General features: G+C 31.4%; 1 protein-coding gene, 1 long non-coding RNA gene and 1 pseudogene across 4 annotated transcripts; 2 read left to right on the top strand and 1 right to left on the bottom strand.

Annotated features, from left to right (window-relative positions):
* The first annotated feature begins 16387 nt into the window (after positions 1-16387).
* On the top strand, positions 16388-43505 carry LOC129317355 (uncharacterized; annotated as a pseudogene).
* Positions 26278-32687, top strand: LOC129319078 (receptor-like protein EIX1). Of its 2 annotated transcripts, none has more exons than XM_054964120.1 (2): positions 26278-26616; positions 32534-32687. In XM_054964120.1, the coding sequence occupies exons 1-2, from the start codon at positions 26298-26300 to the stop codon at positions 32536-32538; spliced, it is 324 nt and encodes a 107-aa protein (XP_054820095.1). In that variant the 5' UTR covers positions 26278-26297; the 3' UTR covers positions 32539-32687. The 2 variants fall into 2 exon arrangements, with proteins under 2 accessions (XP_054820095.1, XP_054820094.1); XM_054964119.1 differs by lacking the exon at positions 32534-32687 and adding an exon at positions 29430-29626.
* An 11550-nt stretch (positions 43506-55055) lies between the features above and the next one.
* On the bottom strand, positions 55056-61246 carry LOC129317233 (uncharacterized). 2 transcript variants are annotated; one of them, XR_008594971.1, is made up of 5 exons: positions 60978-61246; positions 59585-59848; positions 57611-57766; positions 57397-57514; positions 55056-55269 (listed from the first exon to the last, which is right to left on the bottom strand). It is a non-coding gene; the product is annotated as an uncharacterized LOC129317233 (long non-coding RNA). The 2 variants fall into 2 exon arrangements; XR_008594970.1 differs by having other exon boundaries at positions 57397-57766.
* Positions 61247-72089: the final 10843 nt, after the last annotated feature.

Here is a 72089-nt window from a genome sequence, read left to right as displayed (position 1 = left end):
TAAGAGTAGAATTTTAGAATATCTCATTTTTTTTCTTTTTATCTTTTTCTTTCCTATTATTAGCCATCAAATTGAGAACATCCAAACCGATATCAAGCTTTAAAGTTACTGGCACTAAATATAGAATTTAAATTGAAAAATTAGATTAGATGAAATATCATTCTATGAATGAATAAATTTAACTCTCACATGTCTAATTATTATAAACAAGTAGTATTATTGTTTAAAACATCAATTTAATCATAAAATATTTGAAAATAGAGACTCATTACTACATTATATACATTCCAAATAAAAATATCAAACATTAGATTTTTGCATGAATTTATCACTTCACATAAGGGTATGTATTAGTCAATTCAGTTAGATTTGATGTTAATTGACTAAAACCAATCAACCAAACTAGCCTAAATAGTAGGACTGAATCAAACCAAACATTACTTGATAATAAAAATTGATATAACATAATACAGTTTGGCTTAATTCTTTACTCTGGCTCATTAGCATTAAATAATACCTTAACATTATTTTAAAATAATTTTATCATTTTAAAGTTATAATTTAACTATAAAATATATTAAATAAAAACTCATTATGTTATTTTATATATTTATTATAAAATTATAATAATACAATAAAATTAACGTCTTAAAAAAGTTAAATATTAGATTAAACAAAAAAATAAAATATTATGATGATAATACAAAATCAAACTTTTAGTGGCGACTTTGAATGTCATCGTTGAAAGTCTCACTTTTTGTGGCGACTCTAAAAAGTAATCGCTAATTTTTAATTTTCAGTGGCAACTTATATGTCGTCACTGAAACTTATAACATATTTATTATAACATAAGTTTTTAAAAAATTATAATATATTTTAAAATATATTAACAATTAGTGACAACTCTAAAAAGTTATTGTTGATTGTCAACTTTCAGTGGTGACATGCACTTGTCACTGCTGGAAGTTTGACAATTAGCGGCGATGATATATTGTCATTGTAAAAAGTCACCCTTTCAGCTTTAAAAATATATTTTTAAAAGGCATCGATCTTTCAAGAAATCAAGTATCTAGAGGAATTCCAACTGAAGTAGGAATTTTTGTTCAAATGGTATCATTAAACATATCAAGAAATCAATTCGGTCAAGAAATTCCCTTAGAGATTGGACAAGTAAAATCATTAGACTCTCTTGATATATCAAGAAATCATTTCTCTAGTCATATTCCTTCAAGCTTTGCTCAAATTGATTGTCTCTCAGTATTAAATTTGTCATATAACAACCTTTTTGGAAAAATTTCAATTAGCACACAATTGCAGAGTTTTGATAGCTCAAGTTATGAAGGAAATCTGGACCTTTGTGGTAAGCCGCTTGAGAAAAGATGTCCTACAGAGGAGAAACATCAAGAGCCAACTGAATTTAAAGGAGAATACAACTTAGAAAACCAGAATGATGATTCTACCTGCTTAATTCCTATGCCTAAAGGCCTCTTAGAGAACAATCCACCAATTGTTATGTTTTTATAATCTTGACAGTAGTTAGTTAGATATAGTCGTTAGTAGGTGTCTGTTAGTAGCTATTGGGGCACTTCTTATTTCTATAAATACCTTACCATTCAATTGTGTTGAGATGAATGATAGATTAATGAAATCTTAGTATTATTCAGTGTCTTTTATCTCTCTTCTCTCTAATCTCTCTCTACCTCCTTCTTCCTTAACCTTCCTGTTCTTTTCTCAATCAAACTTCTTCCTATAATCCTCTACTTTCTAAAATTACAAACATATAACACCAACCCTCTCCCTTACTCTCCCCTGTTTAAAATGCATGAGTTGGTTGTTCACTCTTTATGCACCTGCCACCTCATGGTCTGTCTTAGTCCCTTCTTTCTTATTCTTGATTTCTTTCTAATGCAGATCTGTCCACATGGCTTAGCATTATTGGGTCCATCATCAACCTAGCGAGCTGCACCTTTTCCCCCTAGTGAAAGGGGGGAATTTATTGGTTTATAATTTCATAATCTTCCTAGGTGCTTAGATTTCAGCTGCTTGATGGTCTTCCTATTTAGTGAGCACTTGGTATGGTCTACTTGTGAGCTTCCTAGTCTATACTTTTATAGGAGCAATTCTGGTTTTATCTGTAGCTCTAATTCCTTTATAAGGGATGTATGTAATGCACTGGAGTGTGAGGATACTTGCATCCTGAATTACATTTAATTGTGGTGTCAGCCAATTTTAAACAACTCACCTATAAAATTGGTTAAATTGTTCTCTGGCTAAAACTATTGATATTGGGTTACGATGTAGCCTTTAACAAACAGGGCAGCCACTTCTGTGATGATAGCTGGTATTGCCATATCCATTGGACTTGAGTAAGAGTTGGGAAGTCCAGTTATAGGCCCATTGCCTGGTGCTTTTTTCCCTAACTAGTTGCAAATTGAACCACGTAGGCTTGCGCTTATCCTCTTACTGCTTGGTTTGAACCATGATAATATGGTTTTGCATTGATCAGAAGGAATTTTTATTTCTTTATTTAAAATTTCGTTCAATTTTAAAGTAGGATTAGATATATCTACAAAAGCTGATTAACCATTTGGAGTGGTCAATCAATGTTCTGACTCTTGGTCACTACTTGTCTCCTTGGTTTTATATTAAATAGGTTAACTGTAGGAACTTCATGCAAGGGCTGATGAAGGAGAATATCCAGCTTAACACTAAGGTTTTGTCAGAGACTTCCATGCACGAGCCATATAGCTTAGTTAGTAACAGAATGGTTGAGCATCTTTATGGATTTTTCCTCTTGTACTCAATTAATTAATTACTATTTGTGATATCATTTTGTTGGGAGCTGCCCCAGTATTGGTAAGATTTGGCCTTGATGGGATTCTTACTTTTCTCATAACATATACAAGTTGCCATCTAATGAGAAAACCACCTAATAGACCTAAATTGATGACTGCTTGGTTGGCTGGTGAACTAATCACCTAGCTGATCTAGTTGATTGATCAAACTGGTTAATCTATAACCTAGTTTTAACTCGATGAACCCAGCTTCAACTTAGAAAAATTTGGTTAACCTAGCAAGTTTAATGGGTTAACCTGGGATAGATTTTATTATTTTTTTTTTTCTTTTCTCTTCTAAATATTGAATGCTAAATCAAATTTAAATGCCTTAATTGATATTTTTAATGATGTTGCAGTTTATTATTGTTAGAAACTTATAATTAATATTTGCATTAGACATGTATAAGATTTTATGGATGAATTAAGGAAAAATATGATCATTAATCTCTATAGTTCTATTGTGTTTACTTTTAATCCTTATAATTTGTTTTTAGTCCTTATCATCCTTATAATTTAACATTATTAGGTACCTGAGGAATAAACGTTACCCAATTTTGTTGAAACTATAGGGCTTGCAGACATTAAAAAAAATTACAAGAACCAAGGATTATACTTTCCCATGAACTTTTCATTTACTTGAAAATTATAGGCTTTTTATTTAAATATTGCTTTTTTCATAGTCAAATATGAATACTTTATATATTTAAATTATATTATATTATTTTAAACATGATTAATTTGGTTCAAGGTTAGCTCTTGGTTGGATCACTAATCTTTACGTAATTTCAATTGATTCAATAATAGATCCAGTTATAGTATCTTGTTTTTTTGGTATAGTTTTTAGTATCTTCTTGATGAGTATCACATGCTCATCCTTCATTATCTTCTTAAGAAATTAGAATGAACATAATAATTGGCCGTGAAACTTGGGGCAAAAGTGAAACACTGTACATTCTTTGCCTTATTTTGAGGGACATGACCTTGTCTAGTAAGTTTACATTAGAGCAAGCATAAAACGTGTTGAAATATACAGTCATATTTTTTTTAAATTTTTTTTTACATCACAAGATAATTTGATAAAATCATAAAATAATATAAACAATTTTTTTAAATGTTAATTAATTTGAGATAATAATTCGATTCCAGGAGAAATTTACCATAAGTTTAATTGAAGTAGTTTTACATATATATGAAATTTTATTATAAAATAATTATATTATAGTGATATTAACATCATAAGAAAGTACTAAGGGATTGTGTTTAGCTAAAAGGGACTAGTTTTTTATAATGTGATGAACTAATACTTAAATTCTCACCAGGGAATAAGGTGCTCAAATTTAAGTTTTGATCCTACCTCAAATAGATTTACTTTCATAATAGGATATTCCTATGCAATAAAATTATTTTATGTTGCTATGTTAAAAAAGATTAGAACATGTTAAATTTATTGAATCTTTCTCTCTTGGATATTTTATATCTCTATTCTTCTCTCCAAAGAGAGGAAATTGAAATGAATTGCCTGCATACTGCAATAATAAAAAATATTACATGAGAAAACTTGAGTACTTGATTTATTGACATAGTACTCTCCAATGATTTGTGTCAAACTTGTTTAATCAAAATTAAACATACACAAATATATCACAATTAAGTTGGTTGATGTATTGTAAGAAAGAATAATTTTCTCGATAAGCAACCTATAATTATACAAAGATAAATTGAAGAAACTAATTCTCACTTTTGATAGTGCTTCTAATTAGAAATTGCTAGGAATCATGATGTGTCATTGATGCAAAGGATATTATTATTGTCAATGGGAGGGAATTCATTGCTGCAACCAAACTGGCCATGCATGTCTTGATGCTTCACCTTACTGGTGATTTTGGCTAGCTTCCTTTGCAAGGTAAGATAAGTGCATCATTGATGGAGTTGCAATACTTGATGTATTTCAACCATAGTTTCAATGAATTTGAAGATAGCTGTAGCTATATTGTCACACCCTAATATTAAGGATATGAGTGGTACGAAATATGAAATAACCTCACATTGCATAAGTTTTAATTAACTAGAAATTAACTAAATTATTGATATATAATTTTTATATATATTTATAAAATTTTAAATATTTTGTAGAAATTTCAGTAGAGTCTCCCCTGTAATTTAAACCTCCCAAAATTCCTATAATAGCAAAACCAATCAATTAATCTAGCAACGGAGACTATCTTCACACTAGCAGATTACATACTAGCAAATAAAACTAGGACATAACTATGATATATGTAGAACACTAACTACCATTGCATAATATGATGAATATTTACATTAAAATAAATGATTAAAGTGTGCTTCCCTCGTTCAAAAAGCAATAAAGCCCCCAATGATCAGTAGGAGTACAAAGTTAATTACATTATCTGAGATCAAAATTTTTTTCATTGAGTAGCGTCTCAATCAAAATTATATATAAAACATGTAAAAGTATTGATTAATAAAATTTAGTTTAAAATATAACAATGGAACATTAAAACATATATTTTAACTAATAATAAATGACAAAGTTTCTCAACAATATAATCGTGAAATAAACTAATAATTTTGAAATTTTATAAGTTATCAAGAGTCGTACAACTAATAAAAATGTGCAAAAAGAATTCCAATGATAATATAATCAAGAAGGAAAAAATGTCTATAAATAACTCATATAAAAGAAGAAATTTTTAAATTCAATCTAGGAGCAAATTTATCATATAAATCATATACAATCAAATAATAATTTGTTTAATAAAATAAATTTAAAAATAATAAGTTTAAAAAATTTCACGTTTTAGCAGGAATTAATCAGAACAATTAACAAGTATGGACACACAATCTATGAAAGTAAGTTACCGACGAGCACGGCTTAAAGCTACGAAATAATTAGGTGTAAGTACGATGCTCACGAATATTCATCCCTCCGTTCTACATGCGTTGGCCTGCACATGGGGCTAACATCTCATACAAGCACCTTACTAGCTAGAAATATCATGACATGCCAAGAGCTAACGAAACTGCTGTCAGTAACCAACATTTTGAACTCTATCTCCTTAATCAAAATCAAGCGTGCACAGACCTAAACATTCATTTTAAAATCATTCTTTTCAAAATATAAGGTTTAACTGTCAACTTTCCTTTCCAATATTTGTTTCCCATGCATGAATCACCATATTAATAGATTTCAAATCAAATATAAATGTTAAATAGTAGGATTATTTTGAATAAATAATTGATTCATTACACATTGAATCCAATAACATAACTTTCTAAAAAAATAGAATAATTTCAGTCATAAAACAATTGAATAAAAATAAAATAAGTATAGAGAACTATGTAAATCGTAAAGAAAATAATAGCAAAGATTTTAAACAAAGTATTGGATAAAGATATTTTAAGAAAAAAATTTTAAAAAATTTAATTGGGATGTGCTCATGTACCTAAAGGACTCTAAAGAATTATAAAAACTTGCTTCTCTTAACTTCTCACTTTAATTCTAATTATATCCTTAATTTCTTGACAAATAAATCACAATCCTAAAGTCATTTATCAAATAATTTTCTAACACTTGGTAGACATTCAAATTTGATTTAACAACATCACAATCTAAAATAAAAAATCAATAAATTCATTTTCAATTAACTAACTTATTAACAACCTAACTAAAACAAGAGAAAATATTTTCACCTCTTTTTATACCTTCTTAAAACTTAATGAAATGTCACAACCATCATTTTCTTTAACATAATCTACCTTAAGTACTTTAGGATTTCAATTTAATGACTCAAATCACTACTTATACATGTCCCTTCAAGACTAATAGTATGGAAATTGAACAATTTACATTTCGCCAAATTCTTCTTTATATATCTCAAGCTTAGCACCGCATTACCTATAGACGCAAACAATCACACATATGCTTCACTAAACTTCTATGTAGAAATTAACCATTTTAATTCAACCAACTTTCTCTTTTAGGCATCTTAACAATCCAAATATACTTGAGTCAAATAAACTATTTGATATATCTTAATTCATTCTTCTACCTTATTATAACCCATCTTCAATCATAAATTATAATAAATCATATCATCTAATCTTATGCTTCCTTTAAACTTAATAAAGTATTATACAAACATTCTATATAATCTTTTATCCTAATTTGGTATTTTCAAATTCCAATCGATAGCTTAAGCCACTACCCACATACATTTTATCAAGTTATATTATGTCAATTTAATAACATTTTTCTTCAAGCATTTTTACAAAGACCTTAAGTGCATCAAAATTCAGTTCACAATAATAATCCAACAATCTAATCAATATTCAGTTCATTACCAAATTAAAACAATGCACAACATTAACCAAAATATAGTTTAATTTCCTCAAAATTATGATAACAACTATGGGGAGCATGAGGATTCTTCGGCCAGGGAGAAGAGAGTGATTTGTGTTGCTACAACCAGCAACTCACCTTAAATCAAAATATAATAGCTTCAGCCACACCTCAGCTTGAAGATGACACTAAAGGAGAGTAGAAAATCTTCGTCTCTGCTGTTCAAACGAGAAGGAGGAGGAGCAGCAGAAAATCAGTGACGAAAAAAAATAGAGAGAGACTTGAGCTCACCATACACACACGCATGATGTCCACTTGAGCATGAATCAATTCTCTCCAAAAAGTTCTATTAGAACATGTCATTGAGATTTATCACAAGATTTTGGGGAACTTTTGGCTTGATTCTTTTTAATCGCTCTTGGAGACATATCTACTTCAGATTTCTAAACAATTTAACAAACACTATAGTTGTTTTGACCATGGTAAATATGACTAAAAACAATCGGTGTCTCAAAGGTTACTAGGTCATGAATCATATATGCATCTTTTCTCTTATTTTTCTATTTAAAGTTTATCTATATGTTTCTAAAAAAATACAACTATTATTTTCCCCATTTCATTTTGCAGGAGAGACAAGGTTGAAGACCTCCAAGCTTAGGATGGGATGGGATGCATATTATGCTAGATATATGACATGAACTGAATATTAAAGCATGCATGTTGCTGTGCTCTTAAATACTATATGTTCTTTTTTGTTCTATTAATATTGCAACCATTGTTTATGTGTTTTGTTATGCTGTTTTGAGTACGTTTTCTTCGGAAGCAACTTTGTTCCTTCTCACAAAACGTTGCATTGGAATAAATGCCATCTACTTTGAAGTCCATTAGATGTGCTCTCTCTCTCTCTCTATAGTATATATATGTGTGCGTGTGTGAATGATGCACTTAACTTTTTTAAAAAAGACAGACAAACTTCTAGGACATCCCCAATACATAGCAGATACATTTAAGATATTGCATAACGGTAAAAAATTTAGAAATTAGATAATGATGCGTAAAGGCCGCAATCTTGACGAATGATTTGATTCCTGATTATCCATATTATATTAATATATACTCCCTTCGTTTAAAAATATGAGACATTTTTAAAAAGGTTAGATGTTTCAAAAAGTAAGGTATTCTTAATCTTTCAAATATAATAATTATTATTTTTTTAAAAAATGCCTCTATTGAATACTCCATTCGTCCTTGTAATATAAGAGGCCTTGTAAAACTTTTTTTGTCCCTAAATATAAAAGGTTGCTAGAATAATTTTTTTAATGAATGGACCATTATATCCTTATTAAATTAAAAAGAAAAAAGATAAGTACTCTTATTAATTTACTTTAAAAAAAGAGATTCATTTTTTTATTTACAATAATTAAGGACAAAATTGAAATGTTGCTATGCTTTTATTAGATAACAAACTTTTATTAATTTGCGTGATTCGATTAAAAACATCTTATATATAAGGACAAAGGGAGTATGTTACTTTATATTTTTTTAAAGTGAAATATTCTATTAAATATGGATAAATATAGAAAGACAGTATTAATTTAAAGATAAGTAATTACTTTATTAAAAGATGAAATTCGGTTAAAAATATTTTATATTTTTAAATGGAGGGAGTATTTGACAGAACAATGATAGATTTGCTCATGAATATTAATGGATCATTTCTTTGTTCCAAACGGATGAAAGTATCCAATAACCATCCTTTAATGCCTTCCTCTGGAAATATGTCATAAAACAAGAACAGTGTTGTAGACATTTCATTTCTCACTTTTTGTATAAAGATTCACTTGGTTCAATTCATTCTAAGAGTTATAATTAAGAAACAAAGATTTCAGCCAATGTTTTTTTTGGTTGGCCAAAAAATTATTCATCCTCTGTTTTTGATGAGCCTAGTTACGCAACTTAAATCATCTCCCAACCAACATGATTTTTGTGACAATGATTAAAGTTTAAAGTGAATTCTAATTACTCGACTAGAATCTAAAATCTACTATGAAACTCCCAATTAATTAAAATCTAATGATAGTGCACTTAAAAAATGCAACCTAGGATGAAACCTCAATGAATGCAATTACTTATGACATGGACTCTTTATGACGCATTTTTTTTAGGTTAGATATTCAAAAATATACTTTTTCTATTAAAAAATGTAAGACATTTTTAATTGAATCTTACCCCCAAATAAAGTAGTTACCTACTTTCAAACTAATCCTATCTTTTCATATTTACTCCTATTAAACACCCTATAATAAATATAAAGTCATTATCGATAGGGGTACTTTAAAAAAAAGGCAATAATTATACCTCAAAACATTAAAAATGCCTTACATTTTTAATCTCAAATTCCTCAAAAAATACCTTACATTTTTGAACAAAGAGTATAATAATTCCTTGTATTTTCAATTTTTCTTTTGTTAAAAAAATTTTTGCAATACAATTTTAAAAAATTTTTTTTAAAAGAAAACAAAAATATATTTTTGATTGTATTAATTCAAAAATGGTATTAAAAAAATTGGCCAATGGTATAGTTACCGACGATTAATGGAAGTGGTATATAATAATGTTTGATAATTGAAAATATGTCCAGAGCAGGAGAAACCTCAAGAGCCAACTGAATTCAAAGAAGACGAGCATGAACCAAACATTATTATATACCACTTCCATTGATGAATCAATTCTTTCCAAAGAGTTCTATTGGAGCATGACATTGGGACTTATCACAGGATTTGTGGGATTTTCGGGTCAATACTTTTCAATCGCTCTTGGAGACATGACTACTTTAGATCTCTATACAATTTGACAGATGCTGTGGTTGTTCTAACCATGGTAAATATGATTAAATGCAATCAGTGGCTTAAAGGTTACCTGGTAATCAATTATATATGCATATTTTCTCTTAATTTTCTATTTAAAGTTTATATATATTTTTTAAAAATACAACTATTATTTTTCCCCCTTTCATTTTGTAAGGGAGACTAGGGTGAAGACCTTCAGCTTAAAGTGGGATGGCATGCTATGATGGATATATGACATGAATCGAATAATAAAGCATGCATGTTACTGAGCTTTTAAATACTACATGGTTTGTTATGTTATGTGCTATTTGCTATGTTATTGTAATATTGCAATCATTACTTATATTTATGTATTTGTTTTTGCCATTTTTGAGTATGTTTTCTAGGAAGCAACTTTTTCCTTCTCACAAAATGTTGCATTGGATGAATGCCGCCACTTTGAAGTCCACTAGATGCTCAGGTAAAGGTGCATTTTTAATCCCTGAAGTATTTTTTAAGGAGCACCAATCACCCATTTTTATTGAAATAATTTTTCCCTTAACGTTATCAAAAAGAGCACTTTTGCCCTTTTTGTCAAAATTTCAACAAAACACTAAAATGTTATAATTACATCAATATATTAACAAAATCTATTACACAGAATCAACTATATATCTATAAATCATAGACAATGGAGCTCATTTATTTCGTTGCATAATCTGGGGGGGAAAAATCTGAAGTGTTATAAACATTTCATTTCTCACTTTTTTGTATAAGATTCGCTTGATTTAATTCATTCTTTGAGAGTGATAATTAAGAAACAGAGATTTCGTCCTCTATTTGTTATTGATGAGCCTGGTTACGCAACTTTAAATCATCTCCCAACAAAAAGGAAGGTTTTATTTGTACGTGAATCATATCTGTACTCACTGGCTATTCCCGTGTGTTGTAAAGGAAAAAAAAAAAAAACTACAGGAGGGCATAATTATTTTTGGAATGAATTTGGACTTATGGCTTATTTTAGATTTATTTCAGTAAAATCCTGAAGTTTTTCTCTACAATTGATGCAATTTTTTTTTTTGCAAGTTATGTTTGTAAGTTTCCTTTGGAACGAGAAAATATTCTTAACATGGATCCTGCCAATGAAAAATTAGGTGACCAATAAAATCATAAATAAACTTGTGAGCACATTATTAGACTTTTGTGGATTTCATGTTTCACGCGCTTCTGTTCTCTATGTTCGATCATAGTTGGTTTGATCGAATAGGTCTTTTTGAAGACTTCATTCACCCAATGAACATCTCGTTCATTCCATGCTGGTAGTGACTGTTGTTTTGCAAATATCAAAAAACAAAGTACTGCCATAGTCAATTTTTTGCCGGTGTCATTAGATCTCATCTGTCCATTCATTCACATATATTGATGAGTGCTGAGGCTGACAAGTTGAATGTTAAGTGTCACTTGACTCTTGTTTCTTTCTTTCATTCAGGGCAGTTCCGAGGCGGTCCTCGAAAATATAAAGGCGGCAGGAAGCAGCATTCAGTGCCAAATGCTCATGTGCGTTCAGAGATCAAAGATGTTGATCAAATTCGAAAGGAAAGGCAGAAGAAAGCCAACAGACTTTCATATCTAAAGAGCCAATCTGCTAAGAAGGGTAAAAAATTTGGTAAAAAGGGGAAAAAAGGAAAGGGTGGTGGTGGTGGACATGGAAAGAAAGGGAAGGGAAGGTAAGATTCTTTTCAGCAACATTCTGGTGGGAAATGTGTATTTGCTTTTTGAATATTTATAGGAGCAGGAAAAGTGAGGATCAAAGAACACAATTGAGAAAGGAACTGTAGAAATGGCTTTCAAGTTAAGCGAGGAGAAAAAGTAAAACTGTGTAATGCTTTCCCTGGGGAAATGTTAGTTGAATTTAAATGCTAAGGTTTCTTTATAATATTCTTGTGTAGTTCTCAATTTTGCCTTATTCTCCATTGCTTTTTCTCAATGCTATATCTCTGATTTTTTTTTTGGTGACATCTCAGTTCATTTTTCCTTTTGCTGTGAAATCGTTGTTTTCTTGGAAAAGGCAAAAAAATCCAATCTGATTTTTTATATTTATAAAAATAAATTTTTATATTGTATTTATGAAGCTCTGGCTAAAAAAGAAAAGAAGGGAATTTACTCTGGCTAAAAAATTATAAATAGTATATTTATAAAGAGATAAAACGAAAATAAAAATGTGGAATACATAAATTGATTTTTTTTTAAATTTGCAATTTTTTCATTGGGGCGTCAATAATGTCCAACAAAGAACAAACTGTTTTCAAGCGGAGACCAAATTGGAACTTGAATCCAAGGAATTATCATGTTGATATGTCAATTTTTCATGGTTCTGAATTATGAAAAAATTGGGCTTGGCTTTTGTATGAAAAAAAGAAAAAGAAAAAGATATTTTCCTATATAATGTGAAGGAGATAAATGATGAGATAGAGGCTACGATAATTTTGTTCAATGAGTTTGGAGGGCGAGAGTTTTGATGAGGAAACATCACATTATGTAATTTAAATATGCTTAATCAACTAAAATTGATGTGAGTGTTATGAATTCTTGATATCTAAGTGATATTAATGAAATTTAGATCATTCTTTTTGGTGATGCCGCAAGTTAGATGATTAGTTTGGCATAGAGGTTATCATATAGTTTGTTTGTTTTGTCAAATTTTTTGTCTTGGCAGATTTAGCAAATATTGGCCGTAGTTCTTTTCATGTGGTTTCAAGGGCTTGTCACTTAAGTAATTGATTTACGATCTTAAAAATATAGTCTTTTTTATAATAATTGCTTTTATCATGTTTTTTTAATATTTAATTTAATTTTATGTAAATTAATATAAATTTAAATTCAATATAAATTTGATTCAATATAATTTGATTAATATCAATGTAAAAAACAAAATTTTCACTCCCTCCACTCAAAAAACATAAGACATTTTTTGAGAGATTAGATACTAAAAAATAAAAGGTATTTTTAATTTTTAAGGTATGATCATTGCATTTTTTTAAAAAATACCTATATTTAATAAATCGCTTTATATTTTTTAAGATAAAACATCCTATTAAATATGAGTAAATATAAAAAGATATGGTTAGTTTAATGATAAATAACTATTTTATTGGGTGGTAAAATTTAGTTAAAAGCGACTTATATTTTTGAACGGAGGGGGTATTAAGTATTAACTTCTCTGTTTTTCTATAATTATTATGTTTGTATATTTATAAAAATTAAATGTTTAATATATTTATACATGATATAAAAATATACAAAGATAATATATATTTACAATCCACACAGAATTTGAATTAATATCTTCACAATTCATATATATTTTGCATTAGCATACAATTGTGTAGTAGAATATGTTTCCACATAATTACATCTTTTTTTTAAGTAAACTTTATTTTTTTTCAATATGATAAAAGGTTAAGAACCATTTTAATTATTTGAAATATTTTTTTGAAGGAATGCGAATTGGAAAAGAATAAATGAAAATTGTTTTTAGTACTATTTTAGATTTTACATAGATGAGCTAATTATTTTTGTTATTTGAGTAATAAACTTTCGATCTATGCTAAAACCCCCAATCTTGTGAGTAGAGCTATGCAAACAGGTTGTGGGCCAGCCTCCACGGGTTAGCGTATTAGTGGGTTGGGTTAGGCTAGCTTGCCAAGATACACGGGCTACAAAAGCTCATTCAACTCGTACATTGACAGGCTAATGAGCCCTCGGGCCAACCCGCAAAATGCAATTTTATTTTTTAAAATTATTTAAAAATTATAATCAACATATCATATATAGATAATAATTTTTCTCATATTCTTTTTAAAATAAAATTTGAATATATATCTAAATTATTTTATCAATGAATTTATATTTATAATTTCAATCAATAGATTTTATGAGATTAATAAATAATATATATTCAAAATATTTCTATAAAAACTAATAAATAATTAATTTACAAACTATAATAAAAATTTCATTTGCAAATTGTAAGAAAAATTTGCATTATCTTTCAAATGTAAAGAACATGATTGGAATTCATAAATTATAAATTTAAAAATATAGTTATTATTATAGATTTATAAAAAGATATATTATGATTGAAAAAATAAATTATTTTTTTTTAAAATAGGCTAACCTGCAGGTCAACCCGTTTGGCCCGAACTAGCCTGTTTTAACTCGTCATTTTTGCAGGTTGGGCTAGCCGAACTCGTTTTAAAAAATGTGCTAATTCTTCCAATCTAACTCATCAAAATTTGCAGGTTGAATAGGCTAGCCTGTGGGCTCAAACCCCTTTTTCCGGGTCTACTCATGAGTAGCCGATCTACTTCACTTCGCCGAGGAACGAGCATTCCACACTCTATCAAACGCCATCCATCGTTGTCAACCCTGTGTAATGACCCTACATTTAAAAAAATAATAAATAAATATTGCCTCAATGGATATTTTATTTAAATAAATTTATAGTAAGTACAAATTGGTAGTTTAGAGGAACTCGTACTAGAAATTTTTTGAGGATCCAAAGTTTAAATTTTTTTAAGCAAAAGGTTAGTTTTAAAATTGTAGGAAAATCTCATGTCCTTCTTTGTAATATTATTGTGCCTTATCTTGTAAATTTTTATGCTCATTCTTTGTAATTTTTCCAAAAACTCCTTTCGGTCAGTTTTCTTTTCTCAAGCGAAAAAAAACTCAAAAACAGAGCATCTTGCTTTCAATTCTCCACCGCCATCATACACTCCTCTAGACGCTTCTAGTCGGTTCATTTCCTTCACTCTTATAAACCTTCTTAGTTCGCTGTGGTGGGAGATCGTTTTGTTGCTGTTACTTTGTCCTTTTCATTCATGTTTCCAGCCACATTGAAGTTCAGTTGCTGACTTCCTTTCCCTGTCTTCGTGAAGATCTGTGTCAACATGAGCCCATGAAGTGTGTGCTAGCTATTATTTGTATTCTTGTCACTGACAGGGAGAGCATGGAGTTGCTGAATTTCTTAGTTTGTCGTTCCGTAATACTGTCTCTGTTCTAAGTTGACAGCCATGCGTGTGTTTGTTTTTAATATCGCCGGCGATCTTCTAGGTGTCGGAATAGCAACGCCTTTCTCTCTCAGATCATGTTCTTCTATTGCGGTCGCTGGAGGTGTGGGTGATTGGAAGCTATTGCGGTCGCTGGAGTTGTGGGTGATTGGAAGCTTCAGTCTTGCTTCCTCCCCTCATGCATCACTGTAGGTGCAGTTGTTGGAATAAACCTTGTTGGGGAATGCTAAATGGTAAATTTCAGTGTTTGGATTGCCTCATGTTAGTGGATAGCGTCTCAATTGATTATTTCATTAAAATCTCTTTTATTTAAAATATTACATTTTTATGTAAATTATTTTTAACAATAACAATATGATTAGAGATATTTTGTTGATTAAATTACTTATTTTGTGAAATTATTTTACTAGAATTGATCATTTTGGTTGATCAGTAAATACAATTTGAATTCTAATTGTGGGATTTTATTTTGGAAATTATGGAATTACTACGGAACAATGATTCCTGCGAGTTCGACATTGAAAAAGAAAAATTTTATTGAATAATTGATAAATTTCTCGCATGTTTGAAATTAAATTTGAAAGGGACTTTATATAGAACACTGGTTGCTAATGGTAGTTCCGTTCGCCCTTGACGCGCCATGGTATACCTAGCTAGCAGGGTGTTTATAGGAGGTGCTAGCCCCGTGCGATGGCCAATGCACGTGAAACGGAGGGATGGTTATTCGTGAGCATTGTACTCACGTTTGTTTCGTGGTTTCAAGCCGCGTTTGGTTACATACCCTCGTGGACTGTGTGTCCACTTTGTTTTGTGGCTTTGGTTGCGTTTGGTTACATACCCTAGTGGATTGTTGTGTTTACGTTTGTTTTGTGGCTTTGGCTGCGTTTGGTTACTCACCCTCGTGGACTATGTGTCCACGTTTTGTTAATTGTTTTGATAAGTCCCAACAATTATGATCCAATCATTTGATGATTTTATATACTATTGATTTTTATTTAAATTTTTTTATAAATATTTATTTCATTTATGTGCTTTCTTGAAATCAAGTGATATTATTATTTGCTATGATAGTTTAATGATTTGAGATTTTATTTGAAATTTATAGAGCCATTTTATTATGAATTTTATTAAATTTTTATGAAAATTTTGTCTATTTAACTTACATAACTATTTCAAACTTTTCATTTTATTTATGTTCTATTGTCTATTGTTGGGACGTTATTCACTGAAAAATTATTTTTTCAGGTGGAGGGTTGATTGAAATTTTTTCAGGTGGAGGGTTGATTAACACAAGAAAATGAACAAGGATAAAATCTTCAAGCTAGCAAAGGGCTTCCGTGGAAGGGCCAAGAATTGCATAAGGATAGCTAGGGAAAGGGTAGAGAAGGCCTTGCAATATTCCTACAGAGATCGCCGTAACAAAAAGAGGACATGCGCTCCCTTTGGATCCAACGGATTAATGCTGGCACCCGCATTCATGGTGTATGTATCACTCCCTCCTTTCCCACTTACTAATTATTAGTTTGCAGAGGATTAGGCCTCCTAGTTATTACTCATATTAGAGATTAGTCTCTGCCCTATATGCACGCACCAGATCTCTATAATATTTTATCCAAATGGGTTGTTATTATGAAAATATGAAGCTTTCTGTAAGTCCTCAATCTAGTTGTCTTCTTTATTCATTTTATTTTCATATCTTATGACTTGCAAAAGTGTGTATACAGATATCGAATAATCTCATGAATCTATGTTTAGGATTGATATTTTAAGTATCATAATTGCCTTTTGGACTTCCCTCTGTTATTGTATCACATGGTACTTGACTAATGTCTTATTTTAAATGCACAGCTCCTTTAAATAGGCTGCATGGGTACCTTAAGGTCATATAGGAGTGCTAATTTAATTGATTTTTCCAGCTTTCTTATCTTGTTATTTTAAGACATTTTCCCCTTTCTTTGTTCCCCCCTTTTGGGTTTCACACCATTTTTTTTTTCATATTACTGGACTGACCTCCCTTTTCTTTTATTTATGCCAATTTTCTCCTTTTCACATCTTAGATCATTGTCCACAGACTACTCTAGTCATCAAATTTTCTTTGGATTTTCGTGATAGGAAATGCCCTTGCTTTCGCAAGTTCCAACCATTTCAAAATATCATTTACTTTTAAGTGATCTCTATTTTTCCTTGCTTCATCAGGAACCTTAGTGTCTTCGGAAAATGTATTTACCAGCATTAGTTGTTGGTGAATTAGAAAAGGATTCTCTACTCTGTAATATAGAGCAGATCCCCTGCGGTATTTGCAGGGTCCAGTCATCACATATTAGCCACTAGATTTACCCCAATGATTTATATCAAGACTTGTAGCTGCTAAGTTTCTGTTTTCAACTTGTTTTGTAAAATCAATGCATTCCACCTTGTTTGTTGCATTCCTCTCTTTAGTCAGTTTTTTTTTTAAATCATTTTATTTCAAATTTAAGCCAAAAGTGCTCCTTTGATCCTCTAACTTTATACTAGGTTTCCAATTGATCCTATAGTTTTATAAATCGTCTTTTTAGTCCCCTAAACTTATCATCGTTAATCTAATTAGCAGAAAATGCTGACATGACAATTTTGACTGCTAACAAAGTATTCTCGATTGTTGATTTTTTAATCAAATCATTTGAAGTTTCTAAATTAAAATAAGCCACAAAAGACACTTCGTAGTTTTTAAAATCGATGTCAGTATTTCTGACTGACTTTCAACAACATTTTTTGTTAAGTAGATTAACGTGTTAGGCTTAGGGGATTAAAAAAGGGACTTTATAAAATTAAAAGGTTAAATTGAAACCTTTTGTGAAGTTAGAGGAAAAAAAGTGCACTTTTGCCTAATTTTAATTTTTTACTGGTGTGTGTCAAGCTTCTAACCATTAGGTAGACATGTGATACATGCACCTCTATCAAAAATATGATTTCAGGGGGATCTTCTTCATCTGTAGTATGCTATTTATTATCAATAATACGATCATCTATTGGTTAAGAATAAAGAATTTTCTTTTTAGAGGATTTTTCCTTTAGTAGATTTAAAAATGTCAAGGATGTGAAGAGGAGGATATGACAGAACAAGGAGGTCCAAGCAAAAATGAATTTGTGGATCTTGGAACTAATATGGTTGGCTCAGAAGGAATTTGAATTGTTCGTGGCTTTTAGTAGTTGAAATGGTCTGGCTTGCGTGCAGTCAGTGCGTGAATCGAACATTGTTCTGAATTGTTTGATTTTATTGATATCTTCCTTTTGGCATCCATTTTTTCTTTTCTTCATTAACTGGAGAGGTGTGTGGGGTAAAGCTATCAAAGTACTACTTGATTGAGAATCTTGAACTTTTTTTTCTCTTTTCTATTTCTTCTAGAGCCTCTTTTAATTGAATATCTGTGTTCATGTGTGGTCCTATCTTGGTGTCACTATGTATGTTCTTGTCAGTCATAAAATTATGGAAAACTGTATTGACTGAAGATATTTGTCTTGTCTATTTTTACTATCATTGTTTCTATTTCACAATTTGTTGCTATCTATTTTTTAGTGAAAGCCTACCCTGTCCTCCTTTATCTAATTTCCATAACACTAACATTAAATTAAAGAATTTAATTAAAATAAGAATGTTGCGTTCCTATATAAACAATTTTGATATCACGATATCATTTGAGTTCCATATTTGAAGTCAGATGAGTTCTGGTATTGTATAGAGATTTTGCATTTCTATAGATCTCGAATCTGAGGAAAATGTCATGCATAATGTTTTTAGTGACTTATCATGTAAAACATTTTTTGAGATGCCCATGAAGCAATTGTAAAAGGCATTGAACTGAAACTCTGCAAAATAACCCCTCGTTTGATTATATTGGTTTCCCTTGCACGAAGTAATCCTAATAAATCTCAAATCTGATTACAAACTTCGGTTTGTCCATTGGCTGGTATACTTAATTTTATTCATGTGCGGAGCCAGCCAATTTAAACAACTCACCTGCAAAATAAGTTGATTTTTTTCTCTTGCTAAAACTATTGATTTTGGGTTACCATATAGTCGTACCTCCTCGTTAACAAACAGGGCAGCCACTTCTGTGCCTGTAAATGGTAGTGCCATATATCTACTGGACTTGGACAAACCAGTATGAAATCTGTACTGCATGAGTAGGAGTTGGGAAGTCCAGTTAGGCTCATGGTTTGGTACTTTTTTCCTTCACTAGTTGCACGTTGAACATAGACTTGTTCTTATCTCATGGCTTGGTTTATAAATCATGATGACATGGTTTTGCATTGATAAGGACGAATTTTGACTTCTTTATTTAAAATTTCATTCAATTTTAAAGTAGGACTAGATATATCTACAAATGTTTAGTAACCATCTAGAGTGGTCAATCAATGTTCTGACCCTTGGTCACTTATCTCCTTGGTTTTACTGAATAGGTTAACTATGGGAACTTCATGCACGGGCTGATGAAGGAGAATATCAGCTTAACAGGAAGGTTTTGTCAGAGATTTCCATGCATGAGCCTTATAGCTTCAAGGCTTTAGTAGACATTTCTCGAACTGCTTTTCCTGCACTACTACAAAAAAGCATTTCTACTCCTCTAATTTATGTCCCATTTTAAAAGTTAGACTTAAAAAGAACACAATCCACGTCACCAAGTAAAAAGAGGATGTAGATTGAAAAAAAATTATTTTAACAAAACAATTTTAATAAGCCACGTCTCCTTAATTCTTGAGGGGACGTGGCTTTATAAGGGTACTTCATAATCCACGTCCCTCCTTTAGGATAGAGACGTGGCTTGTGAAGAAGCCACGTCCCCCTTAAAGAGGGGGACGTGGCTTCTAACAGAGCCAGCTGGTTGCTGTAGAAGCCACGTCCCCTTCTCCAGGGGACGTGGCTTGTGAAGAAGCCACGTCCCAAGGGGGACGTGGATTCTAACAGAGCCAGCTGGCTGCTGCAGAAGCCATGTCCCCTTCTCTAGGGGATGTGGCTTGTGAAGAAGCCACATCCCCCTTAAAGAAGGGGGCGTGGATTCTAACAGAGCCAGCTGGCTGCTGCAGAAGCCACGTCCCCTTCTCCAGGGGGACGTGGCTTGTGAAGAAGGGGAGGTGGCTTCTGCAGAAGCCACCTCCCCTTCTCCAGGGGAAGTAGTTTCTGCAGAAGCCACGTCCTCCTTGAAAGGGGGACGTAGCTTCATGTAGAAGCCACGTCCCTCTCCTCTCTGGGGGACGTGTATTCTCCTTCCCACTCAATTTTTGAGCCCCACGCCAGTTAAGTTTTTCAAAAGAACACTCAAAATCTGCTGTGCCTGCCCTCATCTCCAATCAGAGTATCATCTTTCTGCTTCTCGGTCTCAGCCAAGCTTCTTCATTTGGTCTTTCTACTACTCAGCCAAGCTTCTCGGTCTCATTTTTTTGCTGGCTCTGTGATCATCTCTCTCAGCTTCTCATTTGCTCTCGGTCTCATCTTACTGATCGCCTCTCGATGCTTCTTAGCTTCTCGGCTAGCAAGAATAGTTGCTCTGCTTCTCGGTGCTTCTCATTTCTCACCAAAATTTTGGTTAGTGCTTCTCATGAATTTTCCAGCTAACCTATCATTCTGTCTTGTTAAAAAAGGAAGTCTGTAGGACAATCAGATTTTTTAGATTTCCTTTGTTTGCTTTTAAATCATGAGTATCAATAGAATTTCATCCCTGTACAGATATTATTATTCAAGCTTAACTTGGACATCTTTATGCCTGCATTCATGTGTGTGTGTGTGTATTCTGGTTTCATTTTCTACCATAAGCTAGAAAATGGTCTCCCTTCGTTGTTGGGGTTTGTCTACAAGTGAAACCAAATATATGCATGATTGTGTGCTTTAATGGTTTACTTTAATAGACCTGTCACATGTTTGAATATCAAATTAACTTCAGATTGTCTTAACATAAAAAACAAAAACATGGAAAGATTAGGAAATGCTTTTAATGATTGTGTGCTTTCTAGTTACATTTTCACTAGCCAAATTCATGAGTCTGTTCAATTTGCTAGCTTTTTTTCTGCTCTACTCAAATTCACAGTCATTTCTTATGGAGTTATAGAATGAATTCAACTCCCAAGGTTTATATTTCTCAAGCATGGCTGAAACAATATTGGTCTAGACTTGAGATCCTGCTAAACTGAATATGGAAATAGAAAATGCTATCATATGCTAGCAAAAAAAGAAAAAGGGAGTATAAAAGAATGAATGATATTTTTGCTCATTATATATAAAACGTTATAATATATATATATATATATATAAGATAGTATTATATATAATATTTGTATATAATTTATATATTTATAATATTTTTTGTAAAATATTTTACTAGATTTTTTATTATTTAGGAAGGGAAACTTTTAATTTTCTTGTATTTCCTTGCTACCTTTATTAAATGTTGGTATATAAAAAACAAACCACGTCACATTATTAAAAGGAGGGACGTAGCCTAGATGTGTGCTCAGAACAAACCACTTTCTCCTCATGAATGAGGGACGTGGTTTCTCCAATAAACCACGTCCCTCTTACTTGGGGGGGGACGTGGTTTCTCTGACAACATGAGTAGCACATCCCCCTTATTTGGGGGGACGTGGTTTATATGGAAATCACGTCCCTTTCTAGTAAAATAGGGATGTGAATTATATAGAAACGACCTCTCTTTTAATATTAAAAGGGACGTGGTTTATTCTTTTCCATGTCTCCATTGTTTGTGACGTGGAAGAGCCATTATTTTAAGTCTCCCAGTATGATGTCCCCTACAGTTGTGACGTGAAAAGGCCTAAAAATGCGACGTGAAAAGTCTATTTTGTAGTAGTGCTAGAAACAAAAATGTGGTCATTCCTCCCAGAAAGGTGGCCTTCTAAAGCATTAGCCATTTAAGCAGAAGATTAATTAGTTTGTAACGATAGAATGGTTGAGTATCTTCATGGATTTTCCCCCTTGTACTTAATTAATTAATTACTATCTGTGATCTCCTCGTTTTGTTGGGTGCTGCCTCTATGTTGATATAATTTGGCCTTGCTGGGATTTTTACTTTTCTCATAAGCATACAAGTTGTTGCCATCTAATGTGAAACCAACTAATGGACCTACATTGATGACCACCAGGTTGACCAGTGAACCAGTCATTTGGCTGATCTGGTTGATTGATCAAACCGGTCACTTTGTGACTTGATTTTAGCTTAGTCAACCTGGCTTCAACCTGAGAAACCTAGTTAACTTAGTAGGTTTAATGGGTTGACTTGGATTAGATTAGATTTATTTTATTTTTCTTTTTATTCCTTTTCTCTTTTGAATGTTGAACCCTGATTCAAAATTGAATCCTTGAATTGATATTTTTTATATTCATTTACTTGAGACTTGAAGACTTTTTTATTTAAATTTTACTATTTTTTATAGTCAAATATGAATATTTAATCTATTTGAATTATATTATATTATTATGACTGATTTAGTTCAAGGTTAACGTTTTGTTTGATCTCTAATTTTTAAACTATTGTTTTGATCGGTGCAATGACCGGTTCAATTTTCAGTACTTTATTGATGAGTGTCACATGCTTGTCTTTGATTATCTTAGAAATTAGAATGAAAATAATAAGTTTCTAAGATTTAATTTACGTAAACTATATATATATATATATATAAAAGGAAAATGATGATGGGCTGTGAAACATGGGCAGAAGTGAATTACTGTACTTTTCTTGGCCTTGTTTTGAGAGACGTGACTTTGACGATGAAGTTTACAGGCGAAAAACATAACTGAAGTATACAGTCATGTTTTTATGTTTTTTTCCATTACAAGATAATTTGATTAAATCATAAAATAATATAAACAATTTAAATGTTAACCAATTTATGATAATAATTTGATTCCGCGAGAAATTTATCATAAGTTTAGTTGAAATAGTTTTACATATATTTAAAATTTTATTATAGAATAATTATACTATAGTGATATTAAAATTGTAAGAAACTATTAACAAGGGTTGGGTTTAACCAAAATGCGTTAGTTTCTTCCAACGTAATGAATTAAAGTTTAAATTCTTATTGATCCATACTTAGTGCCTGAACTTATCTTGAATAGAATTACATCTAATAAAAAAATTCTTGTATGCAATAAAATTATTTTATATTGTTATGTAAAAAAAAAAGATAAAGACACATTAAATTTATTGCATCTTTCTCTCTTGGATATTTGATTTCTCTCTATTGTTCTCTTCTAGGAGAGGAAATTGAAATGAATTGCACACATAATGTAATAACAAAAAATATTACATGACAAAACTTGGGTTACTTGATTTAGTGACACAATACTCTGGTAAGATTTTTGTCAAACTTGTTTAATCAGAATTAAACGTAGGCAAATATATATAGCAAGTTTATTGATATATCATAAGAAATAATAATTTTCTCAACAAGCAGCCTGTAACTATGCGATTTTAAATTGGAGAAACGAATTCTCACTTTGGAACAAAAAAATTACACATTTTAGAATACGCAGTTCATTTCAGTGGTATAAAAATAACATATACTCTAAGCAATAATTGATTATTCATGTAGAGACTTGAATTGAACAAAGTATGCCCGAAAATTGCTAGGAACCATGCTATGTTGCTGTCAATTCTTTGCCATTTTTCCAACTACTTTTAGAAAGTAGAATCAAAAGTAAAAAATGATAGTGCTTGGGGCCACAATGATAGTGCTTTACCATTTTTCTACCTGCATTTTTAGATGCCAGAATGAAAAAGAGAAAATTATACTTAGGTCTCACAAAAGAGATTTAATTATCAAGAGATCTTATGAAATGTATAGAATACTTCAAGTGCTAAATCCTATGCATTTAAAACATGGCAAATTACATTTACAACTAGACAGCGGGTATTGATAACTTAAAATAATAAGTTATAAATGCCTATTGTTCAATTTAAATGTCCTTTATCAAGTTGTAAATGTGCATGATTTGAAATTTGAGAGTATTTTATAGATTTTATAAAATCTCTTGATAATTAAATCTTTTCTTTACATCATAGGTGTAATTTTTTCAATAAAAAATGATAATTGGCCGGTTGGGGTAAAGGTAACAGACACTGGTGCCTTGTTTTGAGGGACAGGACTTTGACTCTAATACTTAAAAATACCAAAGCCTTATTTGGTAGTAGTAGGCCTTTCCCTCTTTTTTCCTCTCTCTGATCTCTCTCTCTCTCTCTCTCCTTATACCCTTCTTGTTTCATATCAATATGTTTTCGAGTGATAATGACTTTTGAAATGCAATTACGAGGCTAAGAAAATCTCGTGTCCCCTGGATATAGAGTATAAAAAAAATACATGCTTTCTATAATAACTACATATTGTAACAACTTAAGCATGGAAGAAAAAATAATTTACTTTTATCATAGGAGGTTTCTAAGTCATTATCACTCTTATTGTAGATTAAAAAAAGGCTTTTAACAACTTATAAGAGTATAAATTTGCTCTGAAGTCATTAATTGATAACTAAGTTTATCAACGGGTTGAAAGAATTAGTGTAATTTTTGGGAAGAATTGAAAAATTGCAAATGGAAAAGAATTTGTCAAAAGAAAGATCAATCTTTGATCTTTCATATTGGCAAAGTCTTGATATAAGGCACGACCATAATGTACGTGATGCATGTAAAGAAATATGTTTATGATAGTCTTGTTAGTACTCTTATGCACATAAATTGGAAGATAGCAAGATGAAATCAATGCTAGACTAGACTTTACTAAAATGAGAATAAGAGAATACTTATTTGCATGACATGAAGAGGGAACGAGGACTTATTTACCTTTAGCTGTACACACATTATCTGAAAAGTAGAAAACATTAAGCTTACGTGGTTGTTTATATGATATTAAGGTGCTACAAGGATATTCTTCTAATATGAAAATGTTGGTTCCAATGAAAGATTTGAACGTATCAATTTTGAAGTCTCATGATTGTCATGCAATCATGTATTGACGCAATAACTATATATTACCATTGGCTAATGCCTATTCAAGGCATGAGACTCATTGTTATAAGGCTATGTATTTTTCTTAATGTTATTGGCAACAAAATCATTGAACAAACTATGCGAAGCTAAATTGAAGAAACTAATTCGAAATAAAAAATTGCGCATTTTAGAAAATGTAGTTCATTTAGATTGTATAGAAATAACATAAACTCTAAGCAATATATAATTGATTATTCATATAGAGAGTTGAATAAAGCATGCCCACCAAAAATTGCCAGGAATCAAGCTGTGTTGCTGTCAATTCTTTGCCATTTTTCCAACTGCTTTTAGAAAGTAGAATCAAAAGTAAAAAATGATAGTGCTTTTCCATTTTTCTAACTGCTTTTTTAGACAACAGAATAAAAAATGATAATTATATTGGCCGTGAAGGTTGGGATAAAGGTGATACAAAATGGTGCCTTGTTTTGAGGGGGGACAACGTGGACTTTGACTAATATAATTTCCTAATAGAACAAGCATAAAACGTATGCTTACATATACTGTCATATTTTTAGGTTTATAATTTTATAATATAATTTGATAAAATCATAAAATATTATAAATTAAGTGCAAGATAGTTTTTCAAAGGTTATCCAATTTGAGATAGTCATTTAATGGCAATCATCATAATATTTGGACTAGACATACTAGCTAGTAAAGGAAAGCATTATATCAATCATAATTCAAAATAATATGCAAATCACCGAATATTCATTTGATTACAACTGGTTGTTACTTTGGAAAATCTTACTGCTAATAATAATTTTTTTTTGTGATATAACATGCATTGTCTGCTAAGCGAAGGAAAAATGATCCCAACTTTTAAAATAACATATTTTAATCTCTATAAATAAATTTACTACAAGTCCCTATACTTGTATCACCAATTAATAGATTCACTTGCCAAGAGAAAAGAACTACATGGGGATGTTCATTGGTTCATCGATTATCAAATATTTGCGTCAATATTTCATAGGCATTCGCAACTTGTTTGATGTGAAGTTTATTTGAGTAGGACAGCTTTGACGTATAAGAAAAAAAGGGATTCTTTTATTTAATTGTTTAAAAATAAGATACTCTAAGCGATAATCCCTATAAATAGATTCACAAGTAATTCCTTACTTGCATCACCGATTGATAGATTTACTTGCCAAAAGAAAAGAACAATGAGGATATTCATTGGTTTTCTCAAATTCACACTGTTAGCTATACTAGTGCTTGAGTATGGGGTCCTTGCTCCTCATTCATGGAGAGCTACAAGCACAGTGGTTCAATGCATAGAGAGGGAGAGGCAAGCCTTGCTTCAGTTTAAGGATGGCCTTGGGGCAAATAACTTAAGCATTTACGCATGGTCTTCATGGGGTAGTCAAAAGCACAAGAGAGATTGCTGTCAATGGGAAGGAGTTCACTGTAACAACCAAACAGGCCATGTCTTGATGCTCCACCTTGCTAGTGATGATGATTCAAACCAACTGTTTTTGAAAGGTAACATTAGTGCATCATTGATGGAGTTGCAATACTTGATGTATTTCAACCTTAGTTTCAATTCTTTCAATAATAGTTATATCCCTAGGTTCTTTGGCTCTTTGAGCAACCTAAGGTACCTTGATCTCCGTAATTGTGATTTAAGCAGTGGAAATATCCCGAGTGAACTCGAAAATCTCTCACAATTACAGTATCTTGACCTCTCGGGAAATTATCTTAGAGGAGAATTACCTTATCAACTGGGGAATCTCTCACAATTGCAACATCTTGATCTCTCATCCAACGAACTTAAAGGAGTAGTGCCTTATCAACTGGGGAATCTCTCAAAATTACAACATCTTGATCTCTCATTCAATGAACTTAGAGGAGTAATACCTTTTCAACTTGGGAACCTTTCAAACTTGCAAAAGCTTTTCCTCGGATCAAATGATGGTGCTCTCAAAATTAAGCAAAAGAATGGGGGTGGAGGTGAGTGGCTCTCTAGTCTCACAAGTTTGACCCATCTTATGTTAAGGAACATAACCAATCTCAAATATTCTTACAAGTGGCTGCAAATGATTGGACAGATACCGAGGTTGAAAGAATTGATGCTACCAAACAATGACCTTTCAGATCAGTATATCCCTTCGTTACCCTCTTTAAAATTCAATTCCTCTTCTCTTCATACGATTGATCTTTCTCACAATAAATTCATGTCATCCTTAATATTCCATTGGATCTCAAATCTTAGCTCCAATCTTGTTAATTTGGACCTTAATTTTAATCACCTCAAGGGTGGGCTTAAATCCTTAAGGAATATATGTACCTTACGTTCATTATCCTTAGGCTGTAACCATTTGAGTGAAGACCTTCTGACAATCCTTCAATCTCTTTCTGGATGTGCAAAATATTCTTTGCAAGAGTTGAACTTATATACCAATCATATCAGTGGCACCCTGGTTAACATTTCCACATTCACATCTTTAAAGACATTTGACATTTCAAGAAATTTGCTAAGTGGGTCAATACCTAAAGATTTCAATTTCCCTCTTCATTAGAGACTTTAGATATCATGTTCAACTCTTTGAAAGGTGCTTTCACTGAATTCCATTTTGCTAATACACCTAGCTTAAAAAATTTGGTCTTATCTCACAACACATTGGATTTGAACTTTAACCATAACTGGGTTCCATCATTTCAATTGCAAGCCATACATGTGGGATCTTGTAATTTAGGTCCTGGTTTTCCCAAATGGTTAAGAACTCAAAATAATTTCACTGAACTCGATATTTCCAATGCTAGAATTTTAGCTCCTATTCCAGAGTGGTTTTGAGCATTGTTGACACCAAAGCTACTTCACTTGAATATTTCATGCAATAATTTTATTGGTACAATACCAAATATTCCCCTAGAATTGATTGAATATCCTGTTATATCTCTGGCCTCCAACCATTTTGAAGGTGAAATTCCCCAATTTGTTCGTAAAGCATTTGCCCTTTTTGCATCAGATAATAATTTCTCAGATGTTCACCATTTTTTATGTGCAAATCGAGTAACTTCACACATGTCCATATTAGATATTTCCAACAATCAACTATTTGGACAACTTCCTAATTGTTGGAGTAATTTCAAATCATTAGAGCATTTGTACTTAAATAATAACAATTTTTTTGGAGAATTTCCTACTTCCATTGGGTCCTTAATAAACCTTGAACAGTTGATATTGAGAAACAATAACTTCAGTGGGGAGTTACCAATTACCTTGAGGAGGTGCTCAAATTTAAGATTGTTAGATGCTGGGGAAAACAAGTTCTCTGGAGATATACCTTCATGGATTGGGATTGGATTGCAAGAGTTAGAAATTTTAATATTACGAAGTAATAAATTTTCTAAAAGCCTGCCAATTCATCTTTGTCATTTGACAAGAATTCATTTCATGGATCTCTCATTAAACAATCTATCAGGACAAATACCTAGATGCTTCAAAAGCTTTACACTAATGGCTATTAGCAGTTCTTCATATCTTCAAGATTATTACTTTATATTGACATTATATGCAGAAGTGCCAACTGAGATAAGTGCATTGCTGATGTGGAAAGGTATGGAACGAACCTTTATGAAAAATATACTTTTAATAGGCATTGATCTTTCAAGCAATCAATTATCTGGAGGAATTCCTGCTGAATTAGGAATTTTAGTTCAAATGGTATCATTAAACTTATCAAGAAATTAATTCTATGGAGAAATTCCTTCAGAGATTGGACGATTAACATCACTAGACTTTCTTGATTTATCAAGAAATTATTTCTCTGGTCCAATTCCTTCAAGCCTTGCTCAGATTGATCGTCTCTCAGTGTTGGATTTGTCATATAACAACCTTTCTGGAAAAATTCCAATTGGCACACAATTGCAAAGTTTTAGTAGCTCAAGTTATGAAGGAAATCTTGACCTTTGTGGAAAACCACTTGAAAAAATATGTCCTGAGGAGGAGAAGCATCAAGAGCCAACTACGTTCAAAGAAGATGAGCATGAATCAATTCTCTCCAAGGAGTTCTATTGGAGCATGTCATTGGGATTCATCATAGGATTTTGGGGAATTTTCGGCTCAATTCTTTTTAGTCGCTCGTGGAGACATGCCTACTTTAGATTTCTAAACAATTTGATGGACACTGTGGTTGTTCTAACTATAGTAAAGATGACTAAATGCAATCAGTGGCTCAAAGGTTACTTGGTAATCAATCATATATGCATCTTTTCTCTTATTTTTCTATTTAAAGTTTATCCATATTTTTTTAAAAAAATACAACTATTATTTTCCCCCTTTCATTTTGCAGGAGAGACTAGGGTGAAAACCTCCAAGTTTAAGATGGGATAGGATGCATGCTATGCTGGATATATGACATTAATGGAATATTAAAGCATACATGTTGCTGAGCTTTTAAATACTATATGTTCTTTTTTGTGCTATTTGTTGTGTTATGTAATATTACAACCATTGTTTGTGTTTTGTTTTGCCATTTTGAGTATGTTCTTTGGAAGCAATTTTTTTCCTTCTTAAAAACGTTGCATTAGAATAAATACCAAGTACTTTGAAGTCCATTAGGTGCTCTCTCTCTCTCTCTATATATATATATGAATGGCACTTACTTTCCTTTAAAAGAAAGACAAACCTATGGAACATTCCCAGTATAAAGTAGATTCATTCAAGATATTGCATAACACTAAAAAAATTGGAAATTACATAATGAGGGGTAAATGTGCATCTTGATGAATGATTTGATTCCTCTTCATCATAATGTATTTGATAGAACGATGATGGATTTGCTTATCAATATTAATGTATCATTTATTTTTTCTAAATGGATGAAAATATCCAATAACCATCCTTTATTGCCTTGCTCTGAAAAATGTGTCATATAACATGAACAGGGTTATAAACATTTCATTTCTCACTTTTTGTATGAAGATTCACTTGGTTCAATTCATTCTGAGAGTGATAATTAAGAAACAGAGACTTCATCCTCTATTTTTTTGGGCCAAAAATACTTTCATCCTTTGTTATTGATGAGCCTAGTTACACAATTTAAATCATCTCCCCACAAACATGATTTTTATGACAATGATTAAAGTTTAAAGTGAATCCTAAAGTCCCGTTTGGTTACTAGAAAAGAATAGAATGGAATATATTGAAAAAATCAACACAAAAATGAACTAAATCACCTTTCTTCCTCATAGTAAGTATAATAAAACTCAATAATATATATTACAAATGTGAGAATCATCACAGCCTCCAAAAATTTCATAAATCATGATTCTCAACCCCATGAATTAAATTACCCCATTCCTTTATAAATGTGGTTCACTATTCCTTTTGATCACATCACATTTTACCTTTATTTTTTCAATCTATTCCATTCCATTTCTATCTAGTAACCAAATGTGACCTAAATTTCTCAACTAGAATCTAAAACCTAGTGTGAATGTAGCATCCGGGAAAATTAGGCATGATTAATTAACCTAATGAGTGTGATTATTGAATTAATGAGGTGTGTGACCAAAGGAGCCTAATTGGTGTAATTGATTGTGATTTTTGCTTTAGAAGTGGGTTCGGATCAATGGCAGGCCATCCAGGTAAAGAAAGAGAAAAAAAAGTAAGGAGAAGCCTTTTGTGCCATATGCCGTGGCGTGTGGTCAATCCGTCGTAGCGCATAGAGGCAGATTTAAATGCAATAGGCCTTTTTGTGCCATGCGCCATGGTAGAGGGCTGCATCTGCCACAGTGCATAGTTAAAAATTTGATTTAATCATTTCATTTCTGTGTGTAAAATCAAAAGAGGAGGAAAAGTAAAAACGAAAGGCATGTATGAGGCTCTACTAAGGCACATTGTTAGATCACATTGGTGATAGTTTAAAGCTCTCAAACATTCAAGGTAAGTAATTTGTGCTCTCATCTTCCCTTCTCTACTACATTTATAAAGATTTAAGTTAGGCTTTGAGTTAGGAGGTTGATTTTCGATCCATAGGAGTAGTGGGTTCGATTTCATTGGTTAAAGTAGATATAATGGGAGTTGTTTAGAGTATGTAAATCCTACATTTATGATTTTATCAAGAGTTTATTAGGGTGAGTTATTTTTATGTGAAAATTGCCATTAATATAGTTGTTGGGAGAGTTGAGGCTCATTAATGGTTATTTAGTTATTCAATAGTGATAATGTGGGTTAATAGAACTTAGTGAACACATTAAGTATGAATGGGTAGCGAATCATGGGATCGATAGAATAGAGAATGTGGAGATTACTCACAAAAATGGGATAATGAATGATATCCTTGTGTTATGATTGTAGTGTGAATCATTGTGTCACCATTCAAGCGTGTGAGAAGCTTTGAAAGTCAGTATTTAGAGGGGTAAATCTTTAACCTCTAAAAGGTTTGAGGTAACCGAGAGAAACTTAATTTTATATAGTTGAATATTAATTTGTTATTGGTTGAAAATGGGTTGATTTGAATCATGATTTATACTTTGAACTATAGATGTAAGTTTGGAAAATGATGAACTTGTGAAGGGTTTGATAAATGAAAACCTCTTATGTGCCATCTAATTGTGATTTATGAATTTATCTTGGCATATTATTGTGAGTGAAAATTTTTATTTGTAATGTGGAGTATTTGGAGTAATTGAGTAGGAGTATGTAGTTTATATGACATGATATGTTTAATTTGAATGCATAATTATATGAGTGTGCATAGCATGATTATTGGCAGGAGTTCGCCTAGAGAGAGGAATAGTTGGTTAAATCCACGTGGTATTGGTAGTGACAGTTAGAATCGAGAACTTGCCTTGGCACCGACCGTTAGAATTAGGAGGTAGCCCTTGTCCTATGGTTGATTTGGGATTGTCCTACTTGTTCTATGAGGGACTTGAACCTTACTAGACTCCACCAGTTCATGAGGAGGCTATACTAGGGGTACAACACCCCATGATTGTTAATATTGGGGGAAACTGGATTACATAAGTGAGTAAGTTAACCCTAGCCCAGTAGCTCCTCACAAGTGAAAGGCTAGGTTAATTTGTGAAGGATGTAACCATGTGATAGTCATCAGTTTTATGTCGGAGGTAACAAGAAGGTATAAGGTTGGCATATGATCATGCATCCAGCTATATGGTTGTTAGTATTGTGGTTTGGCATGTGTTAGGGGTGCATGGTTAGTATTATTGTGACCTCATGTTGTGCATTATAAATTAATATGGTTATGTGTGTTTTTGGTCTTGGTCATATGGTTGTTAGTATTGTAAATCATGGCCAAGTTCATTGTATGTGTTGTGATGGTGTGTTTTTGCCTATTTGCATTTGTTTACAATTAATATATAACTGTATAGATTAGGTGAAATTTGATTATTGAGTGATTGTACTCACCCCTAAATTCTCAATATTTTTCAGGCTAGCTCATCGAATCTGAGTTGGGGAAAACACGTAGAGGCATAGGATTTGTAGTGTAATCCTTTTGTATGCATCTCTTTGTCGTTTTATGTGTATAAATGTTGACTCAAATACCAACTAGATTTCATATGATATTTTGCACTACTTGCATTATTATAGCACACAACTTGCGTATTTTGGGCCTTGGGTTAGTGAGTTATAGTTGTAAACCCGTAGATAGGTCTAAAATACTTGTGCAAATAGGAGCATGTGTATTTTGAATGATTTGAAATGATAAAGATGGATTTGTGCATGAATTTCCTCTCCCTTGTGTTTTATAAAATTAGGAGTTGAGTGATGATTTTGAGATTTATGAGTTTTTTGTTGTGTATAGTGTGTTACACGGATCCACTAGAGTCCATTGAGTATGGTCGGAGGCTTAATGTAGGTTTTTGGCACATGTGGTTGAGTTGGAACACCAAAGTTGTGTGTTTGATGTGAAAAGTGGTAAAAATGGTAATTGACTATTTAGATATACTCTAGATAGTCTATATTTAATATTATAATTTTTTATAATTTTTATTTTGATAAATATAATATAAAAATATTTAAAATGTTCAGATTGCTCATTGGGTGATGAGCACGATGGTTCGAACTCTATAAAAGTAAACTAGGATGCATGGGAGTATTGCAGGAGGATTCTTGCAATCTAGTGATATGAAATCATCAGTTTCGTATGATTTTATTCTACAAAAATTAGGGATGGAATTCTGTTTTAAATCTATGTGTTAGATGTGATATTATTAATTTTTTGATTAAAGTGCATTTTTATCAATGTTCAGATAATTAGATTGGCCATTAAACTAATCCAAACACTAGTTTACAATTCAATAGGGCCGGACTGTGATCTAAACTCTAATCCAACTGGTCATGAATAATTATATTTTAAATAATATATGTTCAATATAAAAATAAATAAATTTGTACAATAATAAAAATGAATTTTAAATTTTTAAACCAAACAATATATAATAAAAAAGTAATATCCACAAATATGACATCATTTTCTATATACTTGCTTTATTTATTAAATTATTGAAGAGAGTTTGATTACAAAGCAATTTGATAAAAGAACTATTCAAAATTCACAAGAAAACTAGAGAGTACGTAGTTGCAAGAGACAACTAAAAGACATTATATGCACGGCACAACTTACACCATTATAATCAATTTTTTGGTCTCACCTTTGGATAGAGAAGCATTTCTTTTTTTCTTTTTTTAACGCACATTTTTTCCCCAAATAACAAGGCACAATCAGCTCATTAAAAAAACACTGTTAATGAGGTCTCATGGCGGCCAGGCCACTTTACAGTAAGCACCATCAAATCACGAGACATCTCATATCTCCTATGGAGCTATGGTGTTCATTTAATCTCAATGTATAGTTGTTTTCATAATAATTGATTCATTTAACAAATTGATGACAAAAAACTTGAAGGCAGATCCTTTTCAGTTAAGAATCTATGAATATTTAAAGTCTTTTTATATGGTTTATCTAATTAAGTCAAATTTGAGTATTGTTGTGCTCAATTGAAGGTAGCTCTTTCAAAGACCTTTTTTGCTTATGCAAGAACTCGGAATCAAGACCTTGTGTTTATACAGTCATAGCTCATTTTATTAGAATCAACAACTATTGGTATTATATGAAGCTGAAGTTGTATATAAAGAATTGACACTATCTATTTTATACTGGAAATTCATATTTAGATTGAAAATGATTGTCGGCCGTGCAGTTTGGGCCATTAAAGCATGCCCAGAAATTGCTACGAAATATGCAGACTTGTTACCAATCCTTTTTCTTGAAAAAAAATAAAAATAAAGATACGTTTCTCCTTTTTGGATGACTTTTCTTCTTCGCCATTTTTCCCAATGCTTTTAGAAATAAGAGCAAAAATTGAAAACAATATCCAAATTCAGTAAATAACCCAAATCCCCTCACTCACTAAATATCACACATGATATTATAAAGATCTTCGACTCAATCCGATGGTTATTGGAGACGTTGGCACAAGATACAAAGAACACTAAATCATAGCTCTACTTATTGTTATACCTTATGCTTTATTCTAATGATTCATATGACCATACAAAGAAATGGTTGAAATGTATCATCGTAAAACTCTTTTTTAACTCATTGTTTCTTTTATTCAGTCAAGTATAATTTTTCAAGTGTTGATAAAATCATATGGCTGCAAATCTGCAATGTAGACACTCACTAGGTGAGGTGTCCTTACCACAAGGCTTGAGGCAACTTTGATAGGCAATACTGTTTTCATGGCAATGTTTTAATAAACATGACTTTGAAAAATAATTTTGAAACATAAGAAGCATAAAACAAATAGGGTTAATGAGCATCATGTACTCTAAACTATTACTTAAATGGCATCCTAGATCTTGAACTCTTGAAATGAGTAAAAACTCTTCTCAACTTGTAAATTATGAGCAAATTACCCCACCGTTTATCCATACAATGTTGACCGTTATGTAGCCCAACTGGCATGCCTTTGATTGAGCTTTACAAAGTAAAAAGTAACAGCAATTATATGTAAATTAATGGCGGCAAGTAATTTGCTATTCAAGTAATAGTTTAAATCTATAATGTTCATTTTAAGATTTCAAGGTTTAGGCGATGCTATTCAAGTAATAATTTAGGGTTTAGGATGTTCATAAACCCAAACATATATGAAAAATTAGTCACAAAATCAGTTTAGGAAATAACAAGATCATTTGATAAAATAATGAAATAGTATAAATGAAATACATACTCAAATAAGAAAAATAAATTCTTAATGTAACAAATTTGTAGATATTAATTGAATTATATTTCAAATCTTGATGTAAAATAATTATTTTAGTGATAATAAAATCGTAAGTAAGTAATGTTAATTAAGAAAATTGTCAAGCCACTGTTGGATCGAAAGAAAATTAAGAAAGAAGATTAAAAGAAAAAAAATGGCTAAACCAGGCATTGGTGTAAACCAAACTACTAGAGTTATGAACACTTTTCGCAACTTGTATTAATTTGTCCACATACATGCGATTGAATTCATGTGCGCAGAGAGAATTGATTTATGTCTACCGATATGTTTTTGAAATATTCTATCAGAGTGATAATTAAGAAACCGAGATTTCGTCCTCCGTTTGTTATTGATGAGCCTAGAAACGCAACATTAAATCATCTCCCAATGAACATGGTTATTTGACAATGATCAGAGTTTAAAGTGAATCCTAAATTACTTAGCTAGAATCTAAAAACTAGTATGAGACTCCCAACAAATTAAAATCTAATGACATTGTACTGTCCAAAAATGCAACCTATGATGAAACCTCAATGAATGCAATTACTTATGTGACATGGACTCTTGATGACCTATTAGATATATCTTCGTGCATTATTAGCTCAGGAGAGTTCATTTTTCTGACTCTTGATCACTCTTTATGAATTCAAGACCTCAGTGGCATTTCCATTAGAATCAATGCTTGTTGATATAAGATTCTTACTTTTCTCATAACACAGATAAGTTGTTGCCATCTATAGTGAGAAGATCACCTAATGGACCTACATTGATGACCGATGGGCATGCTCATCCTTGATATTAAAAAAAATTCAGAATTTAAAACTTTACATTCAGAATGTCCAAATCAAATTTGGACAATATAAATCCCATCTCAAGGACCGAGTCTTGCTAACATTAAAATAAGCAAATTGAAATTAAGAAAAGTTTTTTTTTAAAGAAAAGCTCTACAATTATATTCAGCCCTTTGTGCCTTCCTTTATTTATCATGTTCTTTTCTTTAAGAGAGTTTGATTACAAAGCAATTCAAAGCAGATGATAACTCCATCTTCCAAGCAAATAAATACAATCAGTTAATTTTCACTCCATCCATCCACCACATGCAGTTAATTTTCTTTCAAGACAAAACATACACAGAATTACAAAAGTAAATCAATTAATCGTTTGATTTTAGTTCAAGTTATGTAAATTTAAAATGAAATCAGAAAATTTAAACACCAATAAATAAATAATTTGGCCCATGCATTGTATAAAGCTTCACTTAGTGTTCACATAATAATGTGATTCTAACACAATATCACACACACACACATGTATATTGATATATCAATATATCAACATTATTATATAAATATATCAAAGCTATAAATCAATATATATGGTTTGAACATGAGATTAATGGTTAAGTTAGCATAGCCTCTACCTAATTGAACCACGTGCTAGTTGTTCCTATAATGCATACATTAATTTGCCCATATACATGCAATAAGTCCACATGTGTAGAAGACTTGATAATTATGGTCAGTCCAGAAATTTCTAGGAAACAAGCAGAGTTGATATAAATTTATTCTTCTTTATTTTTTTTTTTTGAACTTTCTTTTGCAAAGTCGTCTTCAAAGTCTCCCCATGAAACCAATTACACAACCACCAATTTTTTCCTTTGACGAAGTTCTCTGTTTTTTTCTTTTTCCAACCCAATATTTTCTTTGCTTTAAAGTTTCATTTATAGAAAATTTTTGGTTCTTCATAAATATTTCCTTTAAACTCTTCGAATGGAGCTTTCATCACCAATAAATGAAATTAATTAACTTGAAATTAGAGTGAAAATGATGGTTAATCACAAAAGCTTGGGAGTTGGGACGTAATTGATAGATTATTTGTACAAACATGAAACATTTCTTTTCATTTCATGAATTTTTTATGAAGACTTCCATAAATTATATTTGCTGTTGAAATCCAGATTATATACTGATTAACAGAGAGCTTATAAACCTAGTTTATAACATGTTTCTTCTTGTTTGTTGCTACATATATATTTAATGTCAGTAAGTGTTATGTTGACAAAGTCTTGTGTTCACAAAGTGCTACCTAGCTACCCATTGATGTAACACATGATACACAATAATTCTTAATACATAATAACTCATAATAATCCATATACCTTTTTTGACATTTCTCTCGCTGCTTTTTGAAATAGATTAAAATGATAGCTCACCATGAATTTTGGGCCATTAAACCATGGCCAGAAATTGCTATGAATGTGTAGAGTTGCTATCATGAAGTTCTCAGTACTTGTCATTCTCCCTAAAGAAAAACCCCACAATTAAGCCCTTGTACCTTCCTTAGCTTATATTTATTATAAATTGTTTGGGCCTAAAGTCGAAGTGCCAGCCCAAAAGCAAGAAGGAGCAGCCAGACAAATGACACGACAAGCTCAAGATACATAGCTCGGTCTGCTTATAGGAGAAGGGTGTGCCACACACAAGCTCGATATAATCCTCAAGACTCGGGGTGACTAGATGTTAAGGACCATTGAGTTGATATGATATGATCATCTTATGTGCCACGAATCTTGGGGCCATACTAAGAGATTGTTGATATTTCACAAATGGGCTTAGGATCTCTTGGGAATAACAATGTCAAGAGAGTACTTATAAAAGGGCTAGAGAACCGCGAGAATGAATAGGGGAATCATCAACAATAGTCTATCAACATTTTCAAACAGAGGCATTTTACTTTCTAAATTTACCTTGTATTTCCAACTAGTTTTAAAATCACTTTCAATATCGAGTTGCAATTAACACAACTGTGTATTTTTTATTTTCACCATTAATTCAAAAACAGATTCTATTCTAATTTCTTTTATGTTTACATTTAGGTAAATTGTGATTAAGGGACCCTATTATTATCTTTGACACTCATTGTCTCTGGCATGCCTGGTATTTGATTGCTATCTTATCTTAGATGCAAAAATCCTTTAAATAGGCTTTATGATTTTTTCTATTCTCATCTTGTTCTTTTAAGACATTTTCCCCTTTCTTTATTTCTTCCCTTTTAGGTTTCTACACCATTTTTTTGGTATTATTAGACTGACTTCCCTTTTCTTTGATTTATGCCAGTTTTGTCCTTTTCACTACTTAGATTATTGTCCACAGACTATTCTAGTCATCCCTTCTCTCTCTATTTTTTTTTAAATAGGAAATGTCCTTGCTTTCCCAAGTTCCAACCATTTCAAAGTACAATTTGCTTTTAAGTTATCTCTATTTTTCTTCACTTCTTGATTACTTCATTTGGAACCTCAGTTTCTTCTGAGATTGTATGTACTAGCATTAGTTGTTGGTCAATCAAAAAGGATTCTCTACTCTGTAATATAAAGTAGATCCCCTGCAATCCTACAGTCTTTTTTTTTTAGATATGGCAAAACACTCAAAAGAGGGATGAATTGGGTGTTTAAGGAAATTTTGGTTCTTTGAAAATTTTTCAACAAAACTATGTTCAAAGGAATGTTTAGGCAAATTTGAGTTTTAAACTTTGTGTTTAAGAATGCCAAATTTTATTTTCAAGCTCAAGCAATTTCTAAGTGTAAGTTCGAGTAAGAGCATGTAAATAATCAAACTATATTTTGAGAATAAAACATAGCATAAGCTAAGGTTACTGAAAATATGTTAGAGATTGTCAATGAGTTCAGCTCCTCCTCTTGAGAGCAACTACTTGAGATTTCTTCACTATAACACAAGCTTGAGTAGGTGGTTGTCACCTCAGTATGTCTACAAGTTTAATTTAGGCACTTGTGAGCCTTTACAACAACTCACTTTGTTAGTGAGCTTCATTTTCTAAAAGAACAACATCTCTTGATTATAAGAGAAATCTCTCCCTCACCTTTACAAAGATTTTGAGTATATGTATCACTCAATTGAAACTCTCTCTAAGAGTAATGATAAGTATAATGAAGCTCTAATACTCAAATTATAAAGATATAAATGATCTTGGCTAAAGAGTAATGATTTTCGTATAACAAGAGTAATATGATCATGAATTTTATAATTTAATGGTTTTTAAGGTTAATCACTCATTCAGATCAATTTTAGAGTGTTAAATTTATAGCTCATAGAGTAAAATAAGTGTTAGAGACATCAAATGACCATTTAAAGACGTTACTTAGTGAATATAGCCGTTGGTGCATTTTCTAGTAAGTGACTAGAGCTAAATCTTGCAAGAAAATGCATGTTTGAATGTTTCTTATGTATAGCTGCAATATCTTGCGAGTGACCTACTAAGTCATGCAGAAAATACAAGTTGTAAAACCCAGAAGACAAATCATGGAAGGGAGCAAGGTGTCTTCACATGTGATTTGGACCATAGAAGTTTTAATATGAGAAACAAGGCTCTGGAAGTCATTTCTCGTGTGTGTACAGGTAGTTTCATACATGATTTAGCATTCAAAAGCTATTCAGTGTGAAAATAAGCTCATAGGTACATTTTCACGTGTCATCGAGAAGTTCTCTCATGAGAGTTTTTGCACTGGTGCTAAATCACGTGTGCATCTTAGTTGCTCTCACGCATGATTCTACAGTTTCATTGTGCAAAACTTCATAATGTTCTAACTCATTCAATACAACTCCAAATTTGACAAATTATATATCGTTGGAAATTTTTGAAGTCTAGTTTCAATCATACTCAAATCAATGTATATTTTGAGATATGATAAAAAAGTATACGAAGGTCAAAACTAAAAGCTGTGCAAAATTAATATCTCAATACTCAACTTCTAAAGTTTCTATCTTTCTCAATAGAACTTCATTTTGAATAAATAAATAATCATTGAAAAGATGTTGGAGTCTATTTTCAAATGAGATATGTTTTTACATTAAAATGATCTTTGTAGTGAGAGATATGATACAAAACATGACCAATGGTTAAAACAGATTTTTTACACAATTCACATTTCAAAGCTTAGATTTCAAGTGTTCATGACTTTTTCAACTTAACTCCATTTTGAGTAAATAGAACAACTTTAAAAATTTTATGGAGTTAGTTATCAAAACATTTAGAACCTTGTGAGACATATATGATCAAAGATGAAAACCATGATTATAGAAAACTATATCTCACTTTTTCTCTTCAGAACTAAAATACATGTTTTAATTTAAGATATCTTGAGCTAATACTTTATATCTAAATCAATGAGTTTAATATAAAAATTTCTATCCTAATGGGATTATACCTATCAAGTCCAAAACTTCCAAGTTAAGCTCTTCTTAGATCATCTTTCTTTTATCCTTATGTTCTTCAATTATGAGTGTAGCATGCAAATGATGACTTCAACTTTTTTCCTCTTCATGCTTACTCTCATTCACTTTGGACAACCTTAAATGATATATTATAAATAAAATGGTTAGTCCAAGTATATATCCAAGTTGTGAAAGATATTACTATAAATACTCTTGAATATAGAATCAATTTATGATAAAAAAAATATGATAGTATAAAAAACTTTGATGTACACAAATCAAATTTTTCAAATCTCATGAAATGTGAAATATCATAAGTAATAATACTTTACAGCATTTGTTCCATAGTCATAGTTAACTATTTTATATATAAAAACAATTAGGCTTAAGTATAACTTATCTATATTTGTCATCATCAAAACTTAAACTAAACATAATGTCATAAGTCATTATGTCCAACATTTTTTTATTGTAGGGTGCAGTCATCACATACCAGCCACTAGATTTATCAATGATTTATATAAAGGCTTGTGGCAGTTAAGTTTTTGTTTTCAACTTGTTATGTAAAATCAATGCATTCCACCTTGTGCGTCTCATTCTCCTCTTTATTCAGGGATTTTTTTAAATTATTTTATTTTAATTTTAAGACAAATAAAAAAAGTGTATTTCAACTATCTAACTTGATACAAGGTTTTAAATTGATCTCATACTTTTATAAAGTATCTTTCTAGTTCCCTAACCTTATCACCATTAATTTAATTAATAGAAAATCCTAAAATAACAATTTTAAACATTGACAAAGCATCCTTAAATGTTGAGTTTTTAATCAAATCATTTTAATTTTTTAAATTAAAATAATCCACAAAAGAACACTTTATAGTTAGATTAATGTGTTAAGATTAGGGTTTAAAAAGGATCACCTATAGGTTAAGAATAAAGAATTTTTTAACAGGATTTTTCCTTTAGTGGGTTGAAAATGTTAAGGATGTCAACAGGAGGATATAGCATAATAAGCAGGTCCAATCAAAAATGACTTTGTGGATCTTGGAACTAATATGGTTGGCTCAGAAGGAATTTGATTTGTTTGTCGCTTTTGTTAGTTGAAATGGTCTGGCTTGCATGCAGTCATTACTTATTATGCAAAACATCTTGTGATTGCAGCTTTTATCATGTGAGGAGAAATACAAACGTTATTGGCATTTGCATTATTTTAAGAAAAGGGGGTTGAATGTGATTGCAATAAAATATTTAATAAAACTTCTCAAGGCATACCTTCCTCACTTGCCAATGATAGTGAAGAAAGCACAGAATGAGAGGAAGAGAATTTGGGATACAAAGTTATAGCTTTCGAACCAGATATAATGTGGGGTTTAGGGAGAGTTCATGTTGCTCTTTAGCTAGGCGCTTTTACTTGAGGATGTGATTAAGACATTCAACTCTGGTGTTATTTAATGACAGAAACAGAACCTCCTTCCCTTACCTAGTGATAGAATGAAGACAACACATATTTTTTATTAAAAAAACTGAAAGAAACTTAGAAAACCAGAATTAACATATTAGGGTAATAAAACAGTCCTTTGATGATTCTATCTGCTTAATTCCTATGCCTAAAGGCCTATCAGAGAACAATCCATTAACCCTCTTCCTTACTCTCTCCTGGGTAACATGCATGAGTTGATTGTTCACTCTTTATGCACCTGCCACCTCACGGTCTGTTTTGGTCCCTCTTTCCTTTCTTGATTTCTTTCTAACATAGATCTTTCCATATGGCTTAGCATTATTGGTTCCATCATTTCCTAACCCAGGGAGCTGCACCTTTTCCCCAATGTGAAGCTGGGAAATTATTGGTTTATAATTTCGTAATCTTCACAGGTACTTAACTTTCAGCTGCTTGATGGTCTTCCCATTTAGTAAGCACTTGGCTTGGTCCACTTGTGAGCTTCCAAGTTTATACTTTATAGGAGCAATACTGGTTTCATCTGTAGCTCTAATTATTCCATAAGGCATGGATGTAGTGCACTGGAGTGTGAGGATACTTGTATCCTGAATTATATCTAACTGCGGTGTCAGCCAATTTTAAACAACACACCTGCAAAATTGGTTAATTTGTTCTCTGGCTGAAACTGTGAAAAGAGTGGAACATATAACTTTGAGTCCGATTAAGAGGGGTAGAGGAAGGCTTAAGAGAACACTCTTGGAAGTTGTTGAACATGATCTCTTAATTAATAATATTCCTAAAAGCTTGATATGTGAGCACATTGGCATCTTTGCAATCCATGTAGCCGACCCCACCTAGTGGGATAAAGGCTTGTTGTTGTTTGTTCTCTGGCTGAAACTATTGATTTTGGGTTACCATGTAGCCTTTGACAAACAGGGCAGCCACTTCTGTGCCTATAAATGGTATTTCTATATCTACTGGACGTGAGTTGGAGTTGGGAAGTCCAGTTATAGGCTCATATCCTTGTACTTTTCCTTGACTATAGCTGCAAATTGAACCACGTAGACTTAAGCTTGTCCTCTCACTGCTTGTTTGAATCATGATAACATGGTTTTGCATTGATAAGGAGGAATTTTGATTTCTTTATCTAAAATTTCCTTCAATTTTAAAGTAGGATTAGATATATCTGCAAAAGCTTATTAACCATCTGGAGTGGTCAATCAATGTTCTGACTCTTGGTCACTTGTTTTCTCCTTGGTTTTATATGAAACAGGTTAACTATGAGAACTTCATGCAGGGGCTAATGAAGGAGAATATCCAGCTTTAACAGGAAGGTTTTGCCAGAGATTTCCATGCATGAGCCTTATAGCTTTAAGACTTCGGTAGACATTTCTCGTACTGCTTTTCCTGGAAATAAAATTGTGGTCATTCCTCCGAGAAAGGTGGCCCTTAAAGCATTTGCTACTTAAGCAGCAGCTTAGTTAGTAACAGAATGGTTGAGCATCTTTATGGATTTTCCCCTTAATTAATTACTATCTGTGATATCGTTTTGTTGGGAGCTGCCCCAGTGTTGGTAAGATTTGGCCTTGATGGGATTCTTACTTTTCTCATAACACACACAAGTTGCCATCTAATGAGAAAACCACCCAAGGTTGTTAAAATACACGAGTTTAAGTAAACTCATGACAAAAATGTAAACTTGTATTGCAAATTCAAATCGTAAACTTGTAAGAATTTACCTCTATTAACAAATAACCATTAAAATATAACTGTAATTTAATTTAAATATATTAAAATAAAATTATTGAAATTAAACCCATCTACATGGATAAATTATCATATACAAGACCTAAAAATTTAAAATAGGGGAACTTATTTTTGGTATTTTTTTCTTTTTTATTAATATTAGTTTTTGCATTTCAAGTTTTTTTCTTTGAACTAAGTCATGTAACTTTTATGAACTGAATTCTTTATAGTATATACTTAATTCACTTAACTCAAAAAAAAAATGACAAGCTTAACAAGTTTAACCAAACTTGCATCAAATCTGAGTTTATAAATTAGTTGACATGATTTTATAAGTTAGAAATGTAAAAATGATAAACTCACGAGTTTAATCAAGTTTGTATCTAATCCGAGTTTAAGAGTAAGTTGACATGATTTTATAAGGTAAAAATGTTAAACTTGTAGAGTCAACTCAAAAATTTAACAACTATAAAACCACCTAATGGACCTAAATTGATGGCTACTTGGTTGACAGGTGAACCGGGCACCTGGTTGATCTACTTGATTAATCAAACCGATTACTTTGTGACTTGGTTTTAGATCAATCAACCCAGCTTCAACATAAAAAAATTGATTAACCAGCAAGTTTAATGGGTTAACTTGAGATAGATTATGTTTAATGCCTTAATTGATATTTTTAATGATGTCATATTTTATTATTATTAGAATTTATAATTAATATTTGTATAAGACATGTATAAGATTTTATCGATGAATTAAGAGAAAACATAATCATTGGTTTCTTTAGTTTTAGTGGGTTTGTTTTTAATCCTTATAGTCCATATAATTTGAGATTGTTAGGGATCTAAGGAAATATTACCTAATTTTGTTGAAACTATAAGAACTGAAAATATTGAAAAAAAAATTACAAGAATCAATGATTATGTTTGTTCATGAACTTTTTATTTACTTGAGAATTAAAGACTTTTTTATTTAAATTACTATTTTTTCATAGTCATATATGAATATTTTATATATTTAAATTAAATTATATTATTTTAAACATGCTTGATTTGATTGGCATAAACTCTTAATTGAATCACTAATCCTTAAACTGTCTCCATGATTCAATGATTGGTTTGATTTTTAATATCTTTGTTTTTTTTTTGGTACTTTTTAGTATCTTGTTGATGATTATCACATGCTCATCCTGAATTATCTTCTTAAAAAATTAGCATGAACATAATAATGGGGCGTGAAACTTGGGGCAAAAGTAAAACACTGTACATTTCTTTGCCTTATTTTGAAGGACTTGACTTGAGGACTTGAGACTTTGACTGATGAGTTTCTTAGAGTAAGCATAAAACATGTGAAATATACAGTCATATTTTTATGTTTTTTTTTTTCATTACAAGATAATTTGATAGAATCATAAAATAAAAACATATAAACAATTTTTTAAAATGTTAATCAATTTGAGATAATAATTCGATTCTAGGAGAAAAAATTTACTATAAGTTTAGTGAATATGTTCTACATATGTGTGTGTGAAATTTTATTATGAAATAATTATATTATGGTGATATTAAAATCATGAGAAACTACTAATAGGGATTGTGTTTAGCTAAAAGGGATTAATTTTTTCATAATGTAAAAAATTAAGATTTAAATTCTCGTTGGGAGATAAGACATTCAATTTAGTATTCAACCTTATTTCAAATAAAATTATCTTAAATAAAATACTTTTATATAATAAAATTATTTTATGTTGCTATGTAAGAAAAGAAAATTAAAACATGTTAAATTTATTGAATCTTTCTCTCTTGGATATTTGATATTTGATATCTCTCTATTCTTTTCTCCGCAGAGAGAAAATTGAAAATGAATTGCATACATAATATACTAATAAAAAATATTGCATGAGAAAACTTGAGGTAATTGATTTATTGACACAAATACCTTCCAAAGATTTGTGTCAAACTTATTTAATAAGAATTAAACATAGACAAATATATCACAATTAAGTTTGTTGATATAACGTAAGAAAGAATAATTTTCTTCTATAAATTACTACGAAGCTAAATCTAAATCGAAGAAACTAATTTTTACTTTTTTAGAAATTGCTAGGAATCGCTTATCAAAAAAATAAAATTGCTAGGAATCATGCTGTGCTGCCGTCTTGGAAAGTGAAAAAGGAAAATGCTTGACATTGGGGACTTGCGATGGATCACCCTCTTCTTTGCAATTTTTCCAACTGCTTTTTTAGGTGCAACAAAATTTTAAAAAAATATAATTGGCCGTGAAGTTCAGGGTAAAAATAATAGACTGTAATTCTACCTTGTTTGGCGGGACGTGACTTTGACTAATAGTATTTAAATATACTAAAGCTTTCTTTTTTTCAATTATGTCGGTCAAGAGAACCCTGGAATCTTCTCAAGGAATACACTTTCTCCTTCCTGAGGACATTCATCGGATTGTCGAGCTTGAGCCTCCTGGGCTTTGTGTTATTTTTATTTAGTTTGCTTTGATTCCTTTCTTATTAAAAAAAATTGTAGTTCATTTCAATTCTATAAAAATAACATATACCATAAGCCATATATAATTGATTATTCACACAGCGAGTTGAATAAAGCATGCCCAGAAATTGCCAGGAATCATGCTGTGTTACTGTCAATTGATCTTTACTTCCAACTACTTCTAGAAATTAGAATGAAAAGTGAAAAATGATACTGCTTGACTTTGGGGCCTTATATAATGATAGACTATCCTCTTCTTTTCCATTGTTTTCTGTCTGCTTTTTTAGACACCGGATTAAAAAATTATAGTTGGCCTTCAAGCTTGGGGCAAAAGTACTATTTTGCCTTGTGTTGAGGGACGTGACTTTGCCTAAATAAACATAAAACATATGCTTAATTATACAGTCATATTTTTATGTTTGTAATTTTAAAATATTGTTTGATAAAATCATATAATATTATAAATTGAACAAGATAATTTTTCAAATGTTATCTAATTTGATATAGTCATTTAATTGCAATCATCATAATATTTGTACTAAACTACTAGTCATTTAATTGTAATCATCATAATATTTGTACTAAAATACTAGCTGGAAAAGAAAAGCATAATATCGATCATAATTCAAAATAATATGCAAATCACCTTATACTCATTTCATTACAACTGGTTGTTAATTTGGAAAATCTCACTGCTAATAATATTTTTTTTTTTGTGATATAACATGCATTGTCTACCACGCGAGGGGGGGGAAGATCCCAACTTAAATAACTTTTAAAATAACATACTCTAAGCTGTAATCCCTATAAATAGATTCACCCCTAGTCCAAACTTGCATCAGCAATTGATAGATTGACTTGCCAAAAGAAAAGAACAATGAGGATATTCATTAGTTTTTTCAAATTCATTCTGTTAGCTCTGCTAGAGCTCGAGTATGGAGTTCTGCTCCTAATTCGTGGAGAGCTACAAGTATAAAGGTTCAATGTATAGAGAGGAAGAGGCAAGCCTTGCTTCAGTTTAAGGATGGCCTTGGGGTGGATAACTCAGGCTACCTATGGTCTTCATGGTGTAGTCAAAAGCACAAGAGAGATTGCTGTCAATGGGAGGGAGTTCACTGCAGCAACCAAACTGGCCATGTCTTGATGCTCCACCTTGCTAGTGATGATTCAAACCAATAATCTTTGCAAGGTAACATCAGTGCATTGTTGATAGAGTTGCAATATTTGATGTATTTCAACCTCAGTTTCAATCATTTTGAAGATAGCTATATCCTTGAATTCTTTAGCTCTTTAAGCAACCTAAGGTACGTTGATCTTTGAGGGTGTAATTTACGGAATGGTAATATTCCAAGTCAACTTGAAAATCTCTCACGATTGCAACATCTTGATCTCTCATCCAACAAAATTGAAGGAGTAGTGCCTTGTCAGTTGGGGAATCTTTCAAGATTGCAATATCTTGATTTCTCACATGGTAGCCTTGGAAGAGTAATACCTTTTCAACTTGGGAACCTTTCGAACTTGCAAAAGCTTTTCCTTAGATCATATGATGGTGCTTTCAAAATTGACCAGAAGAATGGGGGTAGAGGTGAGTGGCTCTCTAGTCTCACAATTTTGACCCATCTTATATTAAGGAACATAACCAATCTCAAATATTCTTACAAGTAGATGCGAATGATTGGAGAGCTACTGAGCTTGAAAGAATTAATGTTACCTAACAATGATCTTTCATATTAGTATATCCTTTCATTATCCTCTTCAAAATTCAATTCCTCTTCTCTTTATGTAATTGATTTATCTAGCAATAAGTTCATGTCATCCCCAAAATTCCATTGGATCTCAAATATTAGCTCCTGTCTTGTTGAGCTAAATCTTGAACCCAACATCTTGGATGGTCCTATACCCTATGAATTTGGTAGTGCCATGAATTCTCTTGTGAATCTAGACCTTAATGATAATAATCTTAAGGGTGGGCTTAAATCCTTAGGGAATATATGTACCTTACATTCATTATCCCTAACCTATAACCATTTGAGTGAAGACCTTCTAACAATCCTTCAATCTCTTTTTGGATGTGCTAGATATTCTTTGCAAGAGTTGAACCTATGGGACAAACAAATCAGTGGCACACTAGTTAACCTTTCCGCATTCATATCTTTAGAGACATTTGATATTTCAAGGAATTTGTTAAATGGGTCAATACTTGAAGATCTTCAATTTCCCTCTTCATACTTCAAATATTATGTGCAACTCTTTGAAAGGTACTTTCATTGAATTCCATTTTGCTAATATGCCCAGCTTAAAGAATTTAGTTCTATCTTTCAATGTATTGGCTTTGAACTTTAGCCATAATTGGGTTCTACCATTTCAATTGCAAGCCATACTTGTGGGATCTTCTAAGTTAGGTCCTCATTTTTCGAAATGGTTGCAAACTCAAAAAAAAATTCATTGAACTCAATATTTCCAATGCTGGAATTTTAGATCCTATTCCAATGTAGTTTTGGGCATTATTGAAACCAAATCTATGCTACTTGAATATTTCAAGCAATAACTTTGTCGAAACAATACCAAATGTTCCCTTAGAATTTATCAACAACCCTTATATATCTGTGACCACAAATCATTTTTGTCATGCCTCAAAAATTTGATGTGACTGGCACGGGGATATGAGCATAAATACATACTCCTTAAGCCTTAATCAAAGAAAAACTCTAATTTAATATTTTAATGTATTAGAAATGGAAATAAAAATCACTGCAACATTTTCTTAGCAGAATAATTCCAAATTTTTGTAAAAATTTTAGCAAAACCTCCCTATAATTAGGACCTTTCGAAACCTCTACAACCACCATTTGCAAAACCAAATCAGCAATATGGAGCCTTGCTCCATTGCAACAGCCAAACAAAATAGATTACATATCAGGATCCTATCTATAGTTATCGTGGAGCACCTAAAACATAATCTCAAAATAACACACAATTAAATATTTACATCAAAAAGGAAGATATTCTCAAAAGGTCTCCTAGTCAATGCAACAATGAGCCTCTCAATGATCCTCAAGAAGTGCAAGCTGGTTACATTGTTTGAGGCTAAAAATATTTTTTCAGTGAATAACATTTCAATAAGAAAATTAAAAGATTCAAGATAAATAAATTCATCAAATAAATTGGTGCACAATTTTTTTAAAAAAAGAACATCAATAAAATATAATAATTGAATTCAGAGATTAAGAGATTCTATATAGCTTAAAAAAATTACCGAACCAATAAATTTACAATGACAGAACCTTAAAACTTGATCTTGTAAAATAAAATAAATTAAGAAAGTAAATAAAAATAGTAACATTCACTATTTAAAATCAATAAAGTGTGTTTATTCACAAATCAATTAAATTTGAGGACTTGCAGAACAGATAACAAACGTGGACACACAGTCCATGAGGGTAAGTAACCAAACGTAGCTTACGTTACGAAAACAAATGAGGACACATAGTCCATGAGGGTAAGTAACCAAACACAGCCAAAGCCACAAAACAAACATGGACACACAATTCACGAGGGTAAATAATCAAATGCAACCTAAGCTATAAAATCAAACACCAGTGCTAAACCCACGAATAACAAACGTGAGAACATAGCTCACAAAAATTAAACTAGCTAGTCATTAACCATAGCGCACCAAGGGCTAACGTAATTGCCGTTAGCAACCAGTGTTCTGCATATAGTCCCGTTGAAAAATCATTTTCAAACATGCGAGAAAATAATCATTTTTTAAAATATAAATTCCTCTTATCAGTATCAAACTCGTATGAACCAATTGAAATAATTAGTCTTTTTAATATGAAAATTTATAACTAATATTTCAAACTTTTTCACCAATTTCCATGATTATCTCTATCGAACGAATGAGTACTAGAATATGTAAAAGCAATTTCATCAATCTTTCAAATATATACCATGATTTCAAGAAATAAAACAATTTAATTAATAAAAATAGTTAATTCAAGAAAAATATATATATTAATAATTGCAAATAGTTGAAAACAATATTTTGATAGAAGAAAATTTGCTAATATAAAATTGATTGGGATGTTATCCATTTACCTGTAGTACTTTCAATGTTCAAAATTCACTCCTTACAACCTCAATCGAGTATCTTTTCTTTCAAATATCCTATAACAATAATAAGGTCTAAATAAACTTTCTATAAGTTTGATAAACCATCTTCCAACATTAACACAACCAATATTTAATCCAAGTAATTTAATGTTCCTAACAGCATCTTTTAAATCACAAAATTTCCCATAGTTAAATATTAATTAAGAGTGTGTGTCAAACTACTAGCAAATACTTTATCAGTCCACCATTCATATATTACTCATTTTCTTGAATACCTTAAGTACATCCCCAATTTAAGTTGTAAAGCAATACTCTAGTTTATAATCATCACCCACAATGAACTTTATCATATTTCATTCACTTATTTTGTCTTACACCTTAAATACATTCTCAAAATTAAACGATAAAACAATATCAATCATAGATTAACTAACATAAAACTTCCAAAATTCAACTAACCACACAATATCTTAAAAACAAGTTCTTTGTAATATTCAAGTTAAAAATCAACTAAATAGAATTTGAACCAGTCATTCTTCTCACCATAATTAATAGGATTTAATAAAATGTATAATCAAGCAAAACTCTTCTAGCGGGCATTTTATCGGACAACTTATGAACACCAATCCTTAAACTAATACCAAGCCTCTTCCCATCCACTTCCATTCCTAGAAATTCTCTAATATCAATATTTAAATAAATCAACCTCCCAAATTCTATTTCTTTGATCAATTAATTAGCCATAATTCAAGAAAAATCAATTCCTCATCTCCCCCATTCTTCACGGCAGCAAGAAAAGGAAACAACTATTACAATTTTCACCATTTAAACACACCCACACAAAATGAACAAGGAGTATAGGGAGAGACTGGACGCACTTGAAGAAAACAGAGACAGAAGAAGGACGACGATGTTGCAGGGGAGGAGATGACCATTCAAAACTCCTACAACAACGAACTAACTCCCTTAACAGCATCAGTCTTGAAGCGTGACGGACGAATGGACAGACGACGACTCTCAGCTCCCTCTTCAATAACCGCAAAGACGGAAAGAGAATAAAAGAGCCCGACGCAAGAGCCAGGAAGGAATAGGGGAAGAAGAATCTGGCAACGTGAATAAAAGAGGAGGAAGAAGAGTCTGGCGCACCTTCTCTTTACCGGTGGCTGGGAGTATAAACGACAAAGAGACCAAAGGTTGGAGGAAGATGGATAAAGCTTCTAGACGAGCTCTCCCTTACTGTCTCAATTGATGCAAAATGTGTAAAATGAATCGGGAAAGTGGAACAAAAACAGATAGGGATGAGGGCATAATGGTAATTTCTGGTCAAACTAGTAGCCAAATAAAAATTCTGTTCTTGCACTGAGAGGGTTCAAACCTGGAACCTAATAGTTAGTTAACTGACATAACTCCACTATGCCACATTCCCTCTTGTCATGTCTGCACCAAAAATTAATAAAAATGCATTCGAAATACCTTAATATAAATTTATCTTATACTAATTATTATTATTATTATTATTAATTTTGTTGGGCTATTACAATTTTGAAAGTGAAATTTCACAATTTTTGCATGACACAACTACCCTTTTCACATCAGATAATAATTTTTCAGATGCTCACCTTTTTTTATGTTCAACAAGGGCATCTGAGATTGAGATATTAGATTTGTCTAATAAACTATTTGGAGAGCTTCCTAATTGTTGGGGCCAATTCAAATCATTAGTCGTTTTGGTTTCAGGAGAACTTCCAGCTTCTATCAGCTCTCTAGAAAGACTTGCAAAACTAATATTAAGAAACAATACGTTTATTGGATAGTTGCCTTTTGCCTTAAGGAGTTGCTCATATTTATCGCTTCTAGAAGCAGGGGAAAAAAATTTCTCTGGACATATACCTTTATGGATTGGAATTGGTTTACATGAGTTATAAATTTTATCATTTCGAAAAAATAACTTCTCTGGAAACTTACCAATTCATCTTTGTTATTTGTCAAGCCATAATTTCTTAGATCTCTCATTGAACAATCTTTCAGGAAAGATACTTAGATGCTTCGGAAATTTTACACAAATGGCTTTAAATGATGATTTATATTCTTTTGGTTATGGCTTTGTCATTGATAATCATGTGGAATTTTCATCTGAGATTAGTGCATTGCTGATGTGGAAAGGTATGGAACAAACCTTTAAGGAAAATATTCCTTTAAAAGGCATTGATCTTTCAAGCAATCAATTCATGGGAGGAATTCCAGTTGGATTAGGAAGTTTGTTCAAATGGTATCTTTGAACTCATCAAGAAATCAATTAGGTGAAGAAATTCCTTTAGAGATTGGACAATTAACATTATTAGAATCTCTTGATTTATCAAGAAATCATTTCTATGGTCCAATTCCTTCAAGCCTTACTCAGATTTATGGTCTCTCAGTGTTGAATTTGTCATATAACAACCTTTCTAGAAAAATTCCAACAGGCACACAATTGCAAAGTTTCAATACTTCAAGCTATGAAAGAAATGTTGACCTTTGTGGAAAACTACTTGAAAAAATATGTCCTAAGGAGGAGAAACATCAAGAGCCAACTAAATTCAAAGAAGATGAGCATGAATCAATTCTCTCCAAAGAGTTCTATTGGAGCATGTCATTGGGATTTATCACAAGATTTTGGGGAATTTTCAACTCGATTCTTTTTAATCACTCGTGGAAACATGCCTACTTTAGATTTCTAAAAAATTTGACAAACACTATGGTTGTTCTAACCATGGTAAATATGACTAAATGCAATTGGTGGTTCAAAGGGTACTTGGTAATCAATCGTATATGCATCTTTTCTCTTAATTTTCTATTTAAAAGTTTATCTATATTTTTTAAAAGATAAAAATATTATTTTTCCCCTTTCATTTTGCAGGAGAGACAAGGATAAGACCTCCAAGTTTAAGATGGGATGTGATGCATGCTATGCTGGATATATAACATGAGCCGAATATTAGAGCATACATGTTGCTGAGCTTTTAAATACTATGTTCTATTTTGTGCTATTTGCTGTGTTATGCAATATTGCAACCATGATTTATGTATTTGTTTTGCTGTTTTGAGTACGAAGGTTTCTAAGAAGATATTTTTTTTCCTTCTCAAAAATGAAACCAACACATTGGAATGAATTCCAACCATTTTGAAATCCATTAGATGCTCCCTCCCTCTACATATGTGTGTGTGTGTGTGAAAAATGCCTTACTTTTAATTCTACATTTTCTACAACACTAGAATGATATCCTTATATCCATTTAGATGTGAGTGCTTGATCAAGCTTCGTAGGGGAAGTAAACCAACTGAAACTAATGCAAATGCAAAACCAATACGTGCCTTAGCTTTCACATCACAAATCCAAACCCTAAAATCGCCTTATTTATTGGATACTGCACAAATTATTGCCTGTTCAGCTTATTGTAGGCCACCACGTCCCCCGATATATAGTTTGTTATTTCACAACAATCAAAAAAATAAAAAAAAAAAAGAAAAGAAAAGCCCTACCATTAACTTTTGTTTATCAAATAGATTATGTAAACTTCCTATCTTGAATTTTCAAAATCATATTATAAATGATCTTTTTCGAAAGTTACACAGGTCTCTCTTACTATTAAGATCTTGTAGTCCAATGGCAGTGGCCCTGGTCTAGCCCAATAGTTAAGAGTCATGCTCCATGATGTTGGCCAGTCAAATTCTACACTTTTGTATTGTAAGTTCCAGCTCAGAGTATTGCCTCATGTTCCTTATTCTTCTAAAACCCCTCCTCGAAACCTCCTTACTCTTCGCTACTTGCGAGTTTGACAATTGACATTGAGCCTAGTCAAAGGGCTACAAATACAGTTATTAGGTTCTAATGCTCAAGTATTCATAGGCCGATTTGGTTGTATATAAATATATACCATTGATCTCTCAAACTATTCCAACACAATATCATATCTTACAAACTTAAATGAAGATAATTAACAAGTTCTGAAAGATAAGTCTAATTGTAAAACCAGAAGTTTGGCTTCCTCCAAGCAAGAGAACCTGTAATTTATATGGTCACAGTGAAATTAAAGCCTTGTTCTGTGCCGTCTACACAAGAGACTGGATGCAGTAGGATTGGTACTTTTTTTACTCCCTCCGATCTATTTTAAATTATAAGACGACTTTTGAATAAAATATATTGACAAAAATAATATTTTATTAATGATGTTTTTCCAATTATTAGTCTTGAAGTGGGGAGAAAATTGAATTTAAAGCAATTTTAGATCTGTCTCTCCGTACATTGGCTCTCTAGTGCTCATTTTTTTTTAGTCTTGATCCCAAGGTAGAGGGAGAGTGGCCAATTGGGGCCACAATCCTCCCAAATTTTTATTTTATTTTTTAAGTATCATATTAATGTTACATATTTTTGGCCACCCTAAAATTTATAAAAGCTTTACAATATATATATATATATATATATATTAATCTTAGCCTCTTTATTATTAAATCCAAGCTCTGGCCGTAACTTGATTTTATATCCTTGGTTTTATATTAAACTGGTTAACTATGGAAATTTCATGCATGGGCTGATGTTAATAATAATAAAAAGAAATAAACCAAAAAAAAACCCTTTTAGATCTACTGTTTGTATTTGTCATAAAAAAAATTTATCTAAACAGGTTAATAAAAACTAAATAGATTTCTGGTTTAGAGCATCAAAGTTGAAGGAAACGTGGCAGGGAAAGTGTACTAGAGGGAAATAGAAGGAAAAGACGAAACTGCCCCGGCAAAGAATCTATAGCACTCTTCCACCCAACGCAAGCCACTACATGTGAGAAGGAATTTTAGCCTTTTGATCCTCACATCCCTTCATTCCGTTTTCTTTTTCTCCTCCCTTCAAACCAAACACACACAGCACACGCGTTGAAATATAGAGCTGGCTAAAGAAAATTTAAAATTAAAATAGCAAGGGAATAAACAATAAGAACCAAAAAGAATGATAAATAAGGATTTCAAAAAAAAAGAATATCAAATTAAGATTTATTTACTATTAAAGTTTTAAAATTCAGTATTGTTTTTCTTGTATTTCAATACTAATTTTTTTAAAAAAATAATCTTCTCATGAAATTCTCATCAATACTTGTCATGCCCTTATGAAAAACCCCACCATTAAGCCCTTGTACTTTCCTAAGCACATATATATATATATATATATATATACATATATATATATATATATATTATATTGTTTGGGCCTAAAGTTGAAATGCCAACCCAAAAACAAGAAAGAAGTGCCAGAGAAATGACATGATATGTCACACCCTCAAAATAGAGGGTGACCGGCACGAATGCGAACTACATCACGCATTCTCATAAATCTTAAAATAAAAATTCATTCTGTTTTTTAAAAAAAACAATAAGATCATATAAAAATTCTAACACTTTTAATATTAATTGTCATAACAAGACTTCAACATTTTTATAAAAATTTCAGCAAAACCTTCCCTATAAAGGGGATCTCCTGAAAATTCTACAAAAAAATTTTTACAAGATACAATATCAATCAGGAGCTTAACTCCCTCCAGCCAACAATAATATATATATATATATATATCAAAATAAAATCCTAACAACTATCTATGTGAAGCACTAATCTTTCTTTTAAATAAAAAAAATACATACGACTTATGTGTTTATATCAAAAGTAACAATACCAACCAAAATTTTCACCCAATGTAACTATATTGCTTTTCAGAGGTCAGTGGTAAGATTATCGTCAACAAACAAATCTAAGACCAAAATAAATTTTTACTGAATAGCATTCCCAAAGTAGAATTTTAAAAATTTAAATTAACAAACTCTAATAATGGTATAAACTAATTAAAAATATTTCAATAAAATAAACTTGTAGATCTGTAAGTCATAACCACAATCATAAAATGAGAGTAAATTGAAAGTAATTTATTTTATCATGCTTAAAGAAAACAATTTATTCACACATAAATCAAAGTGATATAATTGCTAGCCAAAATCATGTAAATTTCGAAAACACATATTAGTCAACATTCAGAATTTTGAAAACACAACATAACAGGTAACAAACATGGACACACAGTCCATAAGAGTAAATAACCAAACGCGACTTATGCCACGAAAACAAATATGGACGCACAGTCCACGAGAGTATGTAACCAAACATAACCGAAGCTACAAAAACAAATGTGGACACACAGTCCATGAGGATAATACTAACCAAACACAACTCAAGCCACGAAATCAAACGCGAGTACAAAGCCCACAAATACCAAATGTGAGAACAAAACTCACGAGACAAACTAGCTAGTGTTTAACCATAGCGTGCTAACAAAACTACCTTTAACAGCAGTGTTCTATTTAAAGTCCTCTTAAAAATCACGTTTCAAACATGAGAGAAGAATAATTAATTTTAAAATACAATTTACATTTTCAATACCAAACTCGCATGAATCATTTCAAATTTTAATTTAGTACTTGTCGAAAATAATAGTTCATAAATAATGTATAAGCTTACATTAATTGAATAACCAAGAATTTTTAGAGATTTATAAACAACTAATTTCATAATTTTTACAATATATTTCTTGAGGAAATAAATGTACATACCATCACCTAATTATCCATCATTAATATTCCATAAGTTTCAAAACTAACGTAATTCTTAAGAGTAAAATATTTCAGTAAAAATTTATTAAAAATGAAAATAAAAATAAGTTAAGGGGATATTATTCACTTACTCATTGAAGTTCTAAATTTTCAAAGGTTTTCTTTTTTTAATTCTTATCAAGGTCCTGTCCTTTCACACACCCTATAATGATATAAATAAATACAATCTCAATAAATTTTAATTTACTACACAATCTCAACCAACCATCATCGTCTTAAAATTTCAAAACTAAATTTATGCTCTAGAGATGGTCCCAGTATTATCATTCATATCACTGGTTTTTTTCAATATACTTATCGGTCAAAATAGCCCACTTACTTGAGGAAAAAATTTTCATAAGCTTTGCACCAAATATGTCACACCCTAAAAATCAGGTGTGCCCGGCACGGGATATGGGCACAAACTTCACATCCCTTAAGCCGTGATTGGAGGAACTCTGAAATTAATACGTTAAACACACTAATAGAGGAATTAAAAATTGTTACAATATTAAATCAGATATTCAATTTTAAAAGAAACGTGAGGATCTTACCTATAGTCTACGTGGAGCACCTAAGGCCAGACACCAACGTAGGTATAAAGTTCAAATTTTCATCAAACTAGGATTTGACTAAAATAATTCTTCTGCTTCAATTCAGCAATAAAACTCCTCAGTGGATGTCTCGAGTCACGAGTTCAACTATACCATCTAAAACCAAAATATCTTTTCCAGTAAATAACGTCCCAACAATAAATAATAGAACATAAATAAAGTGAAAAATTTAAAATAGTTATGTAAATTAAATAGACAAAATTTTCATAAAAATTTTATAAACTTCATAATAAAATGGCTCTATAAATTTCAAATAAAATCTCAAATTGAATTATCATAGAAAATGATAATATCACTTGATTTCAAGAAAGCACATAAATTAAATAAATATTTATAAACAAATTACTAAATAAAAACCAATAGAATATGAAATCATCAAATGATTGGATTCATAATTATAGGAACTTATCAGAATAATTAACAAACGTGGATACACAATCCGCGAGGGTAACTAACCAAACGCGACTTATGCCATGAAAACAAACGTGGACACTCAGTCTACGAGGGTAAGTAACCAAACGCAGCCGAAACTATGAAACAAACATGGACACACAATCCACGAGGGTAATGCTAATCAAACGCGGCTTGAAGCCACGAAACAAACGTTAGTACGATGCTCACAAATAACCATCCCTCCATTCCACGTGCGTTGGCCATCACACGAGGCTAACACCTCCTATAAACATCTTGCTAGCTAGGTGTATCATGGCGCGCCAAGGGCTAACGGAACTGCCGTTAACAACCAGTGTTCTATATAAAGTCCCTTCCAAATTCAATTTCAAACATTCAAAAAATTGATCATCATTCAATTAAATTTTCCTTTTCAATGTCGAACTCGCATGAATCATTTTTCCGTAGTAATTCAATAATTTCCAAAATAAAATTCCACAATTAGAATTCAAACTTGTATTTACTGATTAACCAAAATGATCAATTCTGGTAAAATAATTTCATGAAATAAAGCAATTTAATCAACAAAATATCTCATAATCACATTGTTGTTATAAAAAGAATTTGTATAAAAATGTAATATTTGAATAAAAGAGATTTTAATGAAATATTAGTTGGGACGCTATCCACTTACCTAAAAATTTCTCAATAATCTTATAATTAGACTCCCTCAATTTCCCGCTTTCTCCAGTGATACTCCAAATTAATCTAGCATTTAAAACCAACCACATTCAACCCCAACCATTAACACTCTTCTTATTCCATGTTTAATAAAAACCTCAGTCATCACATAACCTAACAATTTTCCTTTTTGGTGCTATACAAATCCAACGAGTAAATCAACTTTACAACTTGTATGTAAAGATATATATTTCATCAACAAACTATTCAATTTCAAGGATTCAAATAATCACATCATCATCATCATCATCATCATCATCATTATTATTATTATTATTATTATTATTATTATTATTATTATTATTATCACCTTTGCAATATTCTCTAGCAAACATTTCAACAAACATCTTATAAACACCAATATTTAAGTTTTATATTTAAGCTATTCTTTTCCAACTTCATCCTAACAAATTTTTCAACATCACCCAATCTAAACAATTAGTTCAACTCAAAAATTATGACCCATGAGTATATCATTCTCAATCTTTAAGATAAATTGGCAGCTCAATATTTGAATTGTCTCTTCCCTATAATAGCACGGCAGCAACAAAAAACACACTAAAATTCGGTAGTTTCATGGACACACAGAGCAAACCATACTCTAACACACAGCAACAACAGTCCACATTCACAAGTGCAGAAAATTATTTCCAATTCAATTTAAATTTCTTCCTTTTTTTCATCGCACGGATAGCAACATCACAAGAGGAAAAAAACTTCAACTAATAATTCACGCACTCACACACACAAGATTATCAAGAAGAAGATCTCAATGCTTCTCACCTTAATCATAGATAGCACAACAAGAAGGGAGAAGATTTGCAGGAGCTGTACAGGGGAAAGGAAGTCCAACAAAACTTGATGGAGGAGGAGGAGGAAAGAGACGCTGTTGCACGAAGGAGGAGGACGAAGGACGAGCTTCACTCACCAGCACCTAAATGATGTCAATGAGGAAGGGAGAAGAAGTAATCGATGGTGAAACAAAGAACAGGGGAACGACGAACTCATGACTCCGACCTCTTCAACAGTGAGCAACAGAATTGTAGACTGAAAAAAAAACTTGAGCTTATTATTCACGCACACACGAGCCTCCAACAGCTGAGGAGGAAGAAAAACTAAAGCTAAACACACACGCACATAGAACTGTCGAACCTAAATGAAGAAGCAGCGAAAACAGGGATGAATGAAGGATTTTGATTGCTCCACACGCTCAACAGAAGAGATAAACCAGCAAAGCAAGATGCACGCCACCAGTGAGAAGAAGAATAAGTTCAAAAGTGGGGAGGAAGGTTTCGAAAATGATGAAAGAAACGAGATCTAAGTCGATGAAGAGAAAATTCTAGGATGTTTTGTTTTTGCTTCCACACACACGAGATATAAAACTAAAGAAAAGAACTTTTGGAAATATCACGAGAAAGAACACGAGAAAATCACAAGAAAAAGCACAATAAAATTACAAGAAAGGGCACTACATTCTCTTGTAATTTTAAAATCAAGCTTTTGTTCAAAAAACTTTAGACCCTAAGTCCTTGAGAAAATTTCTAGCATAAATTCTTATAAACTATCCCTTTCTACTTGCTATTAAACTTATTTAAATAAAATATTTATTAAAAGAATAAAAAATTATTTAATTTAAAATTTAGGGTCATTACAAAACACCTTAGGTGCCTTAATCTCTGTCATTCAATTAAAATATCAAAAAAAATCTACCAATCACCATACAAATTTCAAGTATCTAGATAGCTACATACAAGCTCATTCTCAAATTCCTTTACAAATTTACAAGTTAATTTCTAAAACAATAACTTCTATATCAGCATATTTCTCACAAGAACCAATGAAATTTCAAAATCAAGTTTAATTCTTCTAACAAACATTCAAACAAACAACTCGCACCAATATTTAAGTTTATATTTATATTATTCTCTTCCAATTTCATTCTAATAATTGCATCAACATCAACCATTTCAAACAAATTAATTTAACTCCACAATTATGACATGTATATATCATTACCAAGCTGTAAGATAAATTCCAAGCTCAAATTTGAATCTTCTCCTTCCTATAACCGTACAGGCAGTAGCAGAACATTCAAGTTTTTATAATCTCGGTCATCAACTTACACTCTCTCTCTCTCGCACAGGTTCATCTAGAAAGAATGATGAAGAGTTCTCACCTTAATCACTAACTAATAACAGCAAATGAGGGAGAGATCAAGAAGCTGCCGACAGAATAAGGAAAGAAGATGGAATTTTTGTCTGAACAAAGGAGAAGGAAGACAGAGCACCACTCGAAAGGGAGAAAAACAACAAATTCAGCATCAGATCGAGCTCGTGATCAGTATCCCAGCTTCGGCGACCCGATTACTTCCATCCATCAGCGACTTAATATGAACGACAAAGGCAGAATAGCAACCAAGGAAAATAGACAAAGACAGGAAGCACAAAGAAGAACCTGAACGTATTAGAGTAGCGACGATCCCTCAACTTCACCGGTGATGAGAATAGGGGGAAGGGGGGGAAGATGATGGACAGAGATTTCTGGGTCTGAACTTCGAAGCTACAGAGACGAATTTTCTAGTTCCCTCTTCAACTTTTCACGCGTGTAATAGTACAGCAGAGAAGAAATAATAATCAGATTGAAGGGAGGGCAAATTTGTAATTTCGGACAAACTAAAACAAAATTAAAATTCCATTTGCATCAGGGGATTCGAACCTGAAACCTTATAAGTGAGTAGCATCCATACTTTCACTCTACCAACACTTAATATCATCATAATTATTTTAAGAATTAGTATAATTACTATTAAAAAAAATTTATTTATTATTATTATTATTCTTCTTCTTTTGATCTAGAGTGAATAATTATAAAAGGGCTAGAGAATCACGAGAATAAATAGTGAATCATCAACAACACTATATCAATATTTTCAAACAATGATTTTACTTTCTAAATTTACCTTATATTTCAATATCAAGTTGCAATTAACGCAACCATATATTTTTATTTTCACTATTAATTCAAAGGAGATTTTGTTTTAATCTCTTTACATCTTTACATTTGGATAAACTGTAATTGAAGGAGCTCAACGACCTTCTTATTATTTGTAAGACTCAACATCCCTAGCATACCTGATATTTGACTCCTATCTTATTTTTAATGCAAAAATTCTTTAAATAGGCTTTATGAGTACTTTAAGGTCATATAGGAGTGCTAATTTACTTGATTTTTCTATTCTCATCTCGTTTTTTAAGACATTTTTCCCTTTCTTTGTTTCCTCCCTTTTGAGTTTCCACACCACTTTTTTTTTCTTTTGTATTACTGGACTGACTTTCCTTTTCTTTGATTTATGTCAGTTTTGTCCTGTTCACCACTTAGATTATGGTCCACAGACTATTCTAGTCATCAACTTCTCTTTTGTTTTGTTTTGTTTTTTCATTTTTAAATAGGAAATGTCCTTGCTTTCCCAAGTTCAAACCATTTCAAAGTACCATTTGCTTTCAAGTTATCTCTATTTTTTCTTCACTTCTTGATTGCTTCATATGGAACCTCAATTTCTTCTAAGAATGTATGTATTGGCGTTAGTTGTTGGTGAATCAGAAAAGGATTCTCTACTCTGTAGTATAGAGTGGATCCGCTGCAGTCCTGCAGTCATTTTTTGACTGTAGGGTGCAGTCATCACATATCAGCCACTAGATTTATGGAATGATTTATATCAAGGCTTGTGGCAGTTAAGTTTCTGTTTTCAACTTGCTCTGTAAAATCGATGCACTCCACCTTGTGTATCTCATTCTCCTCTTTATTCAGCGATTTTTTAAATTATTTTATTTTAATTTTAAGACAAATCACAGAAGTGTATTTTTACTGTCTGACTTAATACGAGGTTTCCAATTGATCTCGTACTTTTATAAAGTACCTTTCTAATTCCTTAACCTTATCACCATTAATCTAATTAACAAAAAATTGCTGACACAACAATTTTAAATACTGACAAAGCATTCTCAAATGTGAATTTTTTAATTAAAATAAGCCACAAAAGAACACTTCATAATTAGATTAACGTGTTAAGATTGGGGTTTTAAAAGGATCGTCTCCGGGTTTAGAGTAAAGGATTTTTTTAAGGGGATGTTTCCTTTAGTGGATTTAAAAATGTTAAGGACGTCAACAGGAGGACACGGCAGAATAAGGAGGTCCAAACAAGAATGCATTTGTGGATCTTGGAACTAATATGGTTGGCTCAGAAGGAATTTGATTTGTTTGTTGCTTTTAGTAGTTGAAATGGTCTGGCTTGCATGTAGTCATTACTTATCATGCAAAATCTCTGGTGATTGCAGCTTTTATCATGTATGCAGAAATATAAATGTTATTGGCACTTGCATTATCTTAAGAAAACGGGGTTGAATGTGTTTGCAATGAAATATTTAATAAAACTTCTCAAGGCATACCTCCCTCACTTGCTACTGATAGTGAAGAAAACACAGAATGAGAGGAAGAGAATTGGGATCCAAATTTATAGCTTTCCAACCAGATATGATGTGGGTTTTAGGGTGAGCTCATGTTGCTCTTTAGTTCGACGTTTTTACTTACTTGAGGATGTGATTAAGCCATGCAACTCTGCTATTATTTAATAGCACAGAAATTGAGCATCCTTCCCTTAGCTAGTGATAGAATGAAGACAATACATTTTTTTAATAAAAAAAAACTGAAAGAGAATACAACTTAGAAAACCAGAATTAACATTAGGGTAATAAAACACTCCAATGATGATTCTACCTGCTTAATTCCTATGCCTAAAGGCCTCTCAGAGAACAATCCACCAACTGTTATGTTTTTATAATCTTGACATTAGTTAGTTAGATATAGCCGTTAGTAGGTGTCTGTGAGTAGCTGTTAGGGCTCTTCTTATTTCCTATTCAATTGTATTGAGATGAATGACAGATTAATGAAATCTTAGTATTATTCAGTATCTCTTATCTCTTTTCTCTCTAATCTCCCTCAACCTCCTTCTTTCCTAACCTTCCTGTTCTTCTCTCAATCTATCTTCTTACTATAATCCTCTACTTAAAATTACAAACATATAACACCAACCCTCTCCCTTACTCTCCCCTGTTTAAAATGCATGAGTTGGTTGTTCACTCTTTATGCACCTACCACCTCACGGTCTGTTTTGGTCAGTCCCTTTTTCCTTATTCTTGATTTCTTTCTTACATTGATCTTTCCATATGGCTGAGCATTACTGGGTCCTTCATGTCCTAACCCAGCGAGCTGCACCTTTTCCCCATTGTGAAACTGGAGGGTGAGGATACTTGTATCCAGAATTAGGTTAAACTATGGTGTCAGCCAATTTGAAACACTCACCAGCAAAATTGGTTAATTTGTTCTCTGGCTGAAACTATGGATTTTGCATTACCATGTGGCCTTCAACAAACAGCACAGCCACTTCTGTGCCTATAAATGGTATTGCCATAATCTACTGGACTTGAGTAGGAGTTGGGAAGTCCAGTTATAGGCTCATGTCCTTGTACTTTTTCCTTGACTATAGCTGCAAATTAAACCACGTAGACTTAAGCTTGTCCTCTCACTGCTTGGTTTGAATCATGATAACATGGTTTTGCATTGATAAGGAGGAATTTTGATTTCTTTATTTAAAATTTCATTCAATTTTAAAGTAGGATTAGATATATCTGCAAAAGCTTATTAACCATCTGGAGTGGTCAATCAATGTTCTGACTCTTGGTCACTTCTTGTCTCCTTGGTTTTATATTAAACACGTTAACGGTGGGAACTTCATGCAGGGGCTGATGGAGGAGAATATCCAGCTTAACACTAAGGTTTTGTCAGAGATTTCCATGCACGAGCCATTTAGCTGAGTTAGTAACAGAATGGTTGAGCATCTTTATGGATTTTTCCCCTTGTACTCAATTAATTAATTACTATCTGTGATCTCGTTTTGTCGGGAGCTGCCCCAGCGTTGGTAAGATTTGGCCTTGATGGGATTCTTATTTTTCTCATAACACATACAAGTTGCCATCTAATGAGAAAACCACCTAATAGACATAAATTGATGACTGCTTGGTTGACTGGTGAACTGATCCTGTTGATTGATCAAACTGATTACTTTGTAACTTAGTTTCAACTCGGTGAACCTAGCTTCAACTTAGGAAAATTTGGCTAACCTTGCAAGTTTAATGGGTTAACTTGGGATAGATTTTATTCTATTTATTTTTCTTTTTTTCCCTTTCTCTTCTAAATATTGAACGCTAAATCAAATTTAAATGCCTTAATTAATATTTTTAATGATGTTGTATTTTATTGTTGTCAGAAACTTATAATTAATATTTGTAATGGACATGTATAAGATTTTATGGATGAATTAAGGGAAAATATAACCATTGGTCTCTATAGTTTTATTGTGTTTACTTTTAATGCTAACTAAACGCGACTGAAGCCGCGCAATCAAACGCAAGTACAATACCCACTAACAACAAACGTGAGGATAAAACTCACGAAATTCAAACTAACTAGTTATTAACCAAGGCGTCGAGGGCTAACGGAATTACCGTTAGCAACTAGTGTTCTATATAAAGTTCTCTTAGAAATCACGTTTCAAACATGCAAGAGAGATAATTATTTTTGAAATAAAATTTTCATTCTCAATACCAAACTCACATGAATTATTTCAAATATCAAAACTTGCCAAATTAATACTTAAAGAGCTAATGTGCAATCTTGCATTAATTATGTAGCCAAGAAATTCTGAAGTTCAATAAACAAAGATACTTTCATCAATATTAGAAATACATTTCTTGAGGAAAAATAAATGCACATAATATAATTTAATCATCCTTCATAATTATTGCATAATTTCCAAAACCAAAACAATTCATAAAAATAAAATATTTCAGTAAAAGACTATTAATAAATAATTAAATGGAATGCTATTCATTTACTTGTCAGAGTTTTCAAAGATGTTCTTCCTTTAGTTCTTGTTAGGGTCATGTTCTTCCACACACGCTATAAGGATATAAATAAATACAGTTTTTAATGAATTTTCAATTTTTAACATAATTCCAAATCAACCATCATTATCTAAAATTTCAAAACTAAATTTTTGCTTCAGAGATGGTCCCTGTATTATCATTCAGATGGTCCCTGTATTATCATTCATATCATTGGTCTCCTCCAATTTGTCTTAACCATGCCAATCAATTTTTTTCTTGAGACATAATTTTCTCTCAGACCTTGCACCAAATATCTTAAGTACATTATTTCTACCCATTCAATTTAAAACATCCCACCATTTACCAATAACCATACTAATCCCAAGAACCTTTCAAAATATTTAAAAATCAAGTTTAATTCCTCTAACAAACATTGCAACAAACATCTTATAGGCACTAATTTCAAATTTCACACCTAAGCTCTTTTCTTTCAAATTCATTTTAACAATTGCTCAAGATCAACCAATCCAATAAAATCAATTCAGCTTAAATATGTTGAGCCATATATATATAATTATCAAGCCTCAAGATAGATATTCCAACTCAAATATGGTTTTCTTTCTTCTCCACATTCAACACGGGCAGCAGAAAAATCAAGGAGAAATTTATAATCTCAACAATATCATCCCAGCCGCTCACACGCACAGATTATATAAAGAGAAGGAGGGAGATCGAAAGCTTCTAACCTTGGACAGACCAACAGCACACGAACAAAGTAAGGAGAAGGCAACTTCGAACAGTGAAGAAGAAGGGGCTGTCACTGTGAATGAAGAAAAAATGAACAGACTGGTGATGACATGACGAGCAAGAGGAAGAAATAAATCTTAGCTCACCCAATCAATTACACACACATGAAACAGCAAGGAGAAAGGAAGAGAAGTTGAACATACTTGAAGTAGTGACAGAGGAGGAGGAACGACGGTGAAACAGAGGAAGAACTCAGCAGCAACGGAGGTAATGGCGGAAGGTACACCAGTGGCGATGACTCACACGAACGACGGCGCGACAGTGGTTAATAGAGATAGACGGTGACAGGGTAAGGTTCGATACAAAGCTCTCAACTCTCCCTCTCTGCTCCAGAATGATCGAATTATGAAAGAAAGAAGAGTTCAAAAAAAATCCTGCTCCAGAATGATCGAATTATGAAAGAAAGAAGAGTTCAAAAAAAATCTGGTGGGATAAGGGTAGTTTAGTAATTTTATAAAATAACCTGACTAGATTCAAACTTGAGACCTTCTAAAATAGTACATGTTCAGCAGCCACCACATCAGCTTTCTTCCTTATCATATTCATTTCAAGAATTAATATAATTATTATTATTATTAAAAAACAAACTTATATATCTTTAAAATTTATTTAAAATTCTTGAGTAATCACAGTTATAGGCTTTTTATTTGAATATTACTATTTTTCATAGTCAAATAGGAATATTTATATATTTAAATTAAATTATATTATTTTAAACATGATTGATTTGGTTCAAGATTAACTCTTAGTTGAATCACTAATCATTAAGTTGTCTCAATCGATTGAATAACTGATTCAGCTTATAGTATCTTTTTTTTTTTTTGTATAGTTTTTAGTATCTTCTTGATAAGTATCATATGCTTATCCTTGATTATCTTCTTAGAAAATTAGAATGAACATAATAATTGACTGTGAAACCTGAGACAAAAGTGAAAGACAGTACATTTCTTGCCTTATTTTGAGGGACATGACCTTGGCTAGTAAGTTTACATTAGAGCAAGCATAAAACATGTTGAAATATACAGTCATATTTTTATGTTTCTTTTTTTACATTACAAGATAATTTGATAAAATCATAAAATAATGTAAACAATTTTTTAAAATGTTAATCAATTTGAGATAATAATTCGATTCTAGGAGAAATTTACCGTAAGTTTAATTCAAGTAGTTTTACATATATGTGAAATTTTATTATAGAATAATTATATTATAGTGATATTAACATCATTAGAAACTACTAAGGGATTGTGTTTAGCTAAAAAAGATTAGTTTTTTATAAAGTGATGAACCAATACTTAAATTCTCACTAGGACATAAGGTGCTCAAATTAGTTTTTGATCCTACCTCGACTAGATTTACTTCCATAAGAGGATATTTCTACACAATAAAATTATTTCATGTTGCTATGCAAAAAAAGATTAGAACATGTTAAATTTATTGAATCTTTCTCTCTTGGATATTTTATATCTCTCTATTCTTCTCTCCAAAGAGAGGAAATTGAAATGAATTGCCTACGTAATGAAATAATAAAAAAAAATAGACTTGATTTATTGACATAGTACTCTCCAAGGATTTGTGTCAAACTTGTTTAATCGGAATTACACGCAGGAAAGTATATCACAATTAAGTTAGTTGATATACTGTAAGAAATTTTCTCAACAAGTATGCGAAACTAAATTGAAGAAACTAATTCTCACTTTTGATAGTCCTTTTAGTTAGAAATTGCTAGGAATCATGCTGTGTTCCTATCAATTATTCTTTGCCATTTTTCCAACTGCTTTTAGGAATTAAAATGAGTGAAAAAGGATAATGATTGACACTGGGACTTAATGATAGATTATCCTCTTCTTTGCCATTTTTCTAATTGCTTTTTTAGGTACAACAAAATAAAAAAAATTATAATTGGCCTTGGACTTAAGGATGACTTTGGGGTGGCATTTACGCATGGTCTTCATGGGAGTAGTCAAAAGCACAAGGCATATTGTTGTCAACGGGAGGGAGTTTATTGTTGCAACCAAACTGGCCATGTCTTAATGCTTCACCTTGCTGGTGATTTTGGCCAGCTACCTTTACAAGGTAAAATCAATGCATCATTGATGAAGTTGCAATACTTGATATATTTCAACCTCAGTTTCAATGATTTTGAAGATAGCTATAGCTATATTGTCACACCCTAATATTAAGGATATGATTAGTATGAAATATGTGATAACATCGCATTGTATAAGCTTTAATTAACTAGAAATTAACTAAATTATCGATATATAGTTTTTATATATATTTATAAAGTCTTAAATATTTTGTAGAAATTTCAGTAGAGTCTCCCTTATAATTTAAACCTCCCAAAATTCCTACAATAGCGAAACCAATCAATTAATTTAGCAAATGAGACTAGCTGCACACCAGCAAATTACATACTAGCAAATAAAACTAGGACATAAGTATGATATTTGTGAAGCACTAACTACCATTGCATAATATAATGAATATTTACATTAAAATAAATGATTAAAGTGTGCTTGCCTCGTTCAAAAAGTAATAAATTCCCCAATGATCAGTAGGAGGTACAAAGTTAATTACATTATCTGATATCAAAAAAAAAAATTTGTTAAGTAGCATCTTGATCAAAATTATATATAAAACATGTAAAAGTACTAATTAATAAAATTTAGTTTAAAATATAACAATGGAATATTAAAACATATATTTTAACTGACAATAAATAACAAAGTTTCTCAACAATATAATTGTAAAATGAACTAATAATTTTGAAATTTTATAAGTTATCAAGAATCATACAACTAATGAAAATGTACAAAAAGAATTCAAATGATGATATAATCAAGAAGGAAAAAATGTCTATAAATAACTCATATAAAACAAGAAATTTTTAAATTCAATCTAGGAGGGAATTTATCATATAAATCATATACGATCAAATAACAGTTTTTTAATAAAATAAATTTAAAAATAATAAGTTTAAAAAATTTCACGTTTTAGCAAGAATTAATCAAAACAATTCACATGCATGGACACATAATCCACGAGAGTAAGTCACCAACGAGGGTAGCTTAAAACCATGAAATAATCAAGTGTGAGTACGATACTCATGAATATTGATCCCTCCGTTCCACACACATTGGCCTGCACATGGGGCTAACATCTCATACAAGCACTCTATTATCTATGAATATCATGGCACGTCAAGAACTAATAAAACTGCCATTAGTAACCAATGTTATAAACTCTATCTCCTTAATCAAAATCAAGTGTGCATGGACCTAAACATCTATTTTAAAATCATTCTTTTCAAAATATAAGATTCAACTATCAACTTTCCTTTCCAATATTTGTTTCCCATGCACAAATCACTATATTAACAGATTTCAAATTAAATATAAATGTTAAATAATAGGATTATTTTGAATAAATAATTAATTCATTACATATTGGATCCAATAACATAACTTTCTAAAAAAAGATAGAATAATTTCAATAATGAAACAATTCAATAAAAATAAAATAAGTATAGAGGATTATGTAAATCGTAAAGAAAACAATAGCAAATACTTTAAATAAAATACTAGATAAAGATATTTTAAGAAAAAATTTAAAAAAATTTAATTGGGATGCACTCATGCACCTAAAGGACTCTAAAGAATTCTAAAAACTTGCTTCTCTTAACTTCTCACTTTAATTCTAATTATATCCTTAATTTCTTGACAAATAAATCACAATCCTAAAATTATTTATCAAATAATTTTTTAACATTTGGTAGACATTCAAATTCAATTTAACAACATCACAATCTAGAATATAAAATCAATAAATTCATTTTCAATTAACTAACTTACTAACAACCTAACTAAAACAAGAAAATATTTCCAACTCTTTTTGTACCTTATTAAAACTTAATGAAATGCCACAACCATCATTTTCTTTAACATAGTCTACTTTAGGTATTTTAGGATTTCAATTTAATGACTCAAATACTACTTATACATGTCCCTTCAAGACTAATAATATGAAAATTGAACAACTTGCATTTTGCCAAATTCTTTTTTTATACATCTCAAGCTTAGCACAGCATTACCTATGAATGCAAACAATCACACATTTGCTTTACTAAACTTCCATGTAGAAATTAACCATTTTAATTCAACCAACTTTCTCTTTTAAGCATCTTAGCAATCCAAATATACTTAAGTCAAATAAACTATTTGATATATTTTAATTCATCCTTTTACCTTATTGTAACATATCATCAATCATAAATTATAATAAATCATATCAACTAATTTTATGCTTCCTTTAAACTTAATAAAGTAGTATACAAACATTCTATATAATCTTTTATCCTAATTTGGCATTTTCAAATTTCAATCAATAGCTTAAGCCACTACCTACAAACATTCTATCAAGTTATATCATGCCAATTTAGTAACATGTTCACAAACACCTTAAGTGCATGAAAATTCAGTTCACAATAATCCTCCAACAATTTAATCAACATTCAGCTCATTACCAAATTAAAATAATGCACAACATTAACCAAAATACAGTTTAATTTCCTTAAAATTATGATAGCAACTATAGGGAGCATGAGGATTCTTCGGCCAGGGAGAAGAGAGTGATTCGTGTTGCCACAACCAGCAACTCACCTTAAATCAAAATATAATAGCTTCAGCCACACCTCAGCTTGAAGATGACACCAAAGGAGAGTAGAAAATCTTCGTCTCTGCTGTTCAAACGAGAAGGAGGAGGAGCAGAAAATCAGTGACGAAAAAAAAAATAGAGAGAGACTTGAGCTCACCATACACACACGCACGATGTCCACTTGAGCATGAATCAATTCTCTCCAAGAAGTTCTATTGGAGCATGTCATTGAGATTTATCACAGGATTTTAGGAAACTTTTGGCTTGATTCTTTTTAATTTCTCTTGGAGACATACCTACTTCAGATTTCTAAACAATTTAACACACACTATGGTTGTTCTGAGATGGTAAATATGATTAAATGCAATCAGTGTCTTAAAGGTTACAAGGTAAATCAATCACATATGCATCTTTCCTCTTATTTTTCTATTTAAAGTTTATTTATATTTTTTTTAAAAAAATACAACTACTATTTTCCCCCTTTCATTTTGCAGGAGAGACAAGGTTGAAGACCTCCAAGCTTAGAACAGGATGGCATGCATACTATGTAGGTATATGACATGAACCGAATATTAAAGCATGGATGTTGCTGTACTATTAAATACTATATGTTCTTTTTTGGTTCTATTAATATTGCAACCATTGTTTATGTGTTTTGTTATGCTGTTTTGAGTATGTTTTCTTAGGAAGCAACTTTTTTCCTTCTCACAAAACGTTGCATTAGAATAAATGCCATCTACTTTGAAGTCCATTAGATGTGCTCTCTCTCTCTATAGTATATACATTGCGTGCGTGTTTGCGCGTGCGTGTGCAAATGATGCACTTCACTTTTTTAAAAAAAGACAGACAAACTTCTAGGACATCCGAAATACATAGCAAATCCA

This window comes from Prosopis cineraria, unplaced genomic scaffold (genome assembly GCF_029017545.1).
Source record: "Prosopis cineraria cultivar Desert tree isolate PC_DT_omini unplaced genomic scaffold, ASM2901754v1 PC8, whole genome shotgun sequence".
Taxonomy (NCBI): Eukaryota; Viridiplantae; Streptophyta; class Magnoliopsida; order Fabales; family Fabaceae; genus Prosopis; species Prosopis cineraria.
Note: the sequence above shows the minus strand (reverse complement) of the source record. Positions and strands in the feature narration are given on the sequence as shown.

Bases quoted from the DNA above. Each gene is read 5' to 3' on its own strand.
- LOC129319078 (XM_054964119.1), top strand. From the start codon at position 26,298: ATGAGGATATTCATTGGTTTTCTCAAATTCACACTGTTAGCTATACTA. The intron at 26,617-29,429 runs GTAACATTAGTG...TTCATTTTGCAG, and splicing joins AAACCAACTGTTTTTGAAAG to GAGAGACTAGGGTGAAAACC.